General features: G+C 38.7%; 3 protein-coding genes across 3 annotated transcripts; 1 reads left to right on the top strand and 2 right to left on the bottom strand.

The window, feature by feature from the left end:
• Window positions 1-10,757: 10,757 nt before the first annotated feature.
• Window positions 10,758-24,841, bottom strand: LOC139733473 (uncharacterized). The gene is made up of 13 exons (XM_071644289.1): window positions 24,829-24,841; window positions 23,791-23,970; window positions 22,670-22,850; window positions 18,838-18,955; window positions 17,750-17,962; window positions 16,994-17,192; window positions 16,196-16,358; window positions 15,166-15,392; window positions 14,226-14,362; window positions 13,026-13,232; window positions 12,019-12,668; window positions 11,406-11,520; window positions 10,758-10,831 (listed from the first exon to the last, which is right to left on the bottom strand). Exons 2-13 carry the CDS (start codon window positions 23,936-23,938, stop codon window positions 10,808-10,810), a joined length of 2,382 nt encoding a protein of 793 aa, XP_071500390.1. The 5' UTR covers window positions 23,939-23,970; window positions 24,829-24,841; the 3' UTR covers window positions 10,758-10,807.
• A 708-nt stretch (window positions 24,842-25,549) lies between these two features.
• LOC139733472 (F-box only protein 4-like) lies at window positions 25,550-31,450 on the top strand. The gene is made up of 8 exons (XM_071644288.1): window positions 25,550-25,607; window positions 26,369-26,647; window positions 26,972-27,183; window positions 28,016-28,239; window positions 28,625-28,700; window positions 29,078-29,310; window positions 29,889-30,061; window positions 31,123-31,450. Exons 2-8 carry the CDS (start codon window positions 26,426-26,428, stop codon window positions 31,201-31,203), a joined length of 1,221 nt encoding a protein of 406 aa, XP_071500389.1. The 5' UTR covers window positions 25,550-25,607; window positions 26,369-26,425; the 3' UTR covers window positions 31,204-31,450.
• Window positions 31,451-39,093: 7,643 nt separating this feature from the next.
• On the bottom strand, window positions 39,094-50,856 carry LOC139733471 (serine palmitoyltransferase 1-like). Its single transcript, XM_071644287.1, has 13 exons — window positions 50,710-50,856; window positions 49,143-49,237; window positions 48,645-48,738; window positions 48,031-48,103; window positions 46,908-47,040; window positions 45,146-45,275; window positions 44,359-44,448; window positions 43,803-43,910; window positions 43,154-43,249; window positions 42,105-42,256; window positions 41,325-41,442; window positions 40,472-40,545; window positions 39,094-39,224 (listed from the first exon to the last, which is right to left on the bottom strand). The coding sequence occupies exons 1-13, from the start codon at window positions 50,854-50,856 to the stop codon at window positions 39,119-39,121; spliced, it is 1,416 nt and encodes a 471-aa protein (XP_071500388.1). The 3' UTR covers window positions 39,094-39,118.
• Window positions 50,857-54,342: the final 3,486 nt, after the last annotated feature.

The raw sequence follows: 54,342 nt of genomic DNA, 5'->3' as shown, positions 1-54,342 counted from the left end.
CACTGATTATGATTCAATTTATTTGAAAAACCGTTAGTTTTACGAAGCAACAATAACAATTATGAAGTATTAGATGACAATTTGATGTAGAGCCTATACGTTTATAATTAATTGTAAAAGGGCCTACCATTTTGCATGACAATTATTAGTGAATGATATGGCATTGGTGGATCTACGGGAGGGGGCATACAGTATGTTCCTTCTCAGAGCCCCATGTCATTAAAAAAATGATATGATTGCAACTCTTGCTGAATGGCAACTTGATTCAAGATTCAAATTTATTTTCATTTCCATCAAATAAAAAGGAAAAATACAATGTCTATTAACAGAACATATTTGTAATAATTGCAAAAAACGTATAAATTAACAAGGCGCACGTGAAAACGAGTAACACATGAAGAAAACATAATTGCAATTTTTTTTATATGTACATAATTATGCATATAAAACAAGTAGATTAAGGATGCATGGGAATGGAAATGGAGGGTCCCACTCAAGCAAAGCTTGTACGATACAAACCCTCAGAAAATATACAGTAAATAATGAATTAACCGAGCTACAAATTGATATAAAACAAACGAACCAATGTCCACTGACATGAAATCGAATTGGGAAGGGAAAAAAAAAAGATAAAAAAAAAAATGGCAATGGAATGGCAATTATCATGGTAATGGCAAGAATCCAGATTCCTGATTGGCTGATGCTATATGGAAAGTTGCTATTCCAGCAAAAGTTGCTATCCTAGCATCTCAAGTGCGACAATACTCTGCAAGAGGGATGCACTAACTTGGAAGAAGAAGAAGATATTTTATGAAATGGGGCCCAGAATCTCGATCAGGGTCAGCCAATACCATAATGTGAAGAGCTTTTTCTTCTTCTTAATTCTTCTTCTTCTAGATCTTCTTCTTCTTCTTTTCTTTTCAGTGCTTGTCAGCCGATTTGGGGAGAGAACTGACAGTAAAAAATGTGAAGGCCTTTTATCTTTATCATCATCATCATCATCATCATCATTATCATCATCATCATCATCATCATTATTATCATTATTATCATTATTATTATTATCATCATTATTATTATTATTATCATCGTCATTATTATCCTTATTTTATTTTTGCTTGTCACGACCAATTGTCATTGAGTAAAACCTGCCCCCACCTCCCCCCCTTAACACAATTACAAAAGCTATAAAGATCTGCCTCTGCATGGTTGCATGGACCCCGAAGTACGTCTTATACATTCGTAAGGGTCCAATGATAATACACAGTGATAGATACGAATTATAAGGCAATCATGTAGACCTACATTAGTCACACACAGACTAAAAAAAAAACAAAACAAAACAAAACACAGACAATGAGGACGCAATATAGGCCTATAACCCGGGGGGAGGGGGGGGGGGGTGGCAGAAGAAAAGTGGGAGGGCTTTTTTTTTTTCTTTTTTTTTTTTTTGCTTGCTTGCTTGCTTGTCAGCTGATGAAACCCAGAAAAGGCACCAGAAATATAAACTGCCCCACACACGACACACATTTGAATAAACTGCAAGTTAAAGTTTATTGCTCATCAGTGGAGACAAAAAGGACAATCTTTTGAATATTCATTAATATAAGTACCCGCTAAAGAAATAAAGAGGATTCAGATTGCCCAAATATTTTCAAACCCACATGAAACAAAATGTTAAAAACAAGCGATATATCATTAAGTGTAATTTGCATTGAGCATATATAAATTTTCAATTCTATCTATATTTTCGTGAACTTCTCCTCCATTATGAACGAGCCTATCCTCTGTTATTGTCATTTTTTTATTCATTCATTCATTCATTCATTCATTCATTCATTCATTCATTCATTCATTCATTCATTCATTCATTCATTCATTCATTCATTCATTTTTCCATCTCCAACAACACTTGTGTATAGATACAATCTTTTCACATAAGATTGTACGTTACAAATGGGTATAGGATACCGATATGGTGAAAAAGAATAACCACAAAAAAAAAAATCTGAAGTTTAGAAAAGGCAAGAGATGGGGAGGAATGCCGAAGAAGCAATGTGTAGAGTGCATTCCCCCAAACTTTTTTTTTTCGTCTGGAAATACATGTACTCACCTTCAGAATTTTTTTTTCTTCTATTTTCCTCATCTGAGGTACTTTATTTTTCCACATATCTTCGCATATTTACAATCACATTATCTGCAAGTATCCAAAAGGCATTCAACATAATCATTATGACAGGAAAAAAATAATTGAAGGGTACATCAATGGTACCAACCAAAATAATTGCGTATTCTTCTTAATCCAATATCATCGAATCTCGTTTGGTTGCACTTCAAACTGATATAAACTCTTAATTCCGCTTTCAAATCTTCTATTAAATGATGTACATTGAACAAGCATTTGTTTCTTTCATTGCATTCCCCCAAACTTAAACAATTTTTACGTTGATCTTCTATTTTTGTACAAGAAAATAAATTTACAAAATGAATTACTTTATAAATAGTATACATAGATATACACGAACTAAAAATAAAAACCTTGAACTAGTTTATTAGATATCCAGACAGATCAAGATGATAACAATTGAATGTCGGTCTTTTCCTATCACTGAAAATGTGAACCTTCATAATATAGCGGTCAATCAAAAGATAATTCACCTAACAAATGATTATTATCCTGCTTCGTTGCGCCGACTTTTCTATTGCAATTCGAGTGCAAAACTTTGCATAAACAAGATATCTATTCTTTAAATTCATCGTGTACTATATTACATCGATTTTTGTTTTGTTTTGTTTTGCTTTTTTTTTTGGTGACAGATGACTGTTATATATACTGTTTGGGTCTGCTTTTTGAAGAAGGGTTATAAGGCAGTGCATAATTCTGGAAGTGTAACTCCCCGCATGGCCGACAATGATTATGTATAGCTCCAAAGATGTGAAGTTATAACCTTATTTTGTGTTTCTGCTTTCGTGTATCTCAAATGATATATTGTGTGATCTGTTGGCGTACCCAGGTACATACTGTAAGATCTGTTGGCGTAAATGCGTGACCTGTTGGTATAAATTAATGTCAAAAGTCATCTCGCCATCGCATTCTTTTGAAACTTGTCTTATTCTGAATTCATCATGAGAAATGGCTGCAATCATGCATGACCACTACATAATAAGCATAAAATTATTAGGCCTATAGTGTCCTCATTTCATAAAGAATATTATTAAGCGCGTGTTGTGCTGTTTCTGCATGAACGGATCCAGGGAGGACCGCAACCGGCGCACGCCCCCCCCCCCCCCTTTATTTTTTGTTGAAACAAAAGAAATAAAAAGAAAAAATGGGGGAGGGGTGCGAGCGCCCCCCTTTAATTTTGTAAACACGCACCCTCTTTACGGAATTCCTGGATCCGCCCCTGTGTTTCTGTCAATGGCGTTTTAGTGATTTCTCAAAGACCACTTTCTCTGACCACTATACATAGAACTGCGGAAAAGGAACCGAAATATATACAAATACGAAAAATGTCCACACCCTGTATGGCCATTAATGTTTATAAAACCACAAGAATTTATATAATCTTATCGGGGTTTGTGGTAGGATGTGGATTTGCGAATGAAATCATTTCGAATTGTCCTGCTATTACTCACCTTTCGTTTCATACACACAATAAAATACTCCGCCCTTCGGGGCTGCGTCTTGAGTCTCTGATGTTGCACAAAAGTGGTCCTCCGACTGAAGTTCAGTTATTGCATTTACCCCGCAGTGGCGGATCCAGAGGGGGGTGCACCGGGCGCGCCCCCTTTATTTGTTGTTAAAACAAAAAGAAATACAAAGAAAAAGTGAGATGAAATCCGGAAGTAGTACCAGAAATAGGGTTTGCGCCCCCCCCCCCCTTACGGAATTCCTTGATCCGCCCCTGCCCCGTGTGTAGGTATAATCCATATCATGAACACAACGCGACACAAAATGATAATCCCCGCAAGTAAGGTAGAAATGGCACAATGATGACTTGGTGAGTAAGTTGTATCACACGAGAACGCGAAGCAAAGCAAAGGGTGAAGTTTAGAGAGAGAGGAATGGAGAGAGAGTGAGAGAAGTTTGCGAGTCCGATGTTTGGATTTAGATGATGAAGTTGAGCGAGTTTGCAACTTAACGTTTCCGTGCTTTCACGTCGAGAGCTAGTGGTGAAGAAGCATGTGTGCGAATCGTTAAATTTTATGAAGGAATGTTCCATGGAGAAATTGTAACAATCGTGCGAAACTTCTTGGAGACGTGGAGTGAAGGAAGATGAAGAATGGTCGCAAAAGATGTCCATCTCGCGTTGCTATGGTGACCGAAGGAGTGACCGGAGGTGAAATTACGTTGTTCGCGAAGAATTTGAGATACACGAGTGTTCGCGACGCAGTGGACCCACAGAATTCCTCCGGAGACCATGGCAACGCGAAATGGACATCCTTTCTAACCAATCTCCTTCTTGCTTCGCTCCACATCTCGAAGAAGTTTCGCACGCCTGTCACAACTGTTCATTCACAAATTCAGCAATACACACACTCCCTACACTTCTTAACCAGCTTTCGACGTGAAAGCACGGAAATGTCAAGTTGTAAACTCGCCAAACTTCATAATCAAGCATCTGACTCGCGAACTTCTCTCTCTCTCCCTCTCTCTCAATCTATCTATCTCTATTTCCATCTATGATTCCACCGTCTCGTGGAGCATGCAACATTGTGCTATTTCACCTCATTCACTGGATTCACAGTTTGTGTCGCGTTATGTTCTTGTGTACTTGCCAAACGGGAGAAGTGCAATAACTGAACTTTCAATCGGAGGATCAATTTCCTGCGACAACCATCAACTCCAGGCGCAGCTCGGTAGCGCGGGATACATTGTGTGTTATAGAAACAACGAATGGTGAGTAGAAGGATAATTATTTACGATTCCTTAACTGTCCTACTATATACAAAACCCCTTCGACAACATTTTGCATTTTGGGAAGAGCTCAAGCGGATTTATAGGTACCTGAATTCTTCAACATCTCTTGATATATACTTATTGAATTTCTTATGCTTCAAAGCATATATTTGAACATTTAGCTTTTAACGTTTTGCGAGATATTCAGAAACCACTTTATGAGATGTCAAAGAGCATGCAGTTCAAAGGGGTATCAAAAGTTTATTCGATGAAAATCAGTTTTGAAATGGCTGAGATATCCAAAAACAAGGTGAAACAAAGAGATCCTAATAAAGTTGCGGAAAGTCGCCTTTTATTATTAGCACTTTTTGGGATATCTCAGCCATTTGAAAACCAATTTTCATCGAATAAACGTTGGATCCTTCTTAAAATCACATGCTCTTTCATATTTCATAAGAGGCTTTTCAATATCTCACTTAGGAATGTTCAAAACATGAATCTCTACTTCAACCAGTACTGTACAGTCCCTTTAAGCCTACTTTGACCTAATGCTCTTGGCCTATACCCTGTGGATCTCAGTATGCTACTGTATGTGAATGCGATAATAATGCTATGAAAGTGTTCATTATAATGACCCTGTACCCACACATTCTCTCTCCTCATGCAACACACAGACAGACACACACACACAAACACATGCACTATACGTGCACATGATTCTTGAATTTTGGGCAGGTGTATGTTACTCAAGTGTGTCGGGTGTCAAGAAACAATAGAGGCATATGTATAGGCTTATATAATATGTTAAACTTGCTCTGTAATACTAGATAGTACTATTAATTATGAGAATGACAGTAGTAATTATATGTACATGACTACATGTGCACATATGTGTGTACAAAGTTCTGTACATTGTATGAAAGCATGTGATTGTATTGAATAATGTATTTTTCGTCATAAAAATATAGTTCTGTTTTCATGACTGACGAGACAATTATACGCATATCTATCATGTGGTCCCGCATGAAGGAGACTGTGCAAGTAAGATGGGATACCAGTGGGTACTTAAAAAGAAGCCATAGTTACGTGCTTCATAAACACTGAAAAGTTTCATGTTTCAAAATCATATCAGACTTGACAACTTAAGAAAGTGAATGTACAATTAAACCTTCATTACTGGGAACAAATACATTGTACCAAAATGTCCTGTGTTTTAGGCAAATAATCTTATTTTTGCAGTTTTCTTCACTTTAATGCCAACACCTTTTATCAGGAAAATGTAGGTATGATCACGTATGGACTAAATGCAAAGGGTATACACCATGGAATAAGAAGGCTTTGACACACACACACTGCATAAAGTGAGTCTATATTGCTTTATTTCTCGTCTGTAATTATCATAACTATTTCAGTCTTTGACTATCATACAAGAGGTACACACACACACCTGTCTACATAATTGCAATCATATGAAAAAAGAGTCCACTACTATAGGACAGTTTAGCCTTTATAATGATAACACACATTATTGATATTTCATTTAAAATTGGTTATTCAAAAAAGAAAACATAAATGGTACAAATTCTGAAATATATTGCATAGTATCCCCATACTGTGTATATTGCTGGCATTACAAAGGCACTGGCCCAATTACGAGGTATTGCATTCAAGTAGAAACATATGCTAGTATATTCATCACACATCCTACACTGAATTGCATTCTTTTCATAATAAAGCAACTGCAATCAACTTAATTTTCATAAGTTAAATACAGTGAAATACATGTTTATACACTGTATGCAAAACACACCGTTTGCTAAAAATCACACCGTTTGCTAAAAATCACTGTTTCTGACAATATAACTACCAACTTTACAGCACCATGCATTAAAAACATAAAGCAACGTTGATTTGGAATCAGGTAGGATGCTAACTACAAACAACATGGGGATTTTAAGATAATTTGGTCTCTGTGATATAATGACAGGGCTATTCCACGACATCAAAAACACTTAAACTGACAAGAAGGGTATTTGCACCATGCTTTATGCCAAATTCTAACTACAACACATGTGGAGGTAACTTTCCTAAAGTCTCTATACACCTCAATAAGTCTGTTCCAGAATAATGAGCTCCTCTCACAACTGGCAGCGCTGTACACAGGCACTGGTCCAGTGGTCCCTAACCAGTAACAAGGCAAGCGCCGTAATGTGTCTCGCCTACAAACGTACACCTTTTTTTTTTTTTTCACAAATGGACCTATGGATAGAAAGTTAGGAGTCATAATTAAATGCACAGTATATTGAGCCCTAAAATTTCATTGACCCCTGCCTGTGGCCTTTGACCTTGTGGTGACCATCAACTCCCCAAGAGACATCTACCACCCAAGTTTAGTCAGAAACGGACTTATGGATCAAAAGTTATGACTCATAATCTAAAAGTGCCCTAAAAACTTAACATTGGGCCCTAAAAGTTCACTGACCCCTGCCTGTGACCTTTGACCTTGTGGTGACCATCAACTCCCCAAGGTACATCTACCATCCAAGTTTGGTCACAAATACACTTACGGATCAAAAGTTATGGCCCATAATCGAAACGCGCCCTAAAAACGTAACATTGGGCCCTAAAAGTTCATTGACCCCTGCCTGTGACCTTTAACCTTGAGGTGACCTTCATACTTGGTAAAAGGTAAAACTTTGTATGACCACTCTTCCCTCCAAGTTTGATTCAAATTGAAGCCCAGAGTACAGAGTTATTTATTCAAGTTTTTATAGCATTACGGACAGACGACAGACGGACGACGGACGGACAGATGCTGCAGGCGATCCCTTAGTCTCCCCTCACCTCCGGTGGGCTCGACAAAAATCACTGTCGGACCAGTAACATTTTCAGGAATGGACCAGTAAAAAATGGAAAGACTGGGTACCTACTGGTCTGACAGATGGGTCGGACCAGTAGAAAATATGGGTCAATGTGCTGCCCTGCAATTGGTCAATGATACATCCAAGTTCACTACATCTGCAACACTATTATCAAAGATGAAACAGGGCAAATACAGTGCAATAACTCTTTGATATAACTTGAGGGTATCAGTTTGTATCTATACTTTTAACATTTGTTGGAAGCAAGGAATACCATATTTCAGGCAGAAATAAGGTTTTTGTTCTTCAAACTGATGCCTTGCCAAGTAACCAATGATGAATTCTCAGCCAGAGTATGATTTCAGTCTGAAATCTGATTTTTGTGTAAAAGCATCTGGCAAGGTGCTATACTTACATAGTTTTCCACTTGCCTTGGGCAAATGAAAATCAAAGTCGGGCAAGTGTTTCAGAACAATGTGAACAAAACTTCTCGTCCGAATTGGGCAAGGAAAAAGTTTTGAAGCTACCTTTTTTCACTGTCCCCCTCCCTTTCAAATCCACAATGTCGGACATACAGAAACCTAAAGATAATGATTGTTTAGGGAGATCAATGCAAAGCACTTAAATTTAATTTCAGCAACTTTCCAACACTTACATGAAGAAGCACCAATATAATGCAATGCCAACACTCAACTGAACCAAGTTTGTTACTCCATTGTGTTTAGGTGTGAGAATCAATATGAACTGTTTATTGAAATGACTGCATTTATAAAGGCCTTGACTTACAAGTGATTTTCTATATTCTATTTCATGATATTTTGGGACTTTCTTTTCTGGCATGCAAAATTCATGTTCAGGCAAGTACTCTGCAACAATCCAAAAATCTGCTTGCCAAAAAGACAAGTGGTTAAAAAAAAAGGCTCTGTAGCATTATGCATCTGTTACACTCTCTGATTGACTGCTGAGGCAATACTACGTAGTATTAAAAAGTATGAATTTCCCTTAGCCATACTTCAACAAACTTAGAAAAACTTTATGAAAAGTTAGATGCACTGAAAATCTCTTGCACCTATACAGTCATATTTGTGTGTCTACATGGCCAATGAAGATTCAACATACGAACAATACTGACAATACACACTGTGTACAATGGCATCCTGTATAGCAAGGCAAGTGAAGGTGCTAATAACTTTGCTTTCTGTTATCAATATTTCAGTGTGTATAGTGGTCACTCACTCCAGGTTAAGCCTGATATGAATGCCAGCATTCAAAATTTTCAGATAATGACTCATTTTTAGGTCCATCAAATGTTTTGTTTTTCTACAGAAAACTGAAAGGAACTTTAAGATTTGATGATATTGAAGCAATATCAGATGGTATACATATACCTTTGTCTTCATGTGTGTACCACAGACATACTACATGCAATAAATGCAGTGGTAATATGTGTTAAAATCAAATTTACCATCAACCTGATCCTAGTAGCCAACTGTTGGCTAAGGTCAATGTGTCGGTTTCAGGTTAAGTGACTGCTACAGACAGGTTTAATGGTATGGTTGTAGGGAACAACATATAGTGAAAACAATCTTTATTCTACCCCTTTTTTCATACAAGTGTAACATATAGTGAAAACAATTTTTATTCTACCCCTTTTTTCATACAAGTGTAACATATTGTGAAAACAATCTTTATTCTACCCCTTTTTTCATACAAGTGTAACATATTGTGAAAACAATCTTTATTCTACCCCTTTTTTCATACAAGTGTAACATATAGTGAAAACAATTTTTATTCTACCCCTTTTTTCACACAAGTGTAACATACTGTGAAAACAATCTTTATTCTACCCCTTTTTTCACACAAGTGTAACATATTGTGAAAACAATCTTTATTCTACCCCTTTTTTCACACAAGTGTAACATATTGTGAAAACAATCTTTATTCTACCCCTTTTTTCATACAAGTGTAACATATTGTGAAAGCAATCTTTATTCTACCCCTTTTTTATACAGGTGTACAATTATATCAATTAGTGACAAAGATGCTTCCACTTCAGTCCTGCAGTGACCTCATTTAAAACTAGACCATCATATAATGGCAGTATGATAGAATCTTTGAAGATGCAATGCAATAGATAAGGACTGCAATAAATCTTGGGCAGAGTAAAAAGGTCATATCATGTATGAGCTCTGACGTCGGTCTGTCTAAGCAGGAGGTAGTTTTATGTAGTCCAATTTCATGCTTGCTATGACTGCAGCAAAATTCAAACTGGGATCTAAAAAGAAAATGATGCACACAACAGAAGCTAACATTTTAGGGAAAGCTGTCTTCCTTCTTAAAATTCATCACATATGGGATAAAAGTCCCCCTAGCAACGCTGATTTTCAAAGTAATCCATATGATTGTCAAAGAACATAATCTAACTTGATGATGGAGAATGATGATGATGGCATTAGATGGCTAGAGAACTCGAGTGGCAAGAGACCAGACCAAATAAAAACTACATAATACATAAAGATGATTTTCACCAATTTGTGCATAAATAAAAAAAAAATCCTCAAATCTTCTTTGGTCTAAATGAGTCAATGAGATTACTTTTTTTGGCGGGTAACAGTATGCAAAATCTTGCACACTGTAATATAGCACCATGCAACATAGAAGTGGATACACAAGTGACTGCCGAATACATGTACTAACTTTTAAATCAGATTCTGACAGATGGCTTTCAGTTAATACATACTACACTATGTATAGCAGAGAATGGCTATTGTGACATACCAGAGTTGCACATTGTTTGTTTGGTTTTTTGTTCAAAAGACAAGATGTCTCTAACATAGAAGGTGATAACTCTTGATGGAACGAAATAGATATTTTCACATTTTTACTGGTGTTTTTTTTGAGAAGATCCAGGACTCGCCAAGTGAGGTGGGAAGTTGGGAGCATCTTCCTTGGTGCTCCCTGTCCTTCCCTGTGGTTTCAGGCAGCCTCAGGCAGCTTCAAGGCAGCAGTGGTCTGGGTATCGCCTTGATCCAAGGGTCACAGCATCTCAGCAACTCAAATCCAACAATTTCTGCACACAGAATGAAGCAGAGTTTGCTTGTTTGTGTAACTGGTTGATTTGTAATAATAACATACATTTTGCATTAAATTACTGAATTATTCCCAGGGGATACATGCATACAAAATGTATATTCAAACTCAAAATCAATTCCCACTTCAAGTAGTGTGGTTTTTTTTTTTCATTTTTTAATGGAAAACAACTTAGTAAGGTATGCCAATGAGATAACAATACAGTGATATCATTTAGCAGATACCGGGCATCATTCTTTTGAGACTGTAAATATGCTTGCCATAGCAATGAAAGTAAGTTTAGACGAGTGCAGTGGAAAATTAAGGGATCCACTAAAAAGCAGTGCTTGTAAAGATGATCAAAATAAATGGACGAGGAATAAATCTACATAAAGATACACCCCATAACTTACTGAAGAAGACAAATTTAGGACAGAAAATGGGACAATGGAATATCATGTGACAAATATAGTGGGAGGACAACACAAAGACATGACAAAGAGATGAAGGATAACATAATGATGCCTGCAGTCTCTGAGAGAAGTGAGATATGTCTGACATCATCATAAACTCACCTGGCGCACTTCTTCAGTGTAGTCTGGTTGGGTCACTTGCTTGATTCTCTCCATAAGCTTCATTACATTAAACAAAGCTGGCTTGGGTGGATGATCTCCTTTGTCTGCCAGTTCCCTGGAGAAATAAAGACAGGTACGTAGCATTGGTGCATGCTTTATTTCTCTTCATGTGAATACTGTACACACCATATATAATATGTCAAAGTTTTTATCTAATAACAAATTACATAATCCTTTGCAAAGTTAAACAACTCAGGAAAATATTGCCTCCTGAGACATAATTGCATTGTATATTGTTTCCAAGGTGGAAAATCTCCAACTTTTCTCTTGAAAAGGGATTATAGCCTGTTTCTAATTTCATCGCTGTGGTTCTAAATCGTGAATTCAATCACTCATATACTTGTCTCAAGTTCTGATACATGAAATACTGTATGCTCGCAAACATGACATACATGTGCAGTATTCAAATCTTGGCTTATCAAACATTTATCTATTTCAGCACCTCACAGAATATTTAGAGACACATAATTTCACAAAAAGGTTTATAGATAGACAGAAGAAGACAACTGCAAATCATTTTGGAAAGCCTGCATGTCCTATACACTGCTCTTACTTTGCTCTAGCTGTTCTCTGCAAGATCTTCTGAGCAGCTATTGCCATGGCAACAGAAATGGAGGGAGACAGTTCCAGCTGCTCCATGCCTGACATTCCCTTGAGTCTCCTAACCAGATCATACCGCCCCGTATCCGTGGCAACTGCCCACAGCGGGTCCGTGGTGCTGATGCCGACCTCCACGAGATGGAAGTACGTAGGCTTCGGGGGAAGCTTGTGGACGCAGATGGGAAGCAGGAGCGGAACCTCCGGGTTGGCGATGCGCTGTCTCCAGAGGGCGATGTGAAACTCCTCCACGCATACAGGGCTCTCCAAGTAGTTAGGAGAGAGGATGGGGACGATACAGCTCGCCCCCTCCAAGACCTGAAGCTTCTCCTCCTTGTTGCTAGGCACCACGCTGATGCTCAACCCAGGAGCTGCACTCCTCAAGATACCCGCCACAAACTTCACATACTTCTCATCATCGCTATGGTAACTGAAGGCCACATCACAATGCGATGCATCCTTTTCATCCACTGCAGTCTGACTGGGCAGAATATCTGTGAGCAAAGGGGGAAAGTTGTTGCCAAGATCTGGAAGGGGACCAAAGTTTTTCTTGAACATGGTGAACCTGAAGGTCTCCATCTCACTGTCAGGTTCGATCGCTGGAATCTGAAAAACAAAGGATGACAACCTCATGACTTTGAATGCATCTGTAAAATCACTAATCACACAAGCCCTTTCACAGAGCTGTTTGAGAGGATAAGGTAATTGTTTGCAGCCAGTACCTAATCTTGTTTTTGTGCATCCACTATAGTGCACTGTGAACTTATTTTCATAACCATAATTATGGTTTCTATTGAGAAAAGCAGAGGAAACCATTATCTCTGATATGTAACCCAAACTAATGGAATCATAAAAAGAATCTGGTGATTGTATTAGGATACAAAACACAAAAGAAAATCACACTTTTTTTCATACTCGATGTGAATCGTCACTAAAAGTCGGCATACAAATGAGCAAACTGACCTCTTCATCATCAAAGATGGTGGCAAGACTTTGGCTTGTCTGCACCTTCTCCCCCTTGAGCCACTGGACGACAGCCGGACAGAGAGTCTTGACCGTGTCCTCCAGGATGTCTGGAGTAGCCTTGACCATTGGGATTTGAGTGAACTCTGGCTGGATGGAGTCCAGGTCCTCCAGACAGACAGGGATCAGCTGCAGGTGCTGCTTGCCCTGGATGATGGCAGGATTACAAAGACAACGAATAGCTTAATTCACCCTGCATACTTTCCTAGAATCTGTAGGCTCTCTGTGTTTATAAACATATAATGCATTTATTATGCATTCCAAGAAACACTGTAAAAATGGAAATTTTTGCAGTGTTGAAATTTTTGTGCATTTTGCGCAACCACAAACTAGCGCAAAAATAAAAGCATGGCAATATTTTTGCTTGCAATATGTTCCTGTAGTTGATGTCTTAATTCTGCAGAATTAAAAACACACAAACTCATTTTACCCGGCTGAGCACAAAAAATTACCCACACGAAAATATATCCACTTTTACAGTAACGGATGAATGAGTGGAAGGAATAGGGAAATACAACACAAAGGAGAATGCACCTCAGGAAGAAGGTTACTTCATATCGAATGATTGCAGAGGTGAAAAGACATCAGTCTAATGAAAACTTACAGGATTATTCATTATCTCATGTCCTCCTTGTGAAGAGTGCTTTTTGCTATGAGGAACCACAGGTTGATTTTTATGAGTGCAGACATACAATGTACTACAGTACATCATAACATACAGCTATAACACTCAAATGTTTGGTGCAACAGTGAAGCGCTTGACAAGAGGCTATTTCATTATGTTGCTTTTCTTCCTAAAGAGAATTACCATACATAAAACTCAATTCCAAGGGTGATATCAACCTTTTCTTATAGAACTCCTATGAGCTTTTTTCTCCTTTTTGAGGTGTTTGATACTAGATTCATAATGCAAGGGTGATATCATATCTCAGAAAAGTGCTTGACAGAAGATTACTTCATGAAGGTGATATCACTTTCTCTAGGGATAGTTCAACCATCAACGTTATTTTCAGACCTTCATACTTAATATAAGACTATTTCAGAGAAGGGCTTGACACAAGGCTACTGGACAAGGGGAAATTCCCATTAACGAGAAAATTATTTTTGAGGTGAGGTTGGTATGAAATGGTGACTGCCCACCTTAGAGAAGTGTTTGGCCTGTGCGAGGGCAAACTCCTCCTGGCAGACGGCAGACTTGAGGTAGGGGGCTGAGATGAGAGCCACCATGCAGCGGGATCCATCGATGGAGTGGTACAAGGTGCGCTGCCAAGATTTACCTGGAACGCACATCAACAATATGATGACAAGGCAACACAGTGATACCAGGTACTTGGTGTAATCATATTGAGATTTGCACAAACATACACAAACAAAGGCATTTGTGGTGAACCTGATAAAAATCAACTACAATGGGTGTCTCCTCAGATATTGTCTGTTCGTAAAAGGCCTAATTTCACAAAACTCTGACAAGTCAAACTCAACTGTTTGCATAATTACATACCTAGTGAGAGAAATGGGATGTTTGTGTAATATTGGTTGGCAGTGAGACAGACATGTAGTAACAGATCATGTTTCTTTATGACAGCATGGACCCTTCTCTTCCTCAAGTGGCTTTGCTCACCTGTTTGTAAATGTCGGAACCTACCTTTAATTGGGAAGCAATACATTAATTGATTGAAATGGAAGAAGACCTTTCATTTTCCTTGAGGGCTTGATCATGAATGGGTGGTGACATGGCATATGCTCCTGCGATAGTTGCTCTGGTCTTATTTTCTCCAAGGACTTAGGGTTAGGGTTAGGGTTGTGAGAGGGTTTTAGGTTTAGTTTGAAGTGAGGATTAGGATTAGGGTTAAGACTATGTTTGTGGGTAGAACTTATGTTTGACTTAGCCTGCAAATACTTCATGGAAGAAATTGTCGCAAGGATTGAGTCATTGTCATAAAACCTGAATGGGTATATGGTACACTGGTTGATCTTTCTTCACCCCCCCTTCCCCTAAAAAGAATAAAAAACCAGAAGAGTGTTCCTGTTATACAATGTAGATGAGTTTGTTATACAATGGTACATACATTGTACATACCTGTTTTCAGCTCCTGGACATCAAAAAAGAGCTTGAGGTCCGGGGCAAGCTTCTGAAGAGCCTTAACAAAGAGGTTGGCCTTCTCTGTGTCCCGGTGTGAGTAGGATAGAAAGACGTCGTAGCGGAGGGGGTCGAATTCGGCGATGTTCATCTCTGTGTGGAGTTTCACTGAGAGGGAGACACTGAGCTGGGAGCAAGCCTCCTCCAGCTTGGCCTGGTCGGCTGGCCTGTGGAGATCCAAGAAACACATACCTATGTATATAGCGGACCAACCATAACAAAGTCCTCGCAACCAGCAGTTTTCTTTTGCTATATCAAAATTTTGTTATAGCTGAACAATAGAGTATATAAGGGTATACTGATAAATTTTTGGACCTGAATTTTCACTTTGTTGTAACAAGAGTTTTGTTGTAACTGTGTTCATTACGATGGGAGTGCCGGATACACATGAATGTAAAACAAGCACTCAGTCAACAGTGATTGGATCAGTCTGCAGTTCTGCATCTGTTTCTGCATCTTCCAAGTCTCAAGTGTAACTGTAGTGCAATTTGAAGGGGAAAGCATAGTGTAGTAAGGTGGATCTGTAAGAACAAGACAGTATACAAAAGAAGAAAAGATGAAAAGATGATGAAGGCAAAGAAGAAGAGAAAGAACAAGAAGAAGAGGAGGAGAGAAAGAAGTTGAAGCAACTGAGAGAAGAAAGAAAATATGATTGTAAAGAAGGAAAGGGAGCATGAGAAGAAAAAGAAAATGAAGGAATAAAATGGGGAACAAAGAAAATGCGGAGATAGAAAGAGAAAATAAGCAAAAGAAAAGCAAGATGAGGAAAGGGGAGGAAGAGGACTGCACAAGATGAAGAATTCCTATTGTGCTCAAACACAGAGCTTTAACTTGTTACTCCCTAGTAGCCCCTATAGATAAAAGTCTACAAATAAAATATGCTATGAGCATGATTTAGATATCGGATGAACAGAAAAACAGCCAGACCCAGGCTGTGTAAATGATGCAGAGAAAATACAGCACAATAGACCTGCAGTCGACGTACTGCACCAGCCCCATGTATGTCGGCATCATCTCCACAGAGTTGACATACACTGGGGCCAGGATGTCTCGATGTGCCCGCCGGTTGCAGCACAGTGCGATGTTATACTGCTCTATGCAGGCCTTGTCCTTCAGGTAGTTTGGAGAGAGTACTGCAGAAGAAAAGGAAATCAAACAAGAAACAAACCAAGAATTCATTATTGTCATCACACACATCGGATGCACTTCATGGAAGGAGTAAATAATCAAGTCTCAGCACTGTGGCTTTTCTTTGTGATAATTCCATCTATTTTCACCTGAGTTTTTTTGGAGTACAGAATGCAGTCCATTTCTCTCAAAACAGTGGGTTTTCTGGGTCATACACGACTTTACTAAGATCTTTTCTTGCTATGGGTTATTTTCAGCAGGAACCCTTCATCCCTTGACAGGAACTACAAGTACATCATTGTACATGCTTCATATCACTAGGAATGATGTACTACGAACCAAGTTCGGCACTCAAAACTTGTGCATGTTCACTCACAACAATGTGCAATGTATCATTGTTGTGGGTTGAACTACAGACTACAGAGTACCAAATCTTTCTACACTTGGACTTTAAACTTTTCACAAATTGATACTTCACCAGCAATTGTGGGTTGAAAATATAGAGCAGGTGAATTCATAGACAGTCATACACATGAGACTGACACTAACAGTAGATGTGCCCAACTGAACTCGACTGCCATATCATCATCTCACTGGAACAAACATCATCATCTCCATGGAAACAACATCATTATAATACCTGTGACCACTCTGGCACTCCTCATCATCACAGCATACATGTCCTCCTGGAAGACATTGTCCTTGTTCAGCGCCTGGTTGGAGCTGTCGAAGATGCGGACACCATCTTTGGCACCGATCAGCTTCTCCCTGATCACCTTAGCAACTGCCTCATCCTCTTTGCTGAATGACAGATAGACATCAAATTCCAGTGGCACTGCCTAAACAAACAGGGGTATAATAAGAGTGATGTGAAAAAGAAAGAACTGTCTGCAATAAAAAAACAACAAAAGTAAATGTCCAAGCTCAAACAAATCAATCCATTGCACTAGGATAGTTCACTTATGCATTGCCATACTCTGTCATCAATAAAAAGAAAAACAAAATCTACACACTTTTTGATGTTGACTGAGCATACGTTATTATGAATATCAACAGTAATGACTTGTGACTTTGGTAGCAGAAATCAATCACTGACAAATGAATCAGTGACAAAGTTGAAGACATCACAAAATCCAGGTTTCACCAAAATTGCTGGCTTTCTCATTTTATTAATTTGAAGAATTCTGCAGGTATCATCGATTGTGGAAGCTAAATATTTTGGAAGTATCTTTAATACATGCACAATCTGAGTTTAATCATAGCTGCTGGATTCCTCCATTACCGATACTAACTTTGGGGAATGCTGGAAGTACCAATTGAGGATTTTTCATACTTTTTAATCCAAAGACAGGATCCCAATTCCACAGTCATGACACCTCCCAACATCCCGACTCACCTTTGGGAGCAGCAACTGCATCTCGTATCGCTCCTTGAGCTCGTTGAACTTTGCCATGACATCGTCGAAGCGTCTCATGCTGTGTTTCATGATCTCACCGTCCACAACCTTGACATAGAGAACCAACTTCATGACTCTGAGGGGGAGACCGGCCTTCATCCAGTTCACCGCAGCCTCCACCATACCCTGCAACATGCTCACCTCACCGTAGCCCTGCACATAGATTTGAGAACAAATCAGACAATATCAATACACAAAAAATGCACAAGTGGATGTGATATCGGGAACAGATCATTAGTTGCTACAATGTTCAGGAACGTCTGTACACATAAACATATGCACACACATACAGACACACGTAGGATCGAGTCTGATATTCAAAATCAAGCAACAGGTACATGGCCGGTGCCACGTTTTTAAAAGTGTGCGTGTGTTTGGGGGGGGGGGGGCGCACTTTCGGGTTTCATGAGCTAACAAGCAAAAAAAAAAGGGCCTTCAGCTCAGCTTATGGTGCCACTTCCGGGTTTCTCTCAGCTGACACGCAGACAAAGAAAAGAAAAAAAAAAGGACTTCAGTGCAAAAACAAATGCCTTACCGTGCTCAAAGGTTTCATTCCATTTTTTTCTAGTGCCACTTCCGGGGTTAAAAAAATGTGGGGGGGGGGGGGGGGTGGCCCAAAGTGGTGACACCCTATGTATTCCTACAAAACTGTATGTGTGGGTGCCCATCAAGCTCATCCCTCCCCCCGGTTCCGCCGGCACTAAGGTAGAATCATAGCCAGGCACATTCATTGCTGTAATCCAAGAAACTGAGTAAAGATTCTTCAAATTTAAAACAGTGCCACAATACCAAGTGGATAAATCAAATCATTTCAGTACAAATAAAGTTTAACTGCTCCCTGGACAATGCATAGGTTGACTGATTGAGGAAGGTATAGTAAATGCTTGAACTCTCGTTTCTATCACATCACAACGGAAGACTAAACAACAAATGGAGAGGCAGAAAACACCACCACAAAGGTGATGTCACATGTAACAATCTGTAAAAATTTCAACCACATGACAACTATTACAGAGAGAGGTAATCACCTGATCACCAGTGTTGAGGAGCGGTGTGATGACCTTCCCATCTTCATCCTTAAGGATGGATACCAAGCAACGGAAGACATTGGCAACCAACTCCTGGGGTCGGCCATCAAGACTCTTCCTGTGCAAATTATTATAAAGCAAATTCTTTGTCAAAGTAATCGTCTGGGAAATACTTCATCTTGAAAAACACACAGAAAAATCTCTCATCTTCACACAATTTACAATACTGTAACACCAAAAATTTTTGTGCGAGTGAAACTTTCACATATTTCACAAGGACCGAGAAAATTGCAATTTAGTATTAAAAATGAACATGAAAGACTTGGTCTACACAATGCATTGAATGCCAGTGGCAATTCATGAAAGTTTCATGCTGCAAAAAAAAAAAAAAAAGAAGAAGAAAAAAAGACTGTCGGCTCCAATTTGCGAAAGGCAGAAAAAATCTCTTGAGCTAAGCACAGAAGCCATTTGATCTACTGTCACACTTCTAGCGTGTGCAATAACTGCATTATGTTACAGCTGTAGATTACTTTACGTATATGAATAATGGCTGGTTTAACCCTTCACAAAGAATTTGAATATAATCTGTAAGTGTCAATGTGGAAAATGCAGTTATCATCAAAATGACTTCTGATAATGTAAAAGTGTAATGTTATGTTTATAATTGGGGATGCCAGTCTGAATGAAAGAAAGGGCCTGAAATAAATCTACATGAAACTACTTTGTACACGAAAGGTCCTGAACTTTGATCCTGCCAGGGGCATGAATTTAGGCTTTTTGCCTGAAAACTGGCATCCCTAAATGCCTCTCAATTGACAGTTTCCTGTTGTTTAGGTTTCATAATGGCCAACTTCCTGCATGGCTTCCCTACATTACCATGGAGGCTACATTATTACATCGACAGGACAATATTATAACTGATACACTGGGATACTTTCACGTGGAATATGCATGGCATGTGTATGACAACATGAGCCAAGATGGTCAATGAGTCCCATTATGAATTAATCTCTCTTGCAAGACTGTTGTAGTCCAATTTTTATTTGACAAGCTTAGTCATAATTGCAAACAAAAATCATGGTTCTGTCTGAAAGTTCTCAATGTATATTTCAAGAACAAGACTGTGGACATTATCATGCAGACTTACACATTTATTACACTCAAAGCAGTGTGAAGTATTCAGTGCATGGTAATTTTTACAGGGATCGAGCTCACCGACTCATAACCATCTATGTAATGTACCCTTGGGCTCTGACTTCAGGCATATATTACATTTAGAAATGTCATGATCGTTTTTTGGCCTTATATCAGGAATCTTCGGTGGTAGTCATTTAGATTTTAACTCTTAATGTACCAGGCCCAAAACCCCTAACGTGCCAGAGGTTTTTACCTAACGCCAGAACGTTTCGAAACTGGACTGACAATGAAATCTAAACCGCCATATCTCTGAAACTATTGACTGTTTTGAATTGAGTTCTACACAACAAATATCAAGAAATGTTTGTTCTTTCGTGTCATATAGTCAGTTTGCCATAATATCTATCTGAACCTGATATATTGCAGAAATAATTGATACATCAAAAATATTATTAGAAATTTTTGTGTAGTATGGAAAAAAAGAGTCAGTCATGTTTTTTCTTCAATAGAACGCTCCCTTGACTCTGTGAGAAAGTTTCAGAGCAACATCTCTTCTTTCAAATGATGACAAAATTGCCTTCTAGAATTGTATGATTCCAAAGATGCTAGCAGTTTATTTTGTCTTATCAATTTCTCTTTCTGCCTCAGTAATTCATTCCCAAATCTGAGTCCTTTAGTCCCAGATCCTGTATTTGAAATTAAAGTAATTGTCCCGGGCCCTGGAAGGGTGTCTTTTGTCCACTTGAGAAGGAAGAACCTACAAATCCTCCTTTTGTCTATTTAAAGTGGACCGCGGACGGGGGGAGCAATTCCTATGCTGACGTGGGGACGATTAGTGACGTTCACCAAAACAAAAGGATGAAAGACCTGACTGACGAACGAAAGCTGACCCTCTTTGATGGACAAAATCAAAGCAGCTTCCCGCAGGACAGCATCCGAGCGGAACAATGCGAGTGGAACCGCATAGACAATACACGCAGATTCAATAGCATACACACGCGTGGTTTACCAATGAGATTTTGATCCATACACATCTCGCAGAGGGTGCGCTCGCTGCGGATTTTCCCGATGCGAAAGAAATACATCTCTAGCTGAAAAATCATGTATATACTCAAAATTTTTCAATGTAAGCATGCTCATATTTTTAGTGGAAATGATGGCTATGCTAATCAGCTACCAGTACATGTCATTGGCAGTTTCTTGGTGTAACACATTACGGTACCACAAGAACTTAAATGTTCAATGTTTTTCTCACTCTTCTTAGTTGCCGATCGGCGACCATGGCATGTCAGGACTAAGGTCGCCGTTCGGCGACCATGGCACGTTAAGAGTTAAGAGTATCTTATGCAGACAGAGAACATAATGAATAGACTGTCCAGCATTTCAGTTCCAGCGTTGGACAATGTTTGTACAATGTAGTTACCTAAAGGTCTAGCAGTGCTCATCTATACTTTCATCCAAAAAGATGTCAAATTGATCTCTCTTTTTTTTTTTTTTTTTTTTTTTTTGGGGGGGGGGGACGGTCTCTGCCTGGTTCAGTTAAAAAAACAAATATCACGTATCAAATTCAGTTTAAATTCCATCCCAAGTTTTTCCTCATAGGCCTGAAGAGAAAACACAAAATGTAGACACAAAGTATGCCTTCTATCACGATGTTGATACAGAATCATATTTTTTATATATATGTTGCTATGACAGGCAATCAATTTATGTGACATGATATGCTTCTCTTTGCAGCATCAGTACCATCCCCCCTCCCCTGGAATTCCCATTTCAGATAATTGTAGTAGGCAAAAGACACCCTCATAGATCACAAGTCTGTCATCAGAAACATCTCACAGGAAAACAGACTGAACCCAGGTTTGATCAACACTCTTCTATTGACACATAATTATGTTACAGTGCAGACTTAATATAGATGACAGAAAAATATATATTTGTAAATGAAAGATGCATGACACTGTAAATGGGGGAAAAAATGTAAAGTCGAAAAATTTAGTTGACATGTTCGTTTCGCTATGTGTTTTTTTTTTTCTTTTTTAGTGGATTGATATTGTATTGATGATTATTCTTGATCTACCACAATCAAAATGTTTCTTTGATGAAATGTCATATATTGTCTGCAATCATTTTATTTATCAAACAGCATTTTTAGATGTGCAACAAGAAAATCTGTCTTGAAAGTGAAATTTGAAATATTGTAGAGCACCTGGTTAAATTTTAAAAAAAGAACAACAGAGAGAAGGAATGTACATATTGTACATTGTGACAGGGCTTGCTGTGGAGAGCTATCTAGATTCAGACTAACTCTTTGACACTATTAAAGCTGTTAATTGAATAGTACTCTAAAAGTGAACTCACACAACAGGAAATTCTGTTTGAATAAGACATTTGGAATAAATGCTACAATCTGGGCTATCACTACATAGTAAATTTATTCTCTCAAAATTCGATTTTGCCCTGAGGATTCCTTGCCCGAAATCAATCACAGTCTATGAGTGCCTGCAACACATCAGCATCATAATTTACCTTCAATGGTTTTTGACAGGCATCACATGAATGCACGGAATGTTCAACCCCTCTTCTCCCCCCCCCCTCCCCCCCACCCCTCACCATCATCATCATCATCACCACCCTAGCTACCAACTGGAACCCCAGCCATTTGAGGAAGAGTAATCGGAGTGCCATAATTTACCCTCTGGTCTCAAAGCAAAGCAGTCTCCTGTACGGCAGCCGAGAGGGGAGGGGCTTGGACCACCAACAGGAGTAATGTGGGCGGAGATCTTCCTCCTTGTCCTGTGCCAGCCCTGCTACAGACAGGTTCAGGTTGCGGCTCAGTGCACCCAGCACTGATGTAGGTGATTCGGCATAGTTACCTATACAGAGAATGCAAAGAGAAGATTAAATCACCACATTTCATTCCTTCATGATTGGACAGCACTAAGATAAATACTTTTTTCCCTCCCTCTCCGACACTTGGTAGGTCAAAAGGGGGTGGAACATGGAGGTGAGAGAGGGTACTATAGTATGCTGTTTGCATTTTTGAGCTTTAGAAACTGTTATCTTCATTACTGACATATTGTACTTTTATCCCATTGAAGACGAGTCTATTAGTATACTCGGGCAAGCGTCTAAGGGAAGTGCGTGTTGTAGCAAAATCAGCTCATCCTCAAAGGGTTAATAATATACATTTTCATCATATTTTAATGTACAGTACTTATAAAAAAGAACTATAGATGTAGGGATTTTACAATTTTTAAGCCAAGGAGCTCACTCAAAATCCCATTTTCATGACCTGGGCTCCTATCTCTTGCCTTCTGGAGAGAATTCAAATGTGAAACATTGTGCCAGCAAATGCAAGCACATGTAAAGGTATTCCACTAACATTTCAACTATCCCAAACATCAACATTGAACAATAACATTAATGTAAATGAGGAAATGACATCATCTCACAACTAAAAGTGTCCCATGGACTTGCACATAAATCTTCAATTGATTTGCTTTTTCGTTGTTAATTCAAGATTAAGGACTAGCATTTGCATAAATACTATTCTCAAACTTAAAGAATTGAGTGAAGATGAGAGTTACTTAAGTATAGTGACCCCCCCAAAAAACAAAAAAAAATCCCCCAAATAATATATTTTGTTGTCATACTGTAGGGCCTATGTACAAAGAAACATTTCAAAATTAGTTCTGTTGTTTAATATATTTCCCTTTAATAGAGGAGCTCTCTATGCAAGTTGAACATGAAGTAGCAGTTCTCTTATAAGTATGAGCTGCGGAAGCAAATATGACACAAAAACTGGATGCTCACCTCTAAACGCAGAGACCACAATGACATCAACTTCATCCTCCTTCCTCAGCTTGGTGATGTCGCCGAAGCAAAGGTCAATCTGACATTCCCCATTCTGGGTCAAGACTTTGAAGGAGTTTGCCACGACCAATTCGGCACCGTCGGCCATCTTGCTGCGAGACTTGAATAGCGCCAAAGGCACTGCAGGGAAAGAACATGATCAAATAATTACACAAACTGCATGGAGACTTGTATGCATTAGCTGTTCATCATATCTAGAGAAATGCCCGACTTTTTACCTTTATCTTTCCCCTTTCATCTTCCTTTAAAAAATGTCTTTTGTTTTACGAACAATTAAAGGGGGCGCACGCCTGCCTGAGTGGTGTGACTCGATCCCCATCCACCACTGACCTAAGTCTCCTACTGCCTGAGAATATGCTTATAATATTGTGGTAAATGGAAATATGCGGTCTGTTATTGTTGCGTCAATGCGTTGAGGCGCGTTGTGTCCATGCCATGGCACAGTGTGCGCGTGGTTGGCATGGGCACAACGCAACTTTTATTTTTCATGTGAATATAATGACGCAGATTTGATTGATTCTGGATTCTTCACTTTCACTTGAGAGAAAATGGACATACAAATGTATTCTCTACGAGCTCTGCTATGTTGAATAGTTAATAGGCCTGTATCTGTTATTCACTCTGTATTCGGCATGTAGCTGAGGATAATGCGGAGTTTATACATGTATCGGCAGACTGAGACTGTTTGATTTGCTCAATAAAATCTATGCAACGTCAACTGGAGACTGTCAGTGTCATCATTAACCCGGCTTACAACAATATGGCTAAATTTTACTCACAAAAATTAGACATCAAATTGACATTTCAGAACTTTAATGTGATCTATGACTCTATACTATGAGCTACTAAATCAGTCAGATCAGAGGCAGAAGCAGCAATATTCATCATGATCACTCTATACTTTATAGACGATAGTCATTGATGACTTGGATGACAACAAAGTACCACTATCACTTTAGTACCAGTAAATTTACTTACATATTAATGAATTGTTGCTCTGAAGACAATGCAATGACTCCGCGTATATTAAAAGGGTGATGTGGCGTTTATGAAGCTTGGCGCTGGCTGAGCTGAAGCTGATGAAGGATCTGAGGCAGTGAGCTGAGGTGAGAACGACGCAAGTCAGCCTAGCCCACTCGCTCCACGACACAGGTGCAGGGTACTAGTATTCAAAGAAAGTCAAGGAAGGGAAATCTAAGCCCAGCTCACGCCCATCCAGGTAAAGCTAGCCGCGTCAAGGAAGTGCCATCATTCGTACCCCGACGCCGAACGGATCTCCACTTTGCGTCACGAGCCGGTCCACGTCCGTGCGGGGTGCGTTTACACGCCAGACAAGACACTACCACTGAACTCAGTGGACACTGCACTCCACACTCCTCTGTCTCGCCAGCATATTGTGTAAGTAGTCTTCTATAAAGCGTATCTCTATGTAGACAATCTATGAACTTTACATATTTTGTGATATTAGGAGGTATTCTGAGCATTTGGTAACTAGATAGCTAATAATTTATCGAAAATATCAAAAAAACTACAGCTATAGAAAACTTAGTACAGTATCACGAAAGTTTAATGAAACAAGATATTGGTAATTACATAAAAAGTTTGAAAATAGGCTATTGAATGACGTTATGAGCTATCTTTAGACTGTTGATATTTACTCACGGAACTCGAGATTACGCAATATCTTCCAGCGTGGAAACGAAGACGACAACACGACCCACTGGTCCTGGGGATTCAAACAAGACACATAAATACAGGTAGGCCTGAAGTATCTATTATAAAATTGTCACGCCGGCAATGTAGTGGTCCAGTTTGAGTAAGACTATAAGAGTTGTTGTGTCGAGAGAAACGCAAGTACTGCACCGCACCGCCATTTACTAACGTTATATTAATCAGTGACCGACTAGCGACTGGCTGGATTTACTGCGCGGTGCGACTACAGGCACAGCAAGGAGCGCCCCGGGGTTAGGCTGCACGGCTGTATTGTGCTGTGTGTGTGTGTATGCTTCTGGCCTCTTTGCTTTGGGCCATGCCTTGTGAATACATAAGGAAGCCTTCAAGTTCTCTCGTGTAGTACAGTAGTACTGTTCCAAGCGTGTTGTACACACATGATGTGCATAGGATGAGCTTGAACTATCACGAACTTCTCACCTTCCATCACTATCTGGATTAACTTATGTTTCGTCTAAGCTGTCATTTTTTTTTTCAGTAGGCTGAAGTTGAAAGACTAACTGTTTCGTAAATTTACTTTAATTTGAGAAGCTTGAACAGAAATAGAACCTTGTGCTCATCAGAAAAGTATTCTTACATTTTCTCTATGATCAGGCACATTTTGTAGATTCGGAAGAGAAAGTTGAATTACACCAAATTACAAATTGTGTTGTGTTTGTGTTATTTGGCAAAAAAAAAAAAAATGTTCGGAAATGAGAAAAACATGCGAGAAGTAGAGGAAGCTCTGATGAGACAGAACCAGGCCAACACCAGCTCCTACTTTGATCTGGACCACTTTGTTCAGCAGGTGCAGCATCTGAACATCTCCTCGCGTCTGTCGCAGCAATGCCGTAGTCTCTTCGCCATGGATCATCACACAGTGGGACCAGATGGAGTCGATGGACCAGGACTGGTAGAGGTAGGATCAGTGCCAGAACCGAGGCCTGGGCATTCAGCCCAGATGGGAGATCAAGCCATGATGGCCGTCGGTGATGATGGAGATGAGATGTCTGCTACATCTACACAGCCTGAATGTGACAACCTCTGCGATGGTGACACCGAGGATACAACTCTCCTGAACATTCCAGTATGTTATGAAGTGTACTTTGGATTCACTTCTTTCAGACACCCTACTAGACTATACATAGATAGTGTTTTTGTTTGTTTGTTTGTTGTTGTTAATTGTTTTTTGTTAGATTTTCATCACAAAAATAAGCTGCCTGTAATATAAGCAGAGAACAATGTGTGCTACTGTAATATACAAAAAAAAAAGTCTCCCGAAATGTTTTCTTTTGGTTTTCTCTTGGTTGATATAACCTCTGATAACTACAATGCATGTCTGCAACTGCTAAATAAGGTTGCACAACTGTTTTTTTTTAGTTCCGTTCTCCTCTGTATTTCTTTCGAACAGGTATACGCCTTCCTTCACATGCTGCAGTTCCTTGATGCCAAAGACATTTGTAACCTGAGTGCGACTTGTCGGCAATTCCACAGCTTCTGCAACGACCAGATGCTGTGGAAGTCAGTCCTGGACAAGGACATGGTCAAGTGGTCGGAGGTCAGCAATGGCACCTACCCCTCCAACTACACAGCCCAGGGCCAAGAAGTGGACTACAAAGATGTGTAAGTTTATCTGGTCATGCTTCACACAGTTAGTTGTATGACTTTTTGCAAGCCCCATGACTGATATTCAATATTTATTCACCTCCCACCCCCCTACACCAACTGTACCATGCTGCAAGTCAAACAGATCCATTGAGTTTAGTGATGCAGCAGTTGGAGTAAAACTTTGTCCCGGTGCGCTAGGGATTGGTATGATTACAATGTTCTTTGTAATGTACAGTTTTTTGACACCTTGCCATTTTTTTTTTGAGAACCCTCTTTTTTATTGCAAATTAAGCACACCAGTTAATACTGTATGCAACAAGGCAAATGTACTACTGCGAGGTAAAGTGATGGAGAACAATATCTGTCTATGCCGTTACGTTTTTTTTTTAACATGACAAGAAAAAGAAAGCTGAAAGAGCCTGGTTTGTATTTGTGCAATTCACAATACAAAAGCCATTCTGGAAGCAGTAAAACTTGTTATCATGCATTTCTGCCCTACCATTGTCAATCTATAATAGAACATTTTTGTTTTCAATTATTGTTTCTACATGGTAGAATAAAAGAAAATCCTGTACTTCCCTGTATGAATCATAATCAGCAAGAAATAATGGTGGACAAACATTATTGACATGAATAAAATTGATTTTGAAATAACATCAGCATTTATTGGAAGTTTTAAGAACCTTGAGTTCAAGCTACAGGCATATTGTAATAAAGATATGTATGATGGACTGACTTTGCAATATCGTGCATTTCCCACAGACACCCTGCCCGAGTATACGTGGGACTCATCCTCAATGGGTTAATGTTTAATGGATATTTTCATGTTTCCCCCTGTGTGAATTAGATACATGCGATGTAACCCAGAGCTACAAAAGGAACCGGCTTTCAATCTGTCATCCATTCCACGCCTCCTATGGTCCTTCCTCCCCTCCCGCCAATCTCCCATCTTCATCATGTTCGGTCCCGGCCTGGAGACGGACACGTCCACCATCGTCCGGAAGCTGATTTCGGGGCAGGGCTCGAGCATCATCAAGGTCAATGGCGTGTTTCCAGCCATGTATCCAGGTAGCTTGTATTTACTCCATTTCTCTGGGATGAAACTCATGGGCATGCTGTTATTTTTATACTTGTTTGTTTATTTGTTTGTTATTTTCTTGATTAGCATTGTTTGGCAAGATCACTGAGCCAGTGTGGCTCAGTGTATAAGACCACAGATTCTCAGACACAAGGTCACTGGTTCAAGTCCGCTCCTGAGCAGCAGCGATTGTATTGGCCTACCCTTAGCATTAGGCTTGACCCCACTTGGAGCAGTATGACAGACAACCCCCTCCCCCCCCCCCCCCCCCCCCATTCCAAGTGAATATATCTCTTGAAACTACTATTACCCTGTTAAAAAGGATAATGTAATAAATAAACTAATAATTGAATATTTTCTTTCCCTATGTTGTTTCAGGTGTTGGGACTGGCTTTGAGTTGACTGTAAACAAGAAAAATCGGTTTCGCCTGGTGGTTCTTTACTCTGCTACAAGGTAGATTTGCAGATAGTTAGTGACACTTTTTGTGAAAATAGAAATTGAAAGCATGAAATAAAATGGTATTTATAGGCTGAATGCATGCTTACATTCTAAGAGTTTCCAACTTAATGTCAGTGAAAGCATATATTTCCTACATGTACAATTCAAAGCAGATAAACAACAATAAATGAATCTTATTCTTTTGTCATTATTTTTTGTGCAATTTATGGGAAGAAGGTTTCATCCTACATAATGAACATGTGCATATCTATTATGAAAACTTGAACATATGTTTCTGATATTTGTCTAGCTTTTTCCAGTGAGTCTTGTCACTTCTAATATCCAAACAATATGGTGGGCTTATGAAACAAAACAAATTGTGTCCAACCCAGGAAAGAACGAGAGAGCCGCGGTGACGATCAGCCCCGCGTGAGCAAATTGATAAAAAGAGTCTCACCAGTTCCTGATGACACCAACAATGAGGGCGCTGTTCATGGTGCTGCTGGTCCTGACCTGCACGGAGAAGACTTCATGAACTATGAACCCAACGACCATGTCAAGTCCATGTGCAGAGTTGTAGGGGGCTTCGTGTTTGTTGTGGATGCATCACAAAAGCTGAAGAAAGGTTAGCAAAAGTGTCAAAGGTCAAAGTTTTGTGTATTATCTTTTGAATAAAAACAACATGAAAACTGTTCCACTGTGAAGCAAAAATTAGCAGTGCAGTTTTCAGTCTCTTGTAATGATGATTAAGCCAAAATAGTCTCAAATATTTTGTTTACAGTTTTCTTACCATATTTTCAATAAGAATCTTGGGATGCATTTAAACTCTGCTTGATTGCAAAGTTTAACACCTGTAACATTGAAATTGAGAGGCTTGTGTATTCAATTTTTTTTAATCTCTCAGTAACAGCCTTGCATCAATTCATGTTGATACACCTTGTTTCATTATTTTGTGGGAGCTTGATATACAAGGTAACACTGGAATTTAACGGTCATAGATTTTTCATGTAGAAACCTGTGAGATACTACAAAGTGTCATTCTATGAAATTTACTTTTTTTCATCATAAAAGTTATTTCATGTTGACTAATAATCTCATATTGTGCTTGTTTTTGTAGAAAAATTGGATTTCCCTAGCAATTACTTTGTGTAATAATTTATGATGATAATAATAACTGATGGTCATCATTTGGTCACTCTCCAGGCTACTGCAGTGCCAGCCGGCCGGAGCTCTTCGCCTTCATGGACCCGAAGTGGACATCTGAGCGCAAACCTCTCCTTGTTCTCTCAAGCATCGCCGAGGCTGAAACACCGCGGGTCCCATGTGTGAAGATGGCAGATCAACTCTCATTACAGAAACTACAGAGGCCTTGGAAGGTAATTTGATGTCCTTTTTTTTTTAACCCGTTGAGGATGAGTCCTGAGAATACTCGGGCAGGACGGGGTGTCAATGGGAAGTGTGTGTTATAGCAAAATCAGTCTGTCCTCAATGGGTTAATCATCAATTTTCATAGATTTGCTGTGGATTATGGGTATTTGACAGTATTTTGTTTTAAGACTACTGGAAGTTTGGGTACCTTCTTCTGTGTGGGATATATGAAAAAAAAAATCAGCTCAGTTAAAGGGGGATGTTCATTGACAAACTGCATAAAAAACTTCTGATCGTACAATCAATCGTATATATATGTACATGCTAACCCCACCTAAAGTGAAATTAGGAGAAAGTTGACAGTCCACAAATATGCTATAATATGGCTTCTAGCTGTAAAAGTGGATATTTTCGCACAAGTAATTGTTTGCTCTCGGCTGGGTTAAATGATTTTTTTTTTTCATTTTGTCCCGTGGAATCCAGACATGAAATACGGGAACATATGTCATGCAAAAAAAAATTGTGTGCTTGTACAAGGTATTTTTGTGCTAGCTTCTGGTTGCGTGAAATGCACAAATATTTCCACTTTTAAAGTATTCCTTGTCACTTTTATAGACAAATGAAATGACCATGCATAATAAATATGTTATCCTAACCATAAAAGTCTATATCATATAAATATTAAAATGAATTAATTTCCCAAGTTGATTTGCAATGTGTCCACATTAATATGCATGTTTTCCCTCCTCTATTTCCCTCTAAAAATGATCTTTTTCATGTCATTATATGTATTTTATGGGTATACTGGGACTGTGAATATGAAACCACTACAAAATCACAAAACATTCAAACCTCATGACAGCATTGTCACTTGGCTAACAAGCTCCTGTGTAATTGAATGAAGTTGTCATTAACTTCAGCCATTGTCTTTTTTTTTCTGTGTGCTCGTGCATCGTCAAGTTAAGCACCTTATATATCAGGAGCTGTGTGATATCTACCCACATTTACAACGATGGTCATCTCCCCCTGAGTTATTTCCTTCCAAATTCTTGGATTCTTTTTTCCACAGGTCGTAGACTGTGAGGTCGATTCACTGAATGGTCTCACCGAGGGAGTTGACTGGTTGATGGGGCAAGCACAGAGGGTGTGATTGAACACTGGATCCATCCTGAAGTGAGCAGACATACATGGCTCTCCAGGACTATTAAAAAGAAAAGGAAGAATTCTCCTTGTACAGAGGCTAATGATGCAACTGTAGCTGCGGTCACACTAGCAAAAGATTGAGAAGTGATCGCAAAGTCTTGGCGATCTTTGGTCGTCCATTCACACTGGCACTAAACTTCTCAATCTTTGGATCGAGAAGTTTTGGTCATTAGTGCACATATGCATGGAAGAAGAAAGAGGACGCAGTCTGATGGCTAGTGATTGTGACGCAACAATGAACACCGGTACATCACAATGGCTGCGTGCTTCGGAGGCACTGTCCGCGAGCAGATGGTGGACTGGTCACACGACAAACTTTGCAAAGTTTCAGTTGCTTGTGTTCACTCTGGCAAAGATCGAGAAGTTTGGTGGGGGTGGGGGAAATATCCCTAGTTTGAGTGGGAAGTTTCACAAGAAGTTACTCTGGAAGTTTGCAGTCACACTGGCAAAAGATCACAATCTTAAACCTTGTGATCTTTGCCAGTGTGACTGCAGCTTGTGTGACTTACAACTAGCATTATGTATTTATAGCTGTGTGACATGCCATGACAAGTAGGTGTTTAGATTCTCAGGTAATGTCATCATTACAAGTGTTGTATACTGGCATCCATCTTGAACTGAGCATGAGACTTTTCTGTGGAGATTGGAAACCACTGTCTTTCTGTAGAGAGTGAAATAATACAACTGTTACATGGCATTCCATCATTAAAGGGAGCTTGTGTGTGAGATTCTTTGAAGTAATTTTGTATCTGATCAGTATATGTGTTCATATTGAAGGTGAATTACATGATGAGTTTTTATTGTTGCATGGCATCAGAAAAAGAAAAAAAAAAATCTCATCATTCTGAGAAAAGAAAGAGCACCTTAATGCAACTGTGCCTTCTGCTCAATGAGATATATGTACATTAGTGATGTAGCTTTATATATTTGCATAAAAGGGGTCAATGTTTGAAGTATCAGACATGTGACATATGACTGAAAAGATTACACTTATCAAATAAAATGCATGGTCTGGCATTCCACTCAAAGAATCAGGAATAATTCATTTTATTTAAGTGCTAGATGTAGGATGTTGGGCCAGCAGTGCTTGCGAGTATCATAAAAATTAAAGAACATGACATACTTCATTATCACAATGAATAAGAATAATAGCCAGAAATAATGTGATATCATGAAACGCTGCTTTTAAACTGTGCACAAAAGAAAAAATATTTCAACATGCATTGCAAAGCGTACAGATGAAAATGGCAAAATATTTATTTACTGTCAGAGTATAAACATCCGAACTAGGAATTGAAATGCAGTGGGCTCAGATTGATGTCAGGGAGAATTAAGTCATTGAGAGAAAGTCATGTTAAAGAGAGCAGTAAAACAAATGCAACAACATAATGAAAGACTTGGCTTAGTTCAGTGGATGCTGAAGAATGTGAAGATCATGTGTATACTCATAGGCCTACATGTTGTTTTATGGATGAGTTACAACAGTCCATGTAATTGTGTCACTGTGATGCTAATTAATTGGTAAATGTATGTGTACAATATCATGCACTCATTTTTGTTTGGCCAAAGAGATGGCTTTAATGTCCATCCCTGTGCAAGCCTGAAGATGTAAAAGTTGCTTCACTTTTGTGTGTGTGAAAGGGTAGTAGATACAGAAGGTAAACCTCAATGCAAATTAATGAAAACTCACGGGGTTGGTCACTTATTGGTCAAAGCAAGTGTAGTCAACAAGAGACTGATTTCAGTGTCACATGACCAGGATATTCATTTAATGATCAACAGTAGGCTACAAAAGATTGAATGTTTATGTGTGATGGCCAAAACTTTTATGTATATTATTCAAGTCTCAACATGAGCAGTGGCCCTCTGGCCCGCAGGCACTGGAAATTGGTGCCAGGCCACCAAATTTGCAAATAGTGTATCTTTTGGTGGCCTAATTGGGCAACTAAGATTCAGAATAGATTGTTATGATTCCTTATACTTCAGGCAAACATATTTCTTTTTCAAACAACCAAAATTAAAAATGACAAGATATTTGTGGCTCGAATGGGCCACCAGAGATAAAAGTTAGTGGCGAGCCTTGTATTATTTGTTTCAGTATAGCAGATTCTCAGTGATCTGCTGTTTTGATATCATGGCAGTCAGTCGGTTCTGTGTGATGTAAATTCTGCATCAGAAATCAAGAGTCTGATATATGATGTTAGATGTCTGAGCATACTGGTCCTTGTTCCAACATTTGCTAGATGCACATCATGTACGCAAAATCAAGGGGCCGCAGAAAGTTCAGTGTACCCCCATCTCCACCCCTCCACCCCCCCCCCCCCACAACAACAACAAAACCAAAAAAAAAAAACCTTCAAAAGCATGCTATTAGGTTATTGTGACTTAGCATTATATTTGTGTTTTTACTGTTAAAGTACCTATAGATCATGTTACACCGTGTATGTGAAAATGTGGGATGTGAGCAAAAGTGAAGTGATCCTCAAACCCTACATAATGTAGCTTTGCATAACACTCAAATTTTATATACATGTATGTATGCCTTCGGGAGCCATTGCTCATTCCAGGCCAGTTGGGTGTATTGATTTCATACAGATATATACCTCTAGGATTGATGTGGAACAATGCAATATTTGTACATAGATTTATTTTTATATAAATGGACAAGACATGCAAGTTATATGTTATCTACTCCTAATGTTTTTTTTTTTAATGTGTTTTCTTGCTGTGTTGGAGGTGTAAGATACATACATATATATATATATATATATATATATATATATATATATATATATATATATATATATATATATATAGACTGTTTTGATGACAGAATTATGTGAGATACAAGGTGGTTTGTACAGCTGTGATAACTGTTCTCTTTTGCACATGTATGGAGACCTGAGCTACCTGTGATTTCATCAGTGAACTGAAAATATTGCATGAAAAATTAGTGACAGGAAGATTGAGGCAGTATGAGATACAGTACTCCCTTTACATACACAAGAAAACACACACACACACACACACACACACACACACACACACACACACATGCACAAATGTTTGGTTAAAAATGCATTACCGGTACACCTCTTGGGATAATACATTCCCTCAAAAAACTTTGTGTGAAATATTTTATTTGACAAAACACATGATGTCATGAATATATACATTTGTAATTACATTAACAGAAATGAATCAGTGTCCAAACAAGTGTTGGTCACTTCATAAAATTCCTTTAAACTATACTGCAGAAAACAGCTTCCGAGGAGTTTATTAAATTTAAACTACACGGCGGAAAACAGCTTCCAAGGAGTCTAAATTTGCACAGTTGCATCTCTCCAACAATTATCTCCTGGGTATTCAACCTCAGGAGTGCAAAAATTTGGTCCCTTTCCAAAGCAAATACCTAGTACACAAAAGTGCTATGCACATGAACAGAGTTTATGAATACATTGCATCCAGGCCAAGCCAAATGGTTTTCTACCCTTGCGTCAACGAGTGAGTGTGTGTGCATGTGAGTGTATGCATATGTGCGAAGCACGGTCTGTAGAAATATGTGTGTGTGATAGCATGGTTTGTACCGTCCCTACTTCACTGTACTCCAAAATCGAATCCCCTCAAAATACACCATTTGTCTTGACCCGTGCAAAGCAATTTAAAGATTTACAGCTTTCTTCAGCAAGAGGATGTTGGCACCACAAGAAGCCTCTAGGTGGTATAGTGGTTCACGGTTGAATACATAGTATGGTCTTGAACTCTCATAAGTAGTATCAATTTCAGAGATGCAGGGCAATACATCATGTTAATCATGCAATGACATCTTGTATCGAATTTATCAAATCATAAATACGAAAACAGCTCCCCGCAAGCTACTTCTACATATGAGTACACCTTCCACTGCAGAAATTATACAAGTTAAAATACTGACATGAAGCTTATAGCTACATCTTGTTACCAGTACTATATTGTAACCAAAATCAAACACTCAGAGACTTATACTTTAAGACTGGAAGAAGATTTCATGAAGAGATTATACAAGTGGCATAATGTGAACAGGGCATCCTGACAGAGGCTAAGTGGCATCATGTGAACAGGGTATCCTGACAGAGGCTCTGTAGATAATCCTCCACTGTAATCCACTGCTTTGCCCTCAATGAAATATCATAGCCCTTTCACACAGTTGCCAAATATTTCAATGAGGGGATACACACAATTTGTGATTTAAAAAAAACCAGGTGTATGATATTACGTTCCTATACACAAACTCTGACAAGGTTAACACTGCTACCACAAAAACTTTCACTAAAAAAAATAAAGTTGTGCGTTTGTGTCAACACATCACTCCTTTAGAATGCTGCATACAAAATTCTTTTTTTTTTTTCTTCATGACAAAAATATACCTATCCTGTATAATTTACATTGTAATCCCTGCTATAATACAATATAGTGAACACACACAGTCCACGTGACTCTATGCATCTAATATATTCACCGCAGTCTTCAATATGTCAGGTTAAGGACCCCAAACCCGGTAGCAATGATAAAAAAAAAAGACAGCTCTTTGATCACAGCAAGTCCAATACGCAAGACAGCCACAGCTGTATTTAAATGTAAGTTTGTTAAATCTCATAATGCTTGCTTGAATAAAGAGTGCTCAAGTCATATTGTATACTTGTTGTTCATGGTCATAATGTTGAGTTATAATAAAACTGTCAACCAGAGTCAGTAAAAGGACATAAGAAGAGAACACTGGAACCAAAATGGCAATCAAATTTCTCATTGCAATGTAATAGGGGGTAGGCTGAAGCAAAATTCAACAAAGTATAGGCAAATGCAAACAGATGAATAGAAATGGGAGGGCTTGATCAGGGATCGCCATGATGTAGGTCCTACAATCAACAATTTATGCACCCATGCACTAAGCTCTAACTTTGCAAGCTTTTCACTCCGAACTTGACTCTCCTATGTAAGTTTAAACCAAAGAGCTTATACCACAAGAGGGTGTAGTTCAATAGTGGAGGCGGCCGCGCAAGGGAGCTGCCATTACGCGGACCCTGTTAGCTGTACATTTAGTAGATGGCAGCACACTGTTTAAATGCGCTCGACTTAAATATTCGCGGCAGTGACCTTGCGCCGTTTTATGGTTATGTCACAACGGTCAAGTAATCATAATGTTTAAATGTCATGTTGCTGATGTTGTTTGATTTTATGGCGTGAGTGGGTATGTACGCGAAACAAATGTCATAATGCGCGAACTACTTTCTAGTCTTCACTCAAGTTCCCATTGTTTATTTTGTGAATAACAAAAAAGGTCTGGACTCTACGAAATGGTTCAAATGATATGATATCATCGTAGAAACTAATACTTGTATCTGAACAATTAACCACATTGCGTTTCTGAAAATTAAAATGTGTTATGAAGAATAAAAAATAACTCCAGATATGATATGAGAAGATATAACTTGAGCGTAGGCTGAATTACATGTGCCTGGACGTGAGGGTACACTCTCTCTTCAATTTTGGACGCCTCATTTGTACGCACGTGTATGGCGACTACTTACCCTATATATGAAATCTCTTTGGTTTAAACCCACTGGGATTCAGCAATACTCTAAAACCAGATACATTCGAGGCATGAGACTTTCGGGAATTAGAGCCAATGACCCCTTTTTGTGGCATGAAACTTTCGCAAATTGGCAACTGGCATTCACTGCATTGTGCAGATAAAAACTTTTGCTTGTATTTTACTTTTTAATGAATCTTGGCTCCTCCCTAAATTTTTGAAAGTTTCATGCATGTTTAAATTTCTGGTTTTGTAGTATACTGCCCAACACAAAAGCTAAATAACTGTGATATTACAGGGACAAGGAGGATTCTTTAATATCATTCCCTCTTCATCGACAGTCAGATTCAGGATATCCTCACTTAAAGGCAAGTCCAGAGATGCACCGACAAGCAATGAAAGCACACGAAGGCTTTACAGCTACATGCATCCATTGGTTTAAGATAAGTAGACCACAACTGTCTTATGTAATCCAACGAACAGTCAATATCCTTCATTACAAGACTTTGTATCTACACTGTCTCAGATCAATCATGACATTGTCTTATTCTTGTTTCAGTCACTACAATCTATATCATTTACTCCCTTGGAGGTCAATACCAGGAAAGACAAATGACTCAACGATGCTACTGTGTGTTTTTTTTTTTTTCACAGTTTGATCACATACAACACATATTATACTTTCCAAGTAGTAAATTCTAGTGTCCACTTCATCTGCCCCTTGTATAAAAAATATGACTTTATAAGAACAATACAGAAACCGTCATACAATGTACCAATATAAAAGTTGTCACATTATCCACTTGCTTGTTGCTCAACTTTCATGAGCCATCTGGATGCCGTGTTCATCTCTGTCGAGCTTACACAACCACAAAAAGAATTTTAGAATGACAGAGCAGCTAAACACTTCACTGGCAAATCCAACTAAACAACAAAACATATCCAGTGATCACATACCACAATACTTTAATGCTCAATGCTAACTACACACCATGGAATATCAAAGCTGTGCAATCTGTCTTCGAAATGCATCAACACAGATTTTTTTTTCTTTTTCAAACTGGCTTTATATTCTATCGTTTTGCATTGAACACGTTTACAGCACAATAAGTCACAATAACAGATGACGAATAATGAAAACATGCCCATAACTAAAGTATATACCTATAAAGTAATTGCAAGTGATCTGACTATACAAATTGGAAATTAGACATAACACTCTGTTGATTAATACAAAACACACAGCACAATTGCACACTTGACTTATAAAAAGAAAGGCTCTTATGTTTGTTGTGAGTAAATCAATTGTCATGTGGCAGTAGTAGCTTCATGCTATTGGGATACTGCAAGGAATTCAGTGCTGATGTATTAACAATGCTGTCAACATTTTCAAACGAAAAACGTGTCATGTAGCACTGCAAACTCAAAAAATCACAATTTCCTCAGCTCTCCCGATGATCAAACACTAAGACTACTGAATGTCCATTCCCTTTTCCACCCAATGAAACAAAAATGATAAAAAAGGTCTGAGTTACAGAGAATAACTACGTTTCAGCGAATAATCTTGTCAAATGCCCAAGTTTGGAGATGTTGAAGTGTTTTTATGTCCCCTAAAAACTGATATCTATTTTGATTTTCGGGCTGCTATGCTGTTTTTGGTATTCACAAGACCTTTCTACAAACTGCCTACAATTCTAATTACAACTCAGAAGGTATGGTTCAAAAAGTCAATGCAACTCATAGAAGAAGCTGCATACTTTACCAAGATGTACTACAATGGTACTCAACATTGTACGTTACACTTGGTGAGAGCTGGGGTAACTTGTGGGAAGTCTGAGATACAATTTTTTGTTAGTATATTCAACACCACAAAACAAAAATATGACCAAATTAAAAAAAGATAACATTATTTTTGGGGGTATTTGCTTGCAATTTTATTTCAAATTGCAAAACACCTGTGTTCCGCTGATACGGTTCGGTAGTTGTTTCCTGTCATAGCATTGATTTAGCATAGGCCATGGTAATAATATTATTCCACCTTCCCCAACCGCAAGTTTTATATCAAATTCTTTACAAAGATGCACCACTAGAGAATGTAAGCATTTATACAGAGGGTAATTCTTGATGACCCTTAACATTCAGCACCCAATGGCTCAATGTCAAGATTCCGTCCAAAGTAAGTGATAAACTTTCCTATATAAAGCACATGAAAGAGAAAGAAAGAGCGAAAAAAACAAAACAAAACAGGGATTTCGTCACTGAGATGTCCTTTGTGTGGTGTGCTGGGATAAACCTACTTCGCTGTCTCCCTTAGAACCATCGCAGCCTGTGTCCTGATGACCGAAGTCACCTTGGTCAGCTGGTCATCGGTCAAGGTCACGTTGACCGCCACCCTGATGCTGTGAATGAGAGGCAAGATGAAATCCATGTTTATGAAAATGGATCTCCATGAACATATACATACAAATGAGAATTTGGCAATCAATTTCTAATTGGTAATTAAGTTTACCTTTTCTTGGCCCTGGCAGCCCTTTTTTCTACATCACAATCAAGAACTGTTTTTCCATTTGTGCTTTGTTGCTGTGTTATGATTTATCTTATTCTTTGCTATACTGAATGAAATTTGTTTTGTGTTTGTCTATGTACACATGTCTAAAATGCCAAATGAATAATGATAATGATAATAATCAGCTGATAGTAGTGCTCACAATGAATTTGCTGAATGTTGGCTGTGTCACGCACTTGTAGTATATATCATTTCCTATCTTCCATTTTTTTTTTCTCCTCACATATTGGAATACTAAGTGAAATTGTTATGTAATTCGAAACACTGTCCCTTTGCAGACAAAAATGTCAGTTTTAAGGATTACTGTCTTCATTTCCAGTGAGGACTACAGTATCTATTATACATCTTGTCCCATACTGAAAGCACAGTAATAATCCTCCCGGCTTACCCATCTCTATGGTGATGGGTATGACGTAAATCTACCACTGTTTCCACTAAATGTGTCACTTGACATATCATGCAGACATCATTAACAGTTAAGAAAGCAATCCCTGCAGCAAGTATGTTTGCACAAAATGTGATAAAGAAAATAATTTCCTCATTTACAAACATTCTCTTCTCCTAAATCAACATCCTATTCATTAGCATGCTTGCATTGCATGGAAGTAACTGTAGGTAAAAACTACAACAAGTTAAGCCCATAATGCACTATAAATATAATCCAAGCGGTAACACAACTGCAGAGGCAAGCCAGGTCATACATTGTACAACCAGTCGCATGACCCGACATCGCACACTTTGTGATCAGACTTCACAGCTACAGTAGGCTCACAATTGTATTGGTAACAGTATACTGTAGCGTGATTAGCTGAAAGTCCATGACTGGTCATGAAAATCTGACATGTCACATGATCTCTACGACTGGCAACGAGACCCAGTCACATGACTGGAAACTGGCAAGGCTGGTGACCTCACACTTCTGGTCATTAGATCATGCAAATCATGGCAAAGTCATGTTGTGTGCAGTGGCCCATAGATATGATATGATTGTGCTACATGTACGCTACACTTTCTCCCATAGACCCCAGCTAGAGAGTGTAGTGTCATTAGGATTGGTCCTAAATGGGGGTATTAACATACCTGGGTGGTGGTAGGAAAGCCTCTTCTTCCTCAAGATACCGGGCCACAGTTAGGACCACGCCCTCATCCAGAGCCTGTACATGCAAACAATATGCCAAAGAGATAACATTGTACTTGAACAGTGCAGACCAGACAAATGAAGGAAGAATTGCTGTCCACAAAGAACTATTTGCTATAAAATATCAAATGTTATTAGTGTCTAGGGAAACAAGAAAGCAAACAATAAGGCAATTAATTACTCATGGCAAAGGCTCATTATACAAAAGAACATTTGAGGCCATCTGGTACACTGTATCTCTGCTGGCAGACCAGCGCCTTCAGGTAGCACAAAATATGCCAATATCTGTTTACAGCTGTAATAAAATAAAAAAAAACAAACAAACAAACAACAAACAAACAAACAAACAAAGGAAAAAATGAAAAAAGATGGTAACATTCTAACTTTTATAGTCTTTGTGGCATAAAAATGTTTCAATCTCTTCCAGCACTATCGATAATTGTAGAAAATTATTACCATGCTGTTGAAACTGGTAAAAAGTACAGCATGTATGTATGCAGAAATGTGACAATGTGACACTTCTGCATGGTGCCTCCCTCCCCCCAACCAATCGCCATTCATATAATAATTTATTACTAACAAACATGTACACTCTACATGATCAATAATCCTGGGATCACAAAATGAGTTTCAAGATAAAATATAACACCCTGTCACCTCATTTCATTTTTATTTTCCTTTAATAGAAAGTATAAATATGTAAAGGGCAACTACAGAATGTCTCCTGCTGTGTCTTGTATCTGCTATGAGCAAAGCCTGCTGGAGATCACATGACCACCCATCTGCTGCCCTCACCCTGTCAACGATCCTCTCCAGGATGGCCAGATCTTGGCCCCAATCTCCACTGGTCTCCTCCAGTCTCAGGTGCTTGATGGGAGAGATGATGTCCCCGTCTAACCGGTAACCTGGCAACCTGAAAGGACATCCAATATTGTACATCAAGACTTAACTCCATAATAATATATACTGTAGTCATAGGCTTAGTAATAGGGCAATGGTTGTTAAACGTCTGCAATTCTATTCTTAAAAGGGGAAGTCCATCTTAAAGATTAGTTTGTGTGAACAGAAGCAGAAAAATGAGAGAAATGAGACAGTGAAAGTTTGAGTAAATTCTGATGAGAACTAGGAAAGTTATGTATCTTTTTAAAAAGCTGTGGTCAATCAAGCTCAAATTGGCAACACCGTGATGTAGACTGCGAGCTCACCTTCCATTTGCCCTGAGCATAAAATTCCATACGATTGTTCAATTTTCATCACTGATGATGGAATATACTGTAAAACAAGATATTTTCGCGGCATGAAATTTTCGCGAATTGGAGCCGTAGGCCTTTTTCGCGAGTTGCCTCTAACATTCAATGCGTACAGTGTAGACAAGAACTTTCATGTGCATTTTAATTTCACGAATCTTTGCTCTCGTGAAATTAAAATGCACGCGAACATTCCTCGTTTTACAGTATTTTTTTGCATTTTTTAATGATTATATCACTCTTTGCCATGTCTTGGCTAAAGTCTAAAAACGCACTGGGTGCTTTTCTCTGCGTCATTTTTTGTTGGTGAAACAGAAGCCATGCTCACCCTGACAGCTGGTGGTGGACAAACTCGCTCTTTGACCTCAGCCTGTCAAAGATGTCGGCTTCCTCCTGGGTGAGGTCAAGGGCCGTGAGTGCCGCCGTGGCCAGCATGGGGGGCAGGGACGCTGAGAAGCAGTAGCCCAGACCGGACAGTCGCTGCCGAACAGACCACAACATCATGAAATAATAAAGCTGGTTTTCAAGTGTACTGAAATCTGTGGATGGAATTTTGTAATGGACCAAGTAGCAATTGTTTTCGATGCATCCTTGGTCCTACTCCCACTGCTTACATTTCAATACTTGACATCTACTTTGTAAGCATCAATTGCTAATTACTATGTCAAGCAGGCCGAGGGCAAGCTTCTTCTTTTTTTTTTTCTTCTTCTTTTTTTGCCTGGAGGAGCAAGTTTTGTTCCAAAGGAATGCAAAAATTCTAACCTGTTAGTAAAATCTGACAACTGAATGGCAATAGTTCAAGCTTTGCCAGAACATCTATTTGCAGTAGGTTCTTGAGATTTCCTAAAAAACAACAACAGCAATACAACAACAAGCAACATGGGAGATCTCCATGAATGTCACTGTTATCAATGAAACATATTCCATGGGCAGATGTCCTTTGTCACTAAAAGATGGATGTTTCATGTTTTGTAATGACCACTCATATACATACTACTACACAGTAAATACAATAACACAGGAGTATCTCTTGGTGGTGACGCCGAGGCTGCTTTGAAAGCATCAGAATATACATAGAACTCTGAATTCCGATGCAGAAAAAAACATGAGCAGAATATTACATCTATTTCTTCCTTTTCCTTTAAATAGCTGGCGCCTTTAGAGGAGAATGTACTTTGAAATCAGAGCACAGACCCATTTGATGAAGTCTCTCTGAATCATACCACTAGACCCAATCCTCCAAAGATACTTTTGCAGCTCAGTACTGCTACGACTTTCCTTCCTTTCCTATAACCATTAAGTTTCTTCCAATTTGGATGAGTTCGATTAACGTCTGCTTTGATAAGTTGCTGGCAATTTTATGGAGACCCTAATTACCTGATGGTCGACAACATATCTGCTGCCCAGACAGAATCCACCCAATGTCCCGAGTGCTGCCTCCATGGAAACCGAGATGAGGTCGATATCTGTAATCTGTAGAAGAATAGATGGCAAATATCAATTTTACTGTCATGCTCCTGTCATATGAAAGTTATTTTGACCTTTGATTTCTGCAATACGATGCAATAAGAAGAGGGCATGAATAATCCACAAACCATCAGATGCATAAAATTCAAGTGTTGCTTCAAGTGGAAAGACACAAGAGTGCTCTTCAGAATTGATGCATTACTCTCCGTTACGAGAAACGTTTGTTGATTCCTAGGATGTGACAACATTAAAACATTTGTCCTTTTGTCTAATGCAAGCTGGACAAAGAAAGAATCCAACATTACCAAAAAAAAAACCAACAATAATCACACTTTTCAATCAATTAGTAATGAATTTTTTGTTTCATGACAAAAATTATATTTAAACTACCAAAAAATAACAAACTTTGTATCAACAACAAAGATCTCTAAACTACAAGCTATAAATGAAATAAAAATGATATACGAAACAAAATTGTTTTAAAATCCTTATTTGAGCAGTATCACAATAAGGAACGTTTTTACATAGAATTTATGGTCTTGCTGGTCTTTATACTCACATCTACTCCAGCATGCTCTGTGACTCCTCTCCCAGTCTTACCCAGTACACAGAATGACATCGACTCATCCAAGAAGATGCGCACCTTGTACTTATACTTCAGCTCAATCTGCATTGGAAATACGTTTTTTCCTCATTATCATTCATTCTTGGTAGACAGGGATTCATTGATCAGCAGCATTACAGCTGAAAGAATCAGTTCAAAGCAACCAACACAGATACAAATACCAGTATAAAGTGGACAGAATATAAGCACACAAATAGATGCATGGAGTATGGGCAAGACAAACTGATATATGGATATCAGTGATTAAGAAAAAATTGTTAAAAATTGTTATTACTATAAATATATCAGAAAACAATCAAAACACAAACCTGCATTGTACAGTCACAAAGCTGAGACAAAACACAGGAAATGTATAATATATCTATACATTATCATTATAGGGTGGTCTAAAGTGACACTTTATGGTGATATATGAGTGTCAGTTCCATTGGTACTAACCTAATGTAAGTTTTACCATTAGCACTCATGTAATTACTAAAGAGTTTTATACCAATTTCTTGACATCCAGGATGGTCCCATGGTTGACATAGAGCCCCTCAACAATAATGAACTTTCTTGTCACTTTGGCCTTCTTGGGATTCTGCAGAAAAAAACAACAACAAAATAATGGGAGTGAAATTGATCATACATATAATGTCCTGCTCTTCTGACTGTAGCATCAATGGGTGTGTGTGTGTTGATGATTCCACTTTTCATTGCAGGGTAGAAACTATCTAACAAAAGTGAAATATCTCATTGCAATGTACACAAAAGTGTGCAGAAACATCTTGCTGTTACACTTATACCAATGTGATGCAGCAAGAAAAGTAATTATGGAGTGGACACAGAACAATTATTGCCGGGTGAAAATTCAGTCCTTAAATTACGAGGGTTCAATACAGATAGTGCAAAGGTAATTCACTAAACAGGCATGGAATTCTTTCAAAAAGGTGATGCATATCGTTAAATCTGAGGAGAAGTTCTGAAAAGGAACATGCAAACGGGAACCACAGCAAGTTTTGGTAACCAACAGTCATTAGCTCTATTGTGACATAGCTCTATGATCCGTGTTATCTTTGGACCTAGTTCTTTTACTTGTCCCTCAGTTATTTGTGTACTACCCTCACTAAAATCCTCTACATCCAGTAAGATTTGGGTTGACGGTAGCACAAAAAGGCTGATACCACTGAGTTCTAAAGCACAGCTTGCTAGAGCATCATCACTTTAAACTATATTAAAAAAAAAAAAAAAACTTCACTGGCTAGTCCCATCGGTTCATATTGCTGTCATTGTCTCACCTTTTTGTCTTCCTTAGCTTGTTCCTCTAGAATCCTCTCCAAGTCTGCCATGTCATTGTGTTTGAAGAACTTGAGCTTGCTACGCGAGGCCAACAGACCCATCTGAACAGAGAAGCCCACTCCTTCATCACTGCGGGGGTTATTGGCAAAATGGGAATGATCACGTGCTATCAAATCGCAACCCCTAATAATACACTCTGGCAGATCTAATGTTGCTGCTATTTGTGGATTTCGGCATGTCTGCTTCTTGCTGTTTACCTAATGCCATCATTGATCATGTTTGACTAACTTGAGCTTGGTAGACAATGCTAATTAACTATCTGGACAGAAAAACTCACTCCTTTGTCACAGAGGGGCTATCTCCAAAATGCAATTAATGCTCTCATGCTGATCACAGCTCCCAATAATACATTCTAACAGATCCACAGGACAAATACAGCTGCTTGTTTGGTATTTCTTTTATATATGTCTGTTTGCTGTTGGTTCTTTTTTCCACGGCATGGTGTTTGAAGATCTTAAGTTTGCCTCATGGTGCCAGCAGATGGCAAATCTTTCTCCTGTCGGCATGGGATCAATTCTCATGGTCGGACATCCGGGTATTTTGCGTGTCACGGGGTCATGGATAGCGGTGGAGTGAAAACAAACAGTCGCGTGAGCCTGGAGGGGTAACGCTGTACGTGTTTTCTGCCGGGGCACCCCGCGAGCATAGCGCTAGCACAAGCTGTACTACTGTAGCTGTGCGGGCAGCAGGATTAGGTCCTAGGCCTACCCTAAATTAGGCCCTACCCTAAGCCTACTACAGTACTAACGTTAGGCCTGTAGACCTACCTGAAGGTTCTATGAGGTACTAAGTAAGCGTAGATATCGGGGTAGGGCCTACTCAAAGAGGTTCTACTGCACATCTGGCCATTTTCGGGTCGTTGATCCAGAGTCCTGCCGCGATTTCATACGGGCACAGGTCCAGTCCGACTGCCTTCAACTTGGCAAACCGGGACCGATCGATCGACAGGATCCAGATTATTAGAATATTGCTGGCAAGACATGATGCATGTATCTCATGAATGATGGCACAAATGACAAAATGAATAATGAAAAACAGTCCCCATGTCTGCGTAGAGTTGCACATAAATTATACGCGTCGCACATGCACAGCATGCAGTATGCGCATTATGCAGGCTTAGCGCTTGCAAGCTGTTTGTTTTCACTCCAGTCAACCGGAAGTGACGTGTAGCCGACCGCAAGAATTGACGAGATTAACTAGTCACACTTCATACCCAGCCCCTTCTGATGGATTTGCTATGAAAATGCACATTTATAGATTCAATGGTACAATATGGAGGTTTATCAGCCCCTAATAGTGTCAACCATTAGTACATGTACCATAGATATAACTGAATAGCCAATGCTGAACACTGGCACTGGTTTGACGGTCCCTGACCAGTAAAAATCACTGTCAGACCAGTAACTTTTTTAGGAATAGATCAGTAAAATATGGAAAAAAGTAGGTTCCTACTGGTCCGACAGACTGGTTGGACTAGTAGAAATATGGGTTAGTGTGCAGCCCTGGAATAGCCTTCAAGTATTTGGGAGATTTTTTTGTTCTGTTTACGTTTCTGTTTGTGTTTGTTTGTTTGCTTGTTTGTTTTTTACTAAATACATGTATATTTCTCTTCACCGCGTAACTGTGCTACATTGTACCTTTGGTGAGAGTCAGTGTAAAGGAGTGTTCTCCCACATGATGGGCAGTGGATTGTTGACTTACCAGAAAACGATGTCTCCTTTCTTTGCATAGGCTGGGATGGCACTTGCTACAGTAGAGAAGCCATAGGCGTACAGGATCGCCTCTTCTACCCCCATGTGTTTGGCTATCCTCTCCTCAAAGTTCAAGTGAATGTCTGATGGAAGCAAGGACAGAACATTAAAAAAATTGTTATAATTTTCCAGGTCTATCAGTCTTATAAAGTACAGTGGACTCCTATCACAACGAAGTCCTCAGGACCAGCAATTTTCTTTCGTTGTATCAAAATTTTGTTAAAATCTAACAAATAAACAATTAAAAAAAACATACAGAGGATGATGTTGTGGCCTGAATTTTTATTTCGTTGTAACTGGAATTTTGTTATAACCGTGTTCGTAATAACGGAAGTGCACTGTACAGACATCTACACTATGCTTCTTGCCAGGATATTAACCTTCCAGTGTGACAATCATATAGACAGAGGTACATATGTATATACCATGTGTGTGGTATATTTTAGGGTGGTTAGTTTTTCAAATATTGATTGATATTCAAGATATTATTGCCTAACAAAATAACAAATGAGCTCTATGAGATCTCCAAGGTGGAAATTACTTCGGAAAATAGAAAATACTTATTTTTTACTCTATTCTCATTTTTTTTTTATTGCAAATATGACCACTGTCGAGATTGTCTGACAAGTCCTAAAATGTGGAAATATATGGCGCAGATGATAGATGTGTAGATAGAAAGATAAGCAGAGATAGACAATCAGACAGAGAGATAGATTGAAAGATGAGATAGATAGGCAAATAGATAGATAGATAGACAGATAGATGGATATGGTAGATACATAAACAGATGGAAAAACCTCTGTGCAACATTTCACACAACGAACACTGTTACAAATGACGTCTATCCAATGTGTAGTTTCATCCGCTGAAAATGAGTTCATTGAACGTAAAACTGCAGTCTGCACAACAGGACAATTCCCTGACGATTACTTCTACACATGATGACACACCAAAGCATAACAACAAATAAAACCAACATTAATCATGGAGCCAACTATTGATGTGGCTTCTATTTTCAAATAAACACAATACTGTGGTACAAACATGTATGCAGGCGTTCTTAGGAGACTTACCCATTGTTCCAAAGAAACCACGTGGTCCACACGTACCCACTCCATACTTCCTGAGCGTCTTCACAGCAGCATCCTGGTAATATTGATAGGTAGTATGAGAAGTCTGTAAGGCTAGGTAGGGGCACTATGAAAACAGCCTGCCTATAAAGGCTTTCAAACATCACCCTATGCTCAAGTCATCTTGGATGAAATATGGAGCAAAATCAATTTCACATGTTCTCTCAAATTAATGATATTGGTTGCAACTGCATATGCGTACTAAATGAGGTGGCGCCATCATAGTCTCATATTGCTCCTATTAGTTAGTATGTAAAGATTATAAGAGAAGTGGAAGTTTTTGCTGTTGTTGATGATGGTTTGGCAACTGACAACCTCTTCCCCAGAAAAGTTATCAGTTTTAAGCTCACAAAATGCTAATATGCTAGCCTTGCAGTGTTTTTCATCTCTGAGATCTGCCTTGATTTTCATTCAAGATTTAACATGGCCTTAAGAAGTCTTTAAAAATCATTTAAACAACATTATCTTGTAGTCGAAAGGGAAAACAGAGATAAATGAGTGAGTGGCACATGAAGATAGTGAAAACGAACAAAGCCAGATCTGTTGACATCTTTTACCTCAGTCTCTTTTCTTCCCAGCATGCCCAGAAAGTTGAATGTTCCTGCGTTGATCCCTTCCTTGCCATCAACAACAAGTGTGTTGTTTCCCTGTCTGAAAGATGGAGACAGCCACAGATAAAAGGTAGTCACTCTTGTGATTTGTCTTTCTCTGAATGTAACAATTATCTGATACACTAAATACAATTGTACCTTCTGACCCCTGTACATTTGGTTGCCGATCCATTATGGGTGAAAACTAATGAAAACTTATGAGGGTCTCTGCTTTAATGACGATTTTGATGTAGAGTGTAACTCTCACTATGGCAAACTCGCAACACTGCACTGCCTCACTCTCTGAATATTCATCTATATTCTGATGGGGGATATTTTACTGAACCTAACCTGAAAATCATAGAAAATACAACTTCAAAATTACATTTTGCTCATCCTTAAGAAGCTCCCATGATAACATTTGATTGTAGATTATGCAGAGACTCTCTCATCACAAACACTCACTTGGTAACTCGTCTGTACTTGAGAGCCGGGTGGTTTTTATCTACCGGTGGAACCAGTGGCTCTGGGGTCCATTCCTGTATCAGCTGCTCCTTCTCCTATGGAGGAAACATGCAGTCATTCTGAGGTTTATGTGGTCCAGTTCACACTTGCAGAGTAAGAGCACTCAAAGAGTGATAGATATGTGTACAATATACAGAAGTCCTTTCAGTGATCAATGTGGGTATACATGGTCCTGTTCACACTTGCAGAGTAAGAGTGCTCAACTCTAACAATATGTGACCCGCTACAACAAAATGGTCCTAAAGTCGCGCACGGTCGAAGCCGTGAAAATCGAGTTTGAAGTTAGAGCATCAAAACTGGTCAAAACTTACGATTTTCTGAATTTGACATATTATTAGAGTCTGACATGTCTTCTATCATCTGTCGAAATTTTGAAGCAAAATGATGAAAGGAAAGACCAAAAAATAGCGTTTTTCTGGGCCATGTTTTTGGCGTTTCAACAAAGCAGAAACTGGTTCGAACATTTGGATTGAGCGCCACACATAGGCTCCGCCCCTAACAACGACCAGAGTGATCTCATTGGTCAGTTTGCTGCTTGCCGCTAACTGAAGCGTGAAGCTCGCACTCTGCCCAGTCGACTGGTGCGTGCGGGCGGGTTGCGCTATGCCCAGCCGCTTCTCCTGACATCCTGGTCACTGATTGGTCGGTGAGGAGACCGCCGACGCTGTGTTTGAATGAGCATTTCGGGGGTTGCTAGGGCTTACCTTCTATTGTCCGCAGGTGAATACTGACTTGCGTGTCTCTTGACTGTGATTGCGTTGCGAGGAGAACTTTTAGGGCGCTTTTCTCGAAACAGTGATTTCCCAGACGTCTTGACATGCTCTCTTTTAAACATCGATATCTCCGCAGCCGATTATTTTTATAAGACGTGTTGTATATCAATTTAAAGCAGAAAGATTAGGGAATTGTGTCATGCAATTTTCAAATAATCGACCTCGCCCGACTTTAGGATCATTTTGTTGTAGCGGGTCACATATTTCTTCCCATCAGAGAAGACTAGGTGAGTAAATGATATTAAAGACAGACATTTCATCATAAGGAGAGCATGAGCATGACATTTGTGAGTTTCCAAAATTGAACCTTCCTTGTGGTAAGTCATACCAACATGCTTCAGATACATGCACATCTTCATTGATAGGAATAACATTTTGCAAGTTAATTAATGGTAATTTTGTAACAACTTGAAAGTGTGTTTATAATAGGTGTACATTGCAACTGTCTTTAAATCGACAGAGTTATGATAGCTTTACACATGCTTCACGGGTATGGTACTCGCAACATCTTCATGTTTCACTTTTCACAAAACAATGGCTGAGATCATTTTATTTCAGCTCAAAGACAATGCTGTTAAGGTTGACTTTACACATCTCGTCATCCCGTACAATTGCCTGAAATGATCACTAAGTGTATTTACAATCAGCATTCATGTAGTAAGCTTAACTGATACCGAGACCACAGAAATGTGGGTTGATTGCTTCTCAGATAGGAGAGACAACTATCATCTTACCGCAGATGAGAGCTCCAGAGTGGATTCAATGGAGTAGCTCTTCGAGAAGATGAGACGGACAATGAAGACAATCAGGATGACCTCAAAGGCCAGGTGGTAGAGTGGAGCCTGAAATGGTAACACAACAAACTCCTGGGTCATTGTCATTGTCCTGCTGATTAACACTCCTGTAGCAAAATCTGCATTTTTATTGGGACAAGACTGAGATGCCCAATGAAATTACTAGTACAATGAACCTTAACATATCAGAACACGTAAACTCTGCTGCTATCAGTGGTAACCTCTTACTTGTCAAAAAGACCATGATCTGCTAAAGTGTGAATCAAAGCTATATGCCTGTGCATTACTGCAACAAGAATCAATGAATGCTGTCATAAATGTCTGCTGAAACTCCTGTTATTGTTCAAAAAGATGTCTGGGAAGGGTGAAGAATTATGTGATGAATTCAAAACACTGTCAGCATGAAATTCTGCAGCTGGGCAATTCCACGGTAACTAGGACACAGGTGCCAAAAATTCAAAATGATATTTGTTTCAAACACCATACATTTTCAGACAGTACTTGAGTTGAAGTTTTAAGAATCATTATGTTTTTCAATAAAAGCGGCCATTTTGATTTTCAAAATGGCTGCCAAAATATGCCTATAACTCAATGGTGCAAAGAGTGTATTGTCGCATAACTTACTCTCTGTATAATCACTTTATTAGTACTCTAAACAACAATCTTTCATATGTATGCAGTTACCAGAGAAGTCTTTTACCACACGATAGAAAAAAAAACTGGTAGCTTTAAAGAATTTGATAAAAACTGTTAATTACTTTGATAATGATGGATGTAACGTCAGTTACCAAAAACAAGGAATTTTAAAGTTTATTCATCAAAGGAAGTGAGCTGTATGATGTAACTTGGGATTTCTAATGTATGCCTACAATGTATATGCCTTTCTTTTAATACCAGAAATAAGGATACTTGGCATACTGGAGAGTCAAAATGAACACTACAAAATGTGTAACGTCAGTTACCGAAACGTCATACACGAGTACTATGTAACGTCAGTTACCATGACAGTAATTATAACTGAGGCAAATTTTTTGACTTTTGGCCATTTCAATACATCTGGGAAGTCAACTTACAACAAAGAGCAGCAATCCCTTTCATAGGAAATGATGTCATTACCATGGTATGTCCATGGATATTTTTTTTGTAAATTTTGTTTTATTTCTAAATTCATTTATTCATTCATTTACCATGATTATCCTTTTTTTGGGGGGGGGGGGGGGGGGCTTGAGCTTTCGATTTTTGATTCAGCACAAGTTTAAGGTTAAATCATCTGGAAGTTTAGTTTGCCACATGCAGTATGTGCACTCAAATTAGTACATTCCCAGTCCAACGGGATGATAAAGCTACAAAAGTTTGTAGGCCTAATCAGTGACATGATTGCATGTTAACCACATTTTCTATTTAAAAAAAAAAAAAACTTCTGCACAGCTGTATACCAACAGTTTAACAATCTTCACCAATGTCTGCTTTTGCTGGCATTTGTCTTTTCTTTTTTCAGGAAGCTTAGTCCAGTTTCTACCTCAAGGCAAATGCACAAACAGATATTTCTTCTCTTGCACTTAAATGTGTGGTGTAGTTAACATGGCTCATCTTGTATTATGGTACGAAAGGCATGTACTCATTATTGTTTGAAACTTAACACTGATGTTGCTCAAAGTGAGAGAGGATTCTATAGGGTTTTAAAAAAAAAAATTGTTCGTGACAGTGTGTATTTGTTGATTACTTTATTCTATTCATGCAGGGACATTTTGTAATACAACACATGATAATTATGAACAGGAAGAGTTTTTTATATTGATTTTAGTATTCTTTCGTTGCAAAGTCCGATTTCTTAGTATCTCGAATGTATTTGCAAGCCGTGATGTATCAGTGAAAAGGAAAAGAAAACAGTTAAATTACTTCAAGCTAGGAATAAAACAATAATGCTCTTTTGACCAAAAAAGCATTTATTTTTCTTCTTCACAGAGAAATATTAAAAGTGCGACACTTTTCATTTAAATCAATTGATGATGGAGATCATCAGGAGTAAAATAAAGAAAAGAAGGAGAAATATATCACAATAGATTTCATACATATTTATGCATATTTATGAGTTGATACATGTTTTTTCCCCATGACCTGGAAGATATTTTGATATTTTTTTCAAGCACAAAAGTATCCATGTTTTGTGTAGTACTACAGGGTATTATGGGTGGAGCACTCTATGTAGATAAAAACTTTCCTGTTCTTTAAAAAACAAACCAACAAACAAACAAACAAAAAAGCCCTTAGTCATGTCAATATATCTATACTTGGAACTGCTTAATCTATTAATGGCTCTGTGTAATCATAAATGTTGAATAAAAATTAAATCTTCAGACAAATGTCAAGAAATATCCTCTTGTGCATTTACATTGTACATTATTCTTGCCCAACTGTGCTATGGCATGGGGGGGGGGGGGGGGGTGCCCCCTAAGGGCCCACCCAATATCATTTGTGTCTTTAGATTTTGATTTAATTTGTTGCTGTAGTTGCCTGGGATTGTCACTGGTACATTGCAGCAGTATAATAACCTGTTAAATAAATTAGTTCTCTGTAAACCCCATGGCAAAGTATGTGTAACGTCAGTTACGTAACGTCAGTTACTGACATGTTTACCTTTAAGTTTTCATAGAACACAAAGAAAATGGACTACTGTTTCATTTCATTGTGTATTTATGACTGATAAACCAAGGTATGACTGCATATCAACCAAATCATTCTGAATGGTCAGAATTATGAAATATCACATAGCTATTCCCAATCACGATTTTGCATGTGTAAACCCTATGGCAAATGTAAGCGTAACGTCAGTTACCGTCATGCCTTCACTGAAATTGGCATGGTGGTAAAAGGAGACAACTAAAGTGCACATTATTTTGCACACCTGTTCCTAAGAACCTAGGTGTATTGCCATATTAAACAAGTAAAGGCTAGAAGTCAGGGACATGAGATATTTCCATTTACATCTACACCATAATTTCCCATGTCCTTTTTCCGTAACGTCAGTTACCGACACATTTTCACTTGCTATGTGATAAGAAATGCAGTTTGAGAGAAAAACTTTCGACCTATTTCTTCATTCTCATGAACTTATTCATCAATGCTAAAAATTGAAAGCCCAAGGTGCTTTCATTCACAAAACTACAAGGTAAACAATTTCAAGAAAATCCTTACGTGTAACGTCAGTTACCGTGGAATTGCCCAGCTGCATTAACTCATTTATGGTTGTGGATTAATCACGCATAACATCAGTAGATATGAGCAAATGAGTAAAATGTGCTACCACAGAGATAAATGATAGTGTCATCCTCATCACATCACATCACATCACATCTGATACGGAAGTAGAGGACTGGTCCTGTAGTATTCCGGTCTCAACATAATATAATCATCTTCAACTTTGTTGCTCTATGTGCGTTGAGGAGCAGAGGTTTTAAATTTTTCCCCCCTCCAATGTCTGTCTAATAAATCTTTGAAATTATTAATCGAGGAAGCTTCAACAACACTAGCAGGCGTGTCTGCTAGTGTCCTGGTGTCCTGGTGTCTTATTAT

Source organism: Diadema antillarum, unplaced genomic scaffold (assembly GCF_040938485.1).
Source record: "Diadema antillarum isolate AM-2024a unplaced genomic scaffold, OU_Dant_1.0 seq00000481_RagTag, whole genome shotgun sequence".
NCBI classification, from domain to species: Eukaryota; Metazoa; Echinodermata; class Echinoidea; order Diadematoida; family Diadematidae; genus Diadema; species Diadema antillarum.
The sequence above is the reverse complement of the archived record's forward strand: the minus strand, read 5'-3'. Positions and strand labels throughout refer to the sequence as shown.

Bases quoted from the DNA above. Each gene is read 5' to 3' on its own strand.
- LOC139733473 (XM_071644289.1), bottom strand. From the start codon at position 23,938: ATGGCCGACGGTGCCGAATTGGTCGTGGCAAACTCCTTCAAAGTCTTG. The intron at 17,963-18,837 runs GTGATTACCTCT...ATCTATGTGCAG, and splicing joins TCCTCAACACTGGTGATCAG to GGCTACGGTGAGGTGAGCAT. The intron at 14,363-15,165 runs GTATGTACAATG...TGTGCGTTCCAG, and splicing joins TGTCCAGGAGCTGAAAACAG to GTAAATCTTGGCAGCGCACC.
- LOC139733472 (XM_071644288.1), top strand. From the start codon at position 26,426: ATGGATCATCACACAGTGGGACCAGATGGAGTCGATGGACCAGGACTG. The intron at 28,240-28,624 runs GCTTGTATTTAC...ATGTTGTTTCAG, and splicing joins TCCAGCCATGTATCCAGGTA to GTGTTGGGACTGGCTTTGAG. The intron at 28,701-29,077 runs GTAGATTTGCAG...TGTCCAACCCAG, and splicing joins GTTCTTTACTCTGCTACAAG to GAAAGAACGAGAGAGCCGCG.
- LOC139733471 (XM_071644287.1), bottom strand. From the start codon at position 50,856: ATGACAATGACCCAGGAGTTTGTTGTGTTACCATTTCAGGCTCCACTC. The intron at 49,238-50,709 runs GTAAGATGATAG...TTTCCTCCATAG, and splicing joins CTCTGGAGCTCTCATCTGCG to GAGAAGGAGCAGCTGATACA. The intron at 42,257-43,153 runs GTAATTAGGGTC...TCTGTTCGGCAG, and splicing joins GATATGTTGTCGACCATCAG to CGACTGTCCGGTCTGGGCTA.